Source organism: Elaeis guineensis, chromosome 8, assembly GCF_000442705.2.
Source record: "Elaeis guineensis isolate ETL-2024a chromosome 8, EG11, whole genome shotgun sequence".
In the NCBI taxonomy this organism is placed as follows: Eukaryota; Viridiplantae; Streptophyta; class Magnoliopsida; order Arecales; family Arecaceae; genus Elaeis; species Elaeis guineensis.
In genome coordinates this window covers 138,428,628-138,489,147 of record NC_026000.2, presented here as the reverse complement: position 1 = coordinate 138,489,147, position 60,520 = coordinate 138,428,628, and the positions used below count along the sequence as shown (strand labels likewise).

Sequence of the window (60,520 nt, the reverse complement as noted above, 5' to 3'; positions counted from 1 at the left end):
TTTAAAGTCTATTGATGTTAAGATTGAAGAGGAAGATAAGGTCTTATTATTATTGTGTTTTTTTCTCCCTCTTATAAGCAATTTAGAGAAACCTTTCTTTTTAATAGAGAAACCATATTCTTAAAAGATGTTAAAGCTACAATATTTTCTAAGGAGCTACTTAAGAAGCATATGTTTGAGAGTGTCATCGAAGGATAGAGTGATGTTTTAGTCACTAAAGGAAGGTCTAATGATAGGGGTTCAGGTAACAGTAGCCAGAAGCATAGGTCTAAGTCAAGAAGTAAAATTGTGACTTGTCATTACCGTAAGAAAAAGAGGCATATTAAATCTGAATATCATAAATTGAAAAATAAAAAACATAATAACAGATAGAGTCAGAGTCAGAAAAAGATTAAAAAATAGATAGAAGCTAATATTGTAAGAGAAAATTTTGATGGTGCCGACTATATTCTTGCTACAACTAGTGATGCTTAATTTAGAAATAATTGGCTTATGAATTCGACATGCTCTTTCCACATGTGTCCTAATAGGGACTGATTCTCTACCTATGAGACTATGAGTAGCAGAGTTGTCTTAATGGACAATAATGTAGTTTATAAAATTGCATAGATAGGAACAGTTCAAATTAGGATGCATAATAGTGTAGTGAGGATTTTGATAGATGTTCGACATGCCCCTGAGATGAAGAAAAATCTAATTTTCTTGGATACTCTTGCTACTAAAGGATATAAGTTTTTATCTGAAGATGAAGCCATGAAGGCCAATAGAGATACCTTGGTTGCTATGAAAGCAAAGAGATTATTTCTAAATTTATATATATCTTGCAGGGTGCCACTGTTATAGGTTCAGTTGTAGTTTCTATATCTTTCATGTATGACTTAGAGATTATCAAGCTATGGCACATGAGACTTGGTCATATAGGTGAGAGAGGACTACTTCTTTTGAGTAAGAGAGGTCTCCTTTATGGTCAAAGCATAGAGAAGATGGATTTTTGTGAGCATTGTGTTCTTGAAAAGCAATAGAGAGTTAGCTTCAGTGCAGGAGTTCACAGAGAGCTACTTTAGACTATATTCATTCTGATCTCTAGGGGCCTTTACGTGTTCCTTTCACAGGTGGTGCTTGGTATATGCTGATTTTTATTGATAATTACTCCAGAAAGACTTGGGTACTTATACTGAAGTACCAGGATGAAGTATTCAAAAACTTCAAGCAGTGGAAGGTGATGAAAGAGAAGCAGACTGGAAAGAAGATTAAATGACTCAAAACTGATAATGGGTTAGAATTTTGTTCTTCTAAGTTTGATGAATACTATAAAAATAAAGATATTATTAGACACAAGACTGTGAGGCACACACCACAACAGAATGGGATAGTTGAGCGTATGAATAAAATTTTATTGGAGAAAGCATGATGGATGCTTTTGAATGTTAGCTTATCTATACCATTTTGGACAGATACAGTCTCCACTGTATGCTACTTGGTGGATAGATCTCCTGCTTCAGCTATCGAGTTTAAGACTCCTGAAGAAGTATGGTCTGGTAATCCTCCTAATTATTCTAATTTGAGAATGTTTGGTTGTCCTGCATATACTTATGCTGATGAAGAAAAATTAGAGCCTAGGGCTAAAAAATATATTTTTTTTGGCTGTGCATCTGGGATGAAAGGGTTTAGATTGTGGTGTCATGATCTCAATTCATCAAAATTTATCATTAGTAAAGATGTTACTTTTGATAAGTATACTATGATTAATCCTAAATAGGAGAATATTATTAGCTCTGAATCTATACAGATTAAAGGTAACATCAAGCAGGTGGAGCTGGGAGCTGTTGGTTCTAACTCTTTGCAGGATTTTATTTCTGAGTTTGACTCAGAACAGATGCTAAAAGTTAATTTAGAATAGACTTAACAATAAGAGGAGCTTTACTGCATTGCCAAGCACAGACAGAGGAGGGAGATAAAGCCACCTATCAATTATAGCATATTGCATCGTCTAACCATGCTGATTTTGTTGCTTATGCTTTATTTGTAGCTCAAGAGACAGGTGATACTGACGAGCCCTCTACACATTCAGAGGTGATTTCTAATGTTGATTATGTTAAATGGTTAGTGTTCATGCATGAAGAGATTGAGTCTCTGTATAAGAATAATACTTGAAACTTGATAAAACCATCTGAAGGAAAGAAGATTATCGATTGCAAGTGAATTTTCAAGAAGAAAGAAGGTATCTGCGGAGTAGAAGATGCTAGATGTAAAGCATATTTGGTAGCTAAAGGCTATAGTCAGATTACTGATATTGATTTTAATAATATCTTCTCTCTAGTTATCAAGCATAGCTCTATTAATGTGTTATTCCCCTTAGTTGCCATGCATAATTTAGAGTTAGAGCAGCTTAATGTTAAGACAGCTTTTTTACATGGAAAACTTGAAGAAACCATTTACATGCATCAGTCTAAAGGTTTTGTTATTGAAGGCATAAAGGATCATGTATGCTTGCTCAAGAAATCGCTATATGGATTAAAGCAGTCTCCTTGACAATGGTATAAGCGATTTGATTTTTTTATAATGGGTTGTAGCTATTTCAGAAGCAAATATGACAGTTGTGTGTATTTTAAAAAGCTTGTTGATGGATTATTTATTTACTGTTGTATGTGAATGATATGTTTATTACTGCTAAAGATATATCTGAGATTGACAGGTTAAAATTATAACTTAAAAGTGAGTTCGAGGTGAAAGATTTGGGAGTAGCTAAAAAAATTTTGGTATGGAGATTCAGCGAGATTGAAAGGCAAGATTGCTTGACTTAACTCAAAAGAAGTATATTGAGAAAAGTCCTGGAGCATTTCAATATAAAGAATGCCAAATCGATTAGTACACCACTTGCTGTCCATTTTAGGCTTTCAACTACTTTATCTCCATAGTCATGAGAGAGATCAAATGTCTGGTATTTCTTACTCTAGTGGTAGTCTTATGTGTACCATGATTTGTACTCGTCCAGATATTTCACATACAGTCAGTGTTATTAGCAGGTATATGTGTAATCCTGGTAAAGAGCATTGACAGGCAGTGAAATAGATATTTAGATATTTGCGAGGTTCTTTTAATGTCTGGTTAGAGTTCGGAAGACATTGCAGCAGTATGGTTGGTTTTATTGATTCTGATTTTGCAAGAGATCTTGATAGAAGAAGATCCATTATAAGTTATGTATTTTTTATTGGTGGATGTACTATTAGTTGGAAAGCTTTTTTACAACCTATTGTTGCTTTATCTACTACAGAGATAAAGTATATTGTGGTGATAGAAGTTATTAAAGAAGCTATTTGGCTGAAAGACTTATTTTGTAAACTTAGTTTGGTGCATAATATAACCGTTGTTCATTGTGATAGTTAGAGCACTATCCATCTGACTAGAGATTAGATGTTTCATGAGAGGACAAGGTATATTGATGTAAGGTATCTCTTTATTCATGATATTATTTCACAAGGTGATGTTACTGTGAAAAAGATTGGTACTGTAACTAATCCAATTGATATGTTGACAAAGTCTCTTCCAATTGTCAAATTTAAGCATTACTTAGATTTAGTTGGTGTTTACAGTATTTGAGTTTTTTCTTCTCTTTCGGGATCTGATAGAGAAGATAGAGAAAGTTTCTGCTATGTTTGGAATAGCTTGATCCAATTTTAAGCTAAGGTGGAGATTTGTTATGTGGCTCTAAAATTATGAGCCAAATTTTTTATTTTATCCTTTGGTATCATAGTTATCTATAAATAGAACATATGATATATTTGTCATAGTATCAATTTGATAGAATAACTCAAATTATATTGATCTCATAGAATCAAGCGAAAAAGAAAAGAAATGATAGAATCAAGCAAAGAAGAAAAGAAAGCAAGCTAAAATTTTGACAATCAAAAATCAACATGATCTCAACGATTAAGAAAACCTGTCAAGAGAATCAGTCATAACCAGCAGTACAATTTCGACAATTAAAAAAATCTATCAAGAAAATTGATCATAACCTATAGTACTATTTTTTGAATATTTTTTTTAATTTTTCTTCTCTTATTATATATATTCTCATTCTATAGCTACCACCTACAGAGACAAAGTTTGACACTTGAGAGCTCTTCTTTGTATGAGATTAGGATGTATTGAAATTTTAGATTTGAGAGATAATCATTATAGTAGAATTTCTTTGCTCTGTCCTCATCTGTAGAGTAGGCACATTGCCGAACCACATAAATTACTGTATCTGTATGATTTTTCTTTCCTCTCTTTACTTCCCATATTATTCATAACACCAATAATATGTAATCTATTAGCTCTAAGATTGAACCAACATTATTTGGTTGATAAGGTTGATCTGAAGTGCATTCATAAATTTGATAAGATTGCTTCGTCATAGCATAGAAATCATCTCTTACTGCAAGAAAAAAAATCCAAAAGGTTTGATGTATAAGATTGATTTTGAGAAAGCCTATGATAATGTTGACTGGATCTTTCTTTTAGAGCTGCTAGAAGCGAGAGGCTTTCGCTACAGATGGCAATATTGGATTAAAAACATCTTGTATGGAAGTAAAATGGCTATCACGGTTAACGGAGAACCCACCAGATAGTTTCCAATATCTAAAGGACTTAAACAAAGAGACCCACTATCTCCTTTTCTTTTTATTCTTGTGATTGATGTTCTGAAGAAGGTAGCATCAAACAATCTTATTTCTAGCATCGATCCAAAGAAAATTACTAGAAAAGTTCAGAGCATCCAATTTGCAGCTGATATATTGATTTTCTGCAGTGCATCAAAGGAGCAGGCCTCAATCCTAAAGTTTATTATCTTTTCCTATGAGCTTCTGTCTAGGCTAAAGATAAACGTAGAGAAAAATGCTTTAATGGGCATAGGCCTATCCAAGTAAATAAGTAAAAGTTATGCAGATTTGATAGAGTGTCATCACAATGATTTTTCTCTAAAATATCGGAGCTTCTCATTGCATCTTAGGAAGCTCCAGGCTAAGGACTGGCAATTTTTGGTGGAGAAGATTCAAAGAAAGTTGTCTTCATGGAAAGAAAGAGTGTACACATTGGCAAGAAGGCTCATACTGGTGAATGTAGTGCTAAGCTCGATGTCCATCTATTGGATGTCCTCCATGCAACTGTTGAGTGATATTATTATCAAGATTGACAAAATAAGTAGAGGTTTTCTCTGGAGTGGCAACAATAAAAACCATGGAAGGTGTAGCCTGCTAAATTGGAATCAAGTCTATTGACCAAAAGCTGTTGGTGGTCTGGGTGTGCTAAACCTTTGTCTACTTAACTTTTGTCTCCTTGCTAAATGGTAGTGGCATTTCTTTCATGAATCTCAAAAGCCATGGAAAGGATTAGTCAGTAGCATCTACTTTTCAAATAGACCTCCAAGCCATCCATTGTTGAGCAGAGTAAAAAATGCGTCAACACCGATGAAAGGTATTGTGAAGTGTCGAGTCAGTTCTTCTCCAATGCAATTTTTAATCTGGATAATGGGAAAGATATTGCTTTTTGGTATGATGTATGGGCAGGGAATAAGCTTCTAAAAGACCTCTTCCCAATTGTCTTTGCCTTATCGAGGCATCCCCTAGAATCTGTAGCAAATATAATGGCTAAGCTACAACAAGGAGAGCTGGCATTCTGTGCATTGAATAATAGAGGTGAGGAAAAATTATCATGCATGCTTAACTTAATCAGTGGTATGATGTTAGGGGATGAACAAGATACCAAGGTGGAGATGGAGCAATTGCCAAAGGTTCATGACAGAAAATTGTTATACTATCTTAAGTCATGGGGGAATAACGTCCTCATTTGCAAAGATTATATGGAAGTTACTTTTACCAGAAAAGATAAAACTATTCAATTGGCTAGCTAATCACCAAAAGACCAATACTACAGATATTCCCCCACGACAATTGTGCATTCTTTGAGGTGAGGAAAATGAGACAGTGGATCATCTATTTGCTATTTGTAATTTCTTAGGAATGGTTTGGGACTATCTTGAAACAAATTGGGTGATTGAGGATGACTTGTTAACTGTTGAAAAGCTTTGGAGCCTTTGCAGGGAAAATGCCATAGGCCAAGGGGGAAAGAACGATGATGGACCGTCTTATAGCCACAGCTTATTGGGCTACATGGTTGGAGAGGAACCAAAGAATTTTCCATAGAGAAACTACTTCTCCAAGCATTGTCACTCGGCGGGTAGGTTCCTTGTTGAACTCTTGGACAATCCTCTATACTGGCAAGCACGAAGGTAGTCTCAAAGTTATGCTGAGAAAGTGAAATGACAGGCTCAAAAATATAGATGGGTGGTCTCAAGTAGGGTGATGTAGATTGTATTGGATCCTTTCCCTCAGATCTTATAGATCTAGGAATTCTGCTCTCTTTTATTCTGTTGGGTGGATGTTACCATATTAATTGTCACGCCCCCGACCCGAGATTGTGAATCGAGGGTCATGGCAACCGCCGCATACTTATAGAATACTTTTCCCATAAGCATGCAAGGCATCTCTTCATGATATCTTCACAAATAGTTAAATAAAATTTTCTTTATTCAATAATCAAACTTTGGTTCAAATAACAAATCAAAACTAAGTGTTCAAAAGAAAGTAACTGTCTGACAAAATCAATACTAAAAACAAAACTAAAGGTCTTGAATCAATTCTGAGATAAATCCTAAATCAATGAGTTAACTCCATCTCTAATCGCTCTCCCAACCGAAATCCCGCATCATGCTAATTTTCTGGATCTGTAAGAAAAACATAAAACTTATCATGAGCTAAATAGCCCAGTAAGCAGTGTATACCTTTAATTGAATAATCAGGCAAATAATACTATGCATCACAAATTAATATGTAATTTCATGAAATCATAATCATACTGTCAATCATATATAAAAGTCAATTCATCATAATTTCCAATTATGCTTTTCTTCTTAAATTCATCAATTTCTTAAATTCTTCTTACCAACCATGACTATGACCACATTATCCCTGTGGCAGGGTCATAATACCGCGTATCTGCTTGCGGTGGGCTGCGAATCATCTGGCAGCCAAGTCCTTTGGAACCGCTGGTCTAACTGGCGGTTTTGTCGCTGGTCTATCTGGCGACATGTCGCTGGTCTTACTGGCGACGTAAATCCTCAGGACAGTCAATTGCCAACGTATATGCCCCCATTGGCGGGGTCCTCAACACAGTCAGGTTGTCAATTTCATATTTTCTTCCAATTCATATATTATTTTCAAGAATAATAAAATTAATTGATATTCAAGTCAAATCAATCATAACATTCTTTGAGATCATATATCATCATAATAATTATTCAACAAATAATTTCAATCATAAATAATTTCTACAATTAACTTCAATCATAAATAATTTCAATAATTATTTCAATAAATAATTTCAATCGCAAGCATGCATAAATTTATTTAATTCATAATTTACCAGATAAATTCAGTAAAAGTAAATACTACTTACCTTAAAAGAAAGTCCAAACTAGAAATTCTAGGGATCTCGAAAATCCTTCTCAGAACCTGATACGTCAAATATCATATTTTAAATCAAAATTTTATCGAATTAAAAATAACTAAATTACTAAAATCTAATATTTCTACTAGGATCAATTCGTCGACAGCATCCCGATTTTCGAATTAACCCACGGACACCCTAAGTTTTATTTTTATTTTTATTTTTATTTTTATTTTTTTTGCTAATTTTTTTAATTTCATAAATCCTATGATCTAGAGAGAGAAAGAGAGAGAGAGCAAAGAGGGGGCGTGACGATTTTTGGTCGGGAACAGACTCTATTTTTTTGGCTTATTTTCCTTGAAATCTCCGGCACAGGCGATCGGAAATTGATCGCCGGCCACCCTCCTCCGTGACCGGGGGAGTGATTCCTGTCGGCCGCCGGCCTCCACCGCGGCGGCCGTGGCCCGAATGGTCGGTCAAGGCCGAGGGGACGCCGGTCCCCTGTTCCGGTGCGGGAAGAACCGAGAAGAAGAAGAAAAAGAAAAAGAAAAGAAAAGAAAAAGAAAAGAAAAGAAGAAAAAGAAGAAAAAGGAAAGAAAAAGAAGAAAAAAGAAGAAAAAGAAAAAGAAGAAAAAAAAAAAGAAAAGAAAAGAAAATAATAATAATAATAATAAAATATATATATATATATTATATATATATATATGAACAAATAAGTAAGTAAATAAATAAATAAATAAATAAATAAAAAAGAAAAATTGAAATTGATGAGAGAGAGAGTTTCTCTCTCTTCTCTCTCTTCTTTCAGTCTGAACTCTGACTTTCTCTCTCTGAAATTGGACTTTCTCTCTCTACTTTCTTTCTCTAGAATTTTCTCTCTCTAGTCTGTTTCTCTCTCTTGATGGATTTCTCTCTCTCTAAAGTTATCCTTCTAAGATTAGCGTAGTGGAAGGCTTCATCTGATGATTCTGATCGAGTTTAGAGATGAGTCTGATTTTAAGCGAGATTTTAATTTTGGGATTTGTTAGATTTAATTTTGAATTAAATTAATGTAAAAATATAATTTTGGATAATAGGCACGGAAGAATCTCCTAAAAGTTAGTCGATCCGTTCATTTAGTGCTCCGTGAAAGGTAAGTAATGAATCATCTTCTCGAGATATTCCATATTTATTCTGAAAATAAATAATTATTCTCTGAAATTATGCATGATTTATGGAATTATGTTTCGAAAGAAAAGTGCTTTTGAAATGTTATGGTATATCGATTTATGCACATGTTTAGTGAAAGATTATGATATATATTGTGGTACTAAGTGTTTTGATATAGATCGGATTTATGCTCTCAGCCTAACTATGTTTCAGTGGGCCCCGCCAATGGGGATTATACGTTGGTACTTTGTGGACCCTGCCAGTGGGGGTTGTGCGCTGGTATTTGTGGACCCTGCCAGTGGGGTTGTGCGCTGGTATTTCTGGACCCTGCCAGTGGGGGTTGTGCGCTGGTATTCTGTGGACCCCGCCAATGGGGGTTAAACGTTGGTCATAGTCGAGGCTGTTGAGTTACGAGTGTTTTTGAATCGAATCGGATTTATGAATATATTATATGTGAATATTTGGAAATATTGGATCTGCATTAAATCAGCATGAAATATATTTTTATGTTTTAATTGCAGCATTATTCTTGAAAATTATATAATATCTAAAATATCTGGTTGAGATATTTGTTACTTACTGGGCTGTCTAGCTCATTACCTTTCTTTTTATTTTTCAGATTCAGATAATTAATTTCGAATGTGGGAAGAAATATTGGGACAGAGCTTTTAGAGGCGAGATTTAGCATTGTCAACTTCATTGAACTTAGATTTATTATTTTAGTAAAAATTTTATTGGATGTAAGACATTTGATTTAATTACTTGAATTACAGTTGAATAATAATTATTTGATTTTATTCCGCTGCGATGCATTGATATCGTGATGAGATGCCTTGCATGCTTATGGAGAGAGTTCTTCATGAGTATGCGGCGGTTGCCGCGACCTTCGATCCACGAATCTCGGGTCGGGGGCGTGACAATTAATATGGTAATTCATGTAATTAAATCAAATGTCTTACATCCAATAAAATTTTTCTAAAACAATAAATCTAAATTCAATTGAAGTGTTGACAATGCTAAATCTCGCCTCTAAAAGCTCTGTCCCAAAATTTCTTTCCACGCTCGAAATTAATTATCTGAATCTGAAAAATAGAAAGAAAGGTAATGAGCTAGACAGCCCAGTAAGTAACAAGTATCTCTACCAGATATTCAGATATTATTTAATTTTCAAGAACAATGCTGCAAATAAAACATAAAAATATATTTCATGCTGATTTAATGCAGATCCAATATTTTCAAATATTCACATATAATAATTCATAAATCCGATTCGATTCAAAAACACTCGTAACTCAACAGCCTCGACTATGACCAACGTTTAACCCCCATTGGCGGGGTCCACAGAATACCAGCGCACAACCCCCACTGGCAGGGTCCAGAAATACCAGCGCACAACCCCCACTGGCAGGGTCCACAAATACCAGCGCACAACCCCACTGGCAGGGTCCACAAAGTACCAACGTATAATCCCCATTGGCGGGGCCCACTGAAACATAGTTAGGCTGAGAGCATAAATTCGATCTGTATCAAAACACTTAGTACCACAACATATATCATAATCTTTCACTAAACATGTGCATAAATCGATATACCATAACATTTCAAAATGCACTTTTCTTTCAAAACATAATTCCATAAATCATGTATAATTTCAGAGAATAATTATTTATTTTCAGAATAAATATGGAATATCTCGAGAAGATGATTCATTACTTACCTTTCACGGAGCACTGAATGAATGGATCGACTAACTTCTAGGAGATTCTTCCGTGCCTATTATTCAAAATTATATTTTTACATTAATTTTAATTCAAAATTAAATCTAACAAATCTCAAAATCAAAATCTCGCTTAAAATCAGACTCGTCTCTAAACTTGATCAGAATCATCAGATGAAGCCTTCCACTACGTTAATCCTAGAGGAATAACTTTAGAGAGAGAGGAATCCATCAAGAGAGAGAAATATTCTAGAGAGAGAAAATTCTAGAGAGAGAAAGTAGAGAGAGAAAGTCCAATTCTAGAGAGAGAAAGTCAGAGTTCAGACTGAAAAGGAGAGAGAGAAGAGAGAGAAACTCTCTCTCTCATCAATTTTAATTTTTTTTTATTTATTTATTTATTTATTTAATTACTTATTTGTTCATATATATATATATATAATATTTATATATATATATATTTTATTATTATTATTTTCTTTTCTTTCTTTTCTTTTCTTTTTTTTTTCTTCTTTTTCTTTTTCTCCTTTTTTTTTTTTTTCTTTTTCTTTCCTTTTTCTTCTTTTTTTCTTCTTTTCTTTTCTTTTTCTTTTCTTTTCTTTTTCTTTTTCTTCTTCTTCTCGGTTCTTCCCGCACCGGAACAGGGGACCGGCGTCCCCTCGGCCTTGACCGGCCATTCGGGCCACGGCCGCCGCGGCGGAGGCCGGCGGCCGACGGGGGTCACTCCCCCGGTCACGGAGGAGACATGGCCGGCGATCAATTCCGATCGCCGGCGCCGGAAATTCAAGGAGAAGAAACCCAAAAACAGGGTCGCTTTCCCGACGGAAAAATCAGCGACTCTCGTCGCCGGCAGCCGCGCACAGGAGCATGGGAGGAAGGAGAAGAAAGAGGGGAGGAAGAGGAAGACTTACCTCAGCCTCCGGAGACCTCGTCGGCGGCAATCACGGCGAGAAATCAACCGGTGTCCGCGGCTTAATTTCGGGAAAATCGGAGGGAAGGAGAGGAAGAAGAGGCCGATGATCGGTCTCAAGGGAAAGGGGTCTTCTTATAGATCACCCTAGGACTCCGAGGGGTCCTAGGAGTCCTATTTTGCCCGGGAATCGCCGGAGAAGAAGACTCCTACCGGGAGTCTTCTTCCCGGTTTCTCTGTTTTTTTTTTTTTTTTTTTTTTTTTTTTTTAGTTTTGGGCTATCACATTCTTCACCCCTAAAAAGAAATTTCGTCCTCGAAATTTTTCATACCTGTCACCATTGTATTGGAAGCCTGTGGATTCTGCTGAGTAAGTGCATAAACTCTTCCCTGAGTTTTAGAAATCGGTCCGCCACCCTTATGTTGTCCTTCATGAGTTCTTTTGCCAGCTTGATTTTCAGTATTTAGCGGGCAGCTAGCAATTTTATGATCCTTCTGTCCACATTTGAAACAAGCACCGGTATTCCAATAGCAATCCTTATCTGCATGATTTTTGCCACATCTGGAGCACGGCTCACCATCAATCTGTTGAGTCTTATTGTCTACTGCTCCCTTAGCTGATCTTTTGATGTTTTTATTATTCTGCCCTTGTGTATCATTTGATTGTGCTCTCTTTCTTTGCCTTCTTTCCCTTTCCATGCGTTCTTCATTGACTTCCCTTTCAATTATCAGTGCTTTGTTTACCACATCTGCATAAGTTGTCAATTCATAAGGAACCACTTGTTTTCGAATCTCAGTTCTCAGTCCCATCTCAAACTTGTGAACACGTTCTTGCTCACCATCCACTAATCTCGGAGCAAATTTTGCTAACTCTGTAAATTTTGCTTCATATTCGGTCACACTCATACCCTTTTGCTTCAAATAAATAAACTCTTGCTCTTTCTGGATCCTTATACTCCGAGGAAAATACTGATCATAGAATGCAATCCGAAATCTTTCCCAGGTAAGTATTTCGCCATCTTGTTCATGCTTGCGCTGTAGTCGCTGACACCAGTTGTATGCTTCTCCTTGTAGTAAATAAGCTGCATATCGAATCTTTTCTTCATCAAGACACTCTTGGACAGCGAAAGCCTTCTCCATCTCCATTATCCAGTTGTCAGCCTCCAAAGGTTCAGTAGTCCCCTTGAAAGCTGGAGGTGCAAGCTTTTTAAATTCTGAAATGCTGTTCCGTTGTACTGGTTGCTCTCCATGTTGTGGTGGTGGATGCTGATGTTGTTGTGTATCTCGTTGTATCTGTTGTTGTTCAAACATTTGCTGCTGCATTTGTTGTTGCGCTTGTACCATCCTGATTAGGGTCTGCATTAACTGAGCCATATCTGGTTCTTGACGTGCTCTCGAAGTACTCCCATTAGGATCTACAACTCCCTCCTCTTGAGGGGTGCCACTGGTCAGATGGGGAGTGCTACCATCCCGTGGTTGTGATGTCTCTCTTGCAATTCCTTGAGTAGTTCTTGTCATTCTACGGGGTGGCATGGTAACCTTGTGGTAGTAAAACCTTATTAGATTCATTGATCTATTTGTTAGGATGTGTTTATTATGATTCTCATACTCTAACGTCCCAATATTCCTAATGTCTACCCACCTACACTCATATATGTTAAATTCTATGTGTCATAATTTATCCACTTATGCTCTGATACCATATTAATTGTCACGCCCCCGACCCGAGAATTGCGAATCGAGGGTCGCGGCAACCGCCGCATACTCATGAAGAACTCTCTCCATAAGCATGCAAGGCATCTAATCACGATATCAATGCATCGCAGCGGAATAAATTCAAATAATTATTATTCAACTGTAATTCAAGTAATTAAATCAAATGTCTTACATCCAATAAAATTTTACTAAAACAATTAAAACAATAGATCTAGGTTCAATGAAGTTGACAATGCTAAATCTCGCCTCTAAAAGCTCTGTCCCAATATTTCTTCCCACATTCGAAATTAATTATCTGAATCTGAAAAATAAAAAGAAAGGTAATGAGCTAGACAGCCCAGTAAGTAACAAATATCTCAACCAGATATTTTAGATATTATATAATTTTCAAGAATAATGCTGCAATTAAAACATAAAAACCCAAGATCCTTTCAGTACCACGCGATGCAGCAGGAAGAAAGAAGAAACAAAACAAAAGGAAAAACAATTAAAATACGTGGATCAGCCACAAAAGGGCTCGCCTCCACGGGGCATGCAAACTTCACTATGAAAAGAAATTTTTACAAGAGGAGACCTCACCCTCAACCCTTGTACACCCAATTATCTCTCACATGAAGTTTCCCTCACAAAAGCTCTCTCTCTCTTGGAGACCCCCTGAACCCCTGAAGAGCCTGGCGACCGCTGTCCAGGAGCCTCCTGCTCCTCTCTCACAGCGCCTCACACTTTTCTCTCTCTTCTCGGTTCGTACGGCGGCGAGAAACCAAAACCGCTCGTTCTCTGCTGTGTCTCAGGCTTTTTAAAGCCTTAAACATAGGTTAGAGAGTGATTAGGAATCCTTAATCAAGCCAAATCACGTCCCAGACCGTCCGATCAAGACCGGGAGCTCTCTGGACCCTTAGATCGCGCTCCGGTCCACGGAATAGGGCCGTGGACCGCGAGAAACGAGTGGGAAACGTCCACGCGGTCCACAGGCCGCGCCGTGGACCACCCGGTCCACGGTGGACCGGGGATGGGCCAGCAGGCTGCTGGGTCGCGCGTCCCGCACGGGCCTGGGCCTGGGTCGCGCGTCCCGCGCGGGCCTGGGCCTGGGACGCGCGTCCCGCGCGGGCCTGGGTCCCGCGTCCCGCCCGGGCCTGGGTCCCGCGTCCCACGCGGGCCAGCGGGCCTGGGACGCGCGTCCCGCGCGCCGTCGCCTGCGGCCGCGCCGCTGCCGCCCGCCGCCGGTCGCCGGCAGTCCTCCGCCGCCTCGGTTTTCGTGCTATCTTCGAAAGCTCGTATCTTCTCCATCCGAGCTCCGATTCAGGTGATCTTGGTCTCGTTGGACTCCGTTTTTCGCCGCGAACCTCACTGTGGGCTCAATGTGGGCTGAATCTCGAGGCGTCAAATCCTAACATATTCTAATTAGCTATCACAGATTTTTTTGGTTTTGCTTTGATTTCTCGAAACAATGTCTCATCGTTCATGTAAGCCAAGTACCTCTTTCATGATATGCCATAAGAAATATGTTTTGAAATAAACTGCTCGGTGGTAACCAATCCATTTCATAAAATAAAAAGAAAAAGCAAAAGAAAAAAAAGAAGACATGGAAAACTAGACGATAGGGGGAGGACATAGAAAAGATGAGGTTTTTTTTTTTTCCCAAAATAAGATCAAAATGTTACATTTGGGCCACACGCACTGAGAAGTGGTTGCTAATGGGAATAAAATTGTTTCGTTCCTTCCTAGGGCCATCATATTGATTAATTTTATTTTATTTATTTTTTTATTTGTGGTCACGGATATTATTATACTCTTATTTTTAAAATATTATATCTTCTGGTGGATTATTTAATGCATCCCTACCTTGTTAGCGCTGGTAAATACGTAAATTAAATCAATTTAAGGTCATTATTATAAAAACAACCAGCATCTGACTCAAAACTCTTCGATCGCCGTTTGGCCGTAAGCCCACTGGTCTCCTCCTCTCCAACCGAAGAAATAGAAACTAGGATTTCCAAGATCTAGGTTATCTCCAATCTCTCCAAACATGACGGACTTTAGCGGCGACGAGGTCGCCCCCTTCTTTGGATTCCTCGGAGCCGCGGCGGCGCTCGTTTTCTCCTGTAATCCCTCGATCCCTGCCCTTTTCTAGGGTTTGATCGAATTCTATCGCTTCTTCAATTCCTTTTTCCTTTTTTTGCTTTCTTGGAATTTCGATGGACTTTTTTCATTCGAAGGCATGGGGGCGGCGTATGGTACGGCGAAGAGTGGTGTCGGGGTGGCTTCGATGGGCGTGATGCGGCCGGAGCTCGTGATGAAGTCGATCGTGCCTGTGGTCATGGCCGGAGTCCTCGGGATCTACGGGTTGATCATAGCCGTGATCATAAGTACCGGGATTAACCCCAAGGCCAAGTCTTACTACCTCTTCGATGGATATGCGCATCTCTCGTCGGGGCTCGCTTGCGGCCTTGCTGGCCTTTCTGCAGGCATGGCGATCGGGATTGTCGGTGATGCAGGTGTCAGGTAATTCCTTTTTTTTTCCCCCAAGTCCGATTCGCTTCCGTTCTTTAGATAGATGGTCTGCACTTTTAGATTCTGGCACTGTTTTGATCTTGTAGTTTCATCTGTTATGATTTATCTTTTCTATGTGAATGAATGTTTAATTTATTCTTTTGCAAGCCAGTTGATGGATTATGCCTCTGGCTTAATTGGTCCTTAGTATTAGTTTAGCCAAGAATGTATTTTCATTCAAATTTATTAAGAAATGAGGGATCACTGGATTGGATCTAGTTTGACGCTTGTTATTTATGGTTACTAATGGTTGGTCGAGAGATGTATCTGATCTTTTTATTATTTTTTGGCTGGCTATATTTGTCTCTTTTACTTGGACGAAGGCTTCCTGATTAAGCATTCTTTTGATCTGTTGTCGTAGCGGGGTTTATTTAGGTCCTTTTGATGGGTTAGAATAATTGCTTGCTATGTTGAAGGAGTTTTTTTTTAATCTATATATTCTTTTGGCGGTGTAGTTGAGCTTGATATATCTCTGTCAATAATTCTGCCACTCAACAGAAGTTCCAGTAGTATGTTCCAGTATACGCTTTATATTTTAGGAACTAAATTGAAATTTCAATCTTGAAGGCTTTTATGCATATCTCAGAAAAAAAGATGCGGCAATATTCAGGGACCATCTATTTATTGTTTTATGATAACGGTGAGGTAGATTAAACTTTTGTATGTTAAGTAAATAGCTGTAGCATGATGATATCTGAATGCAAATGTTTAGAGAGAATCTGTTTCATGTAATCAACTCAATATATATTTTATTTGGGAAGCAGCATTACCTAGGATCTTGGAATAGGTCCCAAGTGCCCAAGTGTCTCACACTTTAAGCTCTAAAAATCCTGGCACAGATTACATCTCTTCTAGAGAACAGATACCCTTGGATATGAAAATGTGCCAAGACTTTTTTCTAGAGCCTATGAAAGTTGTTTATAAACCACAGATTTGGATATGGAATATTGCAGTTGCTGCTTAGTCATTAATATCTATTGGGGGAAGACTTTATGAGATTCAAGTTAAGCTCTGAGTCCGCAAGATCTGAGCCATATTCCTATTGATTATTTTAATTCTATTGTCTACAAAAGATGTGCACTTATTTTAAGAGTCCCTTGTGGTTTTGTTTAGTTCCTTGGCATGTGGAATCCATTCTTTGCTAGCTTGAAATGTGGTTGAAATTTTTGCAGTCTGTTCCACTTTTGTCATTTTAAGTTCCATAGTATCAAGATTTAATTGCAATCTTCTGGGAAGTCTTTTGCTATACATTCTTAGTAATCATTTTTAGTCTTTTTTTAAATGTAAACAACAGAAAACTAAATGATCTCAAGATAGCTATGAAGTCCTTATGTCCATTTTTATCATATGCACCATAAGTTCAAAACTTTTTAATGAAAAGAGCAATGTAATTTTTTTTTGCTTTTTTTTCTTTTGGTCTAACAGGTGCACTATGGACGTATATAGAAATGATCAGAGTAATTGACTCATTTGGCTATACTAGAAAATGTTAAACTATCATATCTAGGACTAGAACTAGGTCGGGCCGGGTCGGGCCATACCCCTGCCTGAGCCCGGCATGAAAAAATTTTTCAGGCTTCGGTCCAGGCTTAGGCCCGATTATTTTGGAAAAAAATAGGCCCAAGCTAGACTCGAGCCCAATTGGGCCAGGCCCGAGCCCACCCTTCGCGGCACCGACCCTTTCCTCCACATCCACTCTGTCGGCCGCCACCCATGACGATCATCGCACTCACATGGCCGTCGTCGCGTCCACCTACTACCACTGGAGCACCCACCCATTCCGATGGCCGGCCACGACGATGAGGGCGCTTGATGGGTCACCTCCGAGTGCTGCGACCATGTCGAGGCCGATCGATGGCACTCCGAGATCCTCCGCGACCATGTTGGAATCTAGAATGAGGGTTTTGGCGAGCACCACCTTCGCTACTTGAATGATGAGATCAACAATCTTCCACCGTCGCAAGTTCCTCTCCGACATCCTTCGTGGCGTCGACCCCTCCATGCTGAGATGAAGGTACATCAGAGAGGAGAGAGAGGAGAGGGAGGTCGGGATCTAGCTGGAGATCTGGTTGTTGGAGATGTTGAGGACGGTGAGGCGGGAGAGAGAGTTGATGTTGGCCAGAAGGGGACCGGTCTGGCTGGAGAGGTGGTTGCCGATGAGATTGAGCCTCGATCATCGAGGATGCGTAGGAGGGGAAAAGAGGTGAGGCAGGGGGGATGGGGCCGGAGATTTGCTTCCAATCGCTGAGGACGAGGGTGGTGAGGCAGTCGAGGAGATCGATCTTGGGGGAGATGCGGTCGGACATGATGTCGTCGGAGCGGTCGGTGTGGGTGAGGGTGGAGTCCTCGACCTCGCCGCAGAGGGTGAGGTCGACGATGCGGCAGGTGGTGGGGTTTGATACCGAGGTAGGCCGTGGCGGTGGAGACGAGGATGGAAAGAGAGAGGAGAGAGGAATGCGGGAAAGAAAAAGGGGCTTGGGCTTGGGTTTTAACCTTTATATTTGAGCTCGGGCTTGGGCTGGGCCAAAGGTTCGTTCGAGCCCGGCCCGAAAGAAAAACGGGCGCTATTTCTAAGCCCGACCAGGCCTGAACGATTTCGGGCCAAGCCTGAAGCCCAACCCAAAGCCAGCCTGGCCTGATGGGCCTTGGGTCGGCCCGAGCCCACTTCTAGCCTTAATTATATCTAAGAAAGCTATTTCACTTATGTGAAAAGAAGACTTAATTCTTTTTATAAAAAAATGTGAGAATTACATTTACTTAAATAATATAACAAAATGATCTTATTGTGATCTTCCATTTCTGGGTATAATGAAGCTAAAATGAGAAGTTTCTTTGGCATCATTCAATTCTCTTTGTTGTTGTACCATCTGTGATTTTTAGTCCTGGGCCTCATGTACCTTGATTCATAGGATCCCAATCAGTTAAAATTCTATTTTGAATATTTATGATTGTTTCATTGTGCTAAACAAACAGAAAGGGCACATAGAGGATGTGAAACTCAAGCCGCAATGGTTAACATGGAAACTTGGGTAATATCACTCATCTTGTGTAAACACCTGGAACAGTGATATTGGATATTCTATGTTAACACATGCTGTAAGAAAGTTTGACAAGTTTTACAATAATCCTGTGGTTAATTCCATTTGTGGAATTTAACTAGAGGTTGTTTGGTTGGAAAGGATAACTTCTCTCTTACTTCTACACTTGTTCATTCCATCCTTTCAAATTCACCTTCAAATTTATGTCCATAACCAGGATGCTTGTAGGGGTAGCTTATAACTTATAGGCTTAAAGGAATGCAAGGCTGTTTTGTGTGCAAATAGGGTTAGATTGAGGGATTTTATGATGTCATTGAATAAGGAATGTACGTTGTGCAAGGCACATGCTCTTGTTTAGAATATGCCTAGAGTGAGTGGTGGAGCATTCGAGTATGTAAAATATTCCTTACAAAGTCCTTTGACAAAATTTAAAGTGAATGAGGTTGTTCTTTTAATTGTGCATGCTATGCCGACTGGAGGGGCCAAAATTTGCTTCTAGTGATTGTGCAGGATATAAAACATCTTATATCTAGTTTGTGCCAGGATGGCTAAACCAGTCTGAACCACCTAGTTCCACCCAGTTTAGGGTGGTTTGGGCTTTATATAACCCTCCATAGCTTTATCCACCCCCACTTGCCTCCCAAGTCACCTCTCTCTCGCTCAAGGGTTAGGTTTCGTCATCATTGCTGCCGCCAACTATGACAATGATGATGATGACGAATTGATGCATGTTCCCTCTTCCCCTCCCTCTCTCACCCTATCCTTTCTTTTTGCTCTTGCTTGCCGACAATGACAAGTCCCTCTCTTTCTCTCTCTCTCTCTCTCTTTGTGCTTATCCTCTCTGTTTGAGGAAGCTTTCCGCTCCCCCTCTCTTTCACTCCTCTATCTCTCTCTCTCTCTCCCCCTCCTCTCTCTTTCTTCCCCTCCCTCACATCCTCCCTCTTCCCCTTCTCGCTATCCATCCCCTCGGTTTTGGTAGGTACCGTATTGAACCGATAACTGGCTGATATGACCCTCGGTATCAGTTCGGCGAACCTTGGTTTGTTTTTGTAGGCTGCATTTATATAACAAGCTTTTTTTTTTCTGTAGTAGTACAAATGTGGCTCTTTGGGTTTGGTAAACCGTGAATGATTGAAGCCGATACTAGATTTACTAGCTGAGTTTTTACTAGTTGAGTTTGCAGTGCAAACACCAAGTAACCTACACCTCATTCAAGTAATTTTCTTGTATTATGTTCTCATCAATCACTAAACATGTAAGGTAAATTTTGACCTGGACGTGCATTATTGAGGGGTGCTTCATTAAAAGCTCTTCCCTGATAAGCAAACAGAAAGACATGCATAACAGAAACAGCTAAATAAAATAGGTACCTTTAGTCGGCGAAAAGGTGTGGGGATGATGGTGGAGGCTGTGATTGCCTTCGGTTTTAATACTGCAGCAGGGAATCATATGCAACCCATACAGTTTATCTTTACTCTTTGGAAGAGTGCTTTGGCAATTTTGGTTACCACATTAAGGTGTATATAATAATTATGATGTGATTTCTAAATGTTCTTTTTAAATCAGTTTGTTGAGGTTGCACTTTCAATCATCTTATATTTGGTCGTAAAAGTGTTTCTAGTTCAAGATATTTTTGTATATGAGAGGTAATGCATTATCAAGTTCTCTCTTTACAGAAATTTTTAGAAGGGTGGTTAAAGAGTTTTGGTTCATCAACTTCTTTTGAGTATACTGATTCAAAAACAACTATAGGGAACCCTAATATGCAACACCATGCATAAATGATGAAGCCCTACTCTATAACTAATCAGGTCCTAGATAAGATGCAGTAGGATTGTGAATGTGATGAAACCCCTAGTTTTATGTGATGCAGATTTTAATCCTGAAACAGCATGAAAGCAAATAAAGTTATTCTGAAATTAAAATATGATGCTACTTATTTGCAGAAAATTAACTAGAGAGTAGTCTAGATGGGAGGATTGATGCACAAGAGATGTTACATGCATGTAAATTGTTGTACTCTAGCATCAGTCAATAGAATATTTGCAAATAAGCTTAAATCCAGCAAATCAAAACATCAAAGATTACTGAAGGGAGTCAAATGACTCAAAAAGAAAGGATCTATTTTCCTTCAGGATTTTGAAGTTGCTGTCCAAAAATAAATCACATTTCCTTCTGCTTTTAGATCATGTACTTTATTAGTGAATTCTGAACTACCTTTCATATGATATGTGAGGATCAGACATTCTTCAAAGCCCTATAACTCAGATTTGGCTTATTTCTGTGTAGTAATTAAAGTGAGATTTCAGATCCAAAATTTTTGCAGACAATGAAAGCTTTGAGCTTAAGCAAGGATGTCTTAGGGTTGAAGACTTGATGCTACAGGGTTATATAGGAATTCAAACTGGGAGCTCTTGGGGTCTGGTTGGACTGAAACAGTCCATTAAAAGCTTCTTTTTGGCCGAGTGCTGTAGGGACTGTTAATTGCTTGATTTCTTTGAAGGGGCTGGTTTCTTGCTTCTAGTTTGCTGGGACTGCAGTTGGATGCTGCTAAGATTGTGAGATGATGGGAAAACAAAAAAGGAATATAAGGTAACAGAGAAGATAGCGCGCGCGCGCACGCGCACACACACAGAGAGAGAGAGAAGATTATGGTCTATCAATCTCATGCTGAGAAACTAGAGAAGCACTCTCCATGGGTGTTATATGCAACTCCATGCATCACATGTTAGGGGAAGAAAGAAGACTTTTTTTTTAAACTAGCAGATGCATGTGCAATGAAAATTTAATGAGCCATATGGGTAGTAGTGTTGTCAAAATTGTGCCTAAGGTGCAAGACACACCAAGGCACCACTTTTGCATCTCATCTTGGGACACATGATGATGAAAATAATAATGAGCCATGTGGCTAGTAGTGTTGTCAAAGTTGCGCCAAAGGTGCAAGGTGCACCAAGGCACCACCTTTGCACCACACCTACACCAAGGCAAGGCAACTTTGCTTAGGTGCTTACAAAGCATGTCTTTTCTGTGCCTTGCGAATTGTGCCTTTACTGTTCTATTCCGGTCATGTGTCCTGCTGTTTTGATTGTAGCATTGGGACTTAAGTAACCAAAACACAGAGAGAGAGAGAGAGAGAGAGAGAGAGCTAATTGCAGAGAAAAGAGAGAGCTAATAGGAAAGAAAGAGGCGGACATGTCTTGGGTTTGGACCATGTTCCCTTCTTCCACGTTTCTTCTTTTGCTTCTTCTGACAAACTTTGGCGGCCAGGCTATGTGTGATGTTCTAAATTAAAGATAAGTTGTCTATTTTCATGCTTACTGTTAAAGAAAACAGATGATATACATACATGTACCACCAAAAGAATATAAAAACTCTTGTCCCCCCCCCCCCCGGAACCACCAAAAAAAAAAGGACTCTAAATCAACTCCATTGTGACTCGGGTTATGATCTGATGGTGCTCTAATGGTCTTTTTAAGGCACTAGGTTGTCATTGTTGTTCAACAAACTTGGATGTCTCTTTGACCACCATTTGTAGTCCTGAAAACTGTTGTGATCCTCATTGTGCAACTGTTATCTTTGTAGCTGAATGGATTTAGCTTATGGAAATGGGTAACCTTTTAGGACCTCTGATCAGACTAATCAGCGCTTGCATCATGGACAGTGGAATGCTTTTATGTCTAGGGGATCTGGAAACCAACTGCATTAAAGTGATCCAGGTGTTCTTTTAGATGATAGTTGTATGCTAGTTCTAAACATGTTGAAGTCTCTTGAGAGGATGCTGGGCAGGGTATGGAGTTGCACATTGTGCTAGAGCAGAAAAAACAATATTTTGTACTCGCTGCTACAGTTTCTTCAAGTCTTGTTTGGGTGGCTCATGGCAATAGAGGATAACTGTTTTTGAGTCATGAACATGGACGAATGCAAATCAATTGGTACCATACTCTTTTCTTTTGTTCTAATTTTGGGTCACTTGGTGGGAAGCTTTAAAGTGAAAACAATTGCATTTATGGTCTATCATGAAGGCAATGAGAATTTGTTGTTGCAGTTTCTGAAATTTTGATTATTTTATTTTACAGGGTTGAAATCTCCTTTATCCCTTATTTTGTGTCCGTGTTATCTTGACATTTACATGTTAGTGTTCGTTTTTTGTCTGGATTATACTAGTCAATTAATCAACCATTCTAACATATATGACGATTCTTTTCCTTTTATACATTATTGATGTGGTGAAGGCTGATGTCATTGCTTTGCTTGCTTGCACCTAGCCAAATGAGTCACTGTCTTGATTTCTCAATCATTCTGTATGGCTGACTGTTAGCATGATCAATGAAGAGGAAGATAGACTTGACACTCCTATGCCATCCTAAATGGGTAATCAATTACTTGGCGACAGAGATGGGAAATTTTCAGGGGCGTTTTTTACATATTTTTGACCTGCCTATATCATTTTTCTTGTGATTTGAATCTTAGCTACGTTTGGCTGATCTGTATCTTAGGCCAAATTAAATATTTATTGCCAAATCTGCACGCAATCATTTTTGTCATGTGGACCTCATATAATACAAACAAGCTGTTATTTTTATATGTAGATTGTAATGATTTGCATCATATTTAATAATTATGGGTTTATATTTCGTTGCAGGGCCAATGCGCAGCAGCCAAAGCTATTTGTTGGGATGATTCTCATTCTCATTTTTGCAGAAGCTCTTGCACTCTATGGTCTCATTGTTGGTATCATCCTTTCATCCCGGGCTGGTCAATCCCGTGCAGACTAAGAACGTGAGCAGCTGGCCATGTATTCTCTGTTCTCCCTATGTTCATATAGGACATGAGCTAAGCGTTATAATTGTTTTGTTATTATACTGTGATTCATTTAAGGACTTTGTTATGAATGGGGGCCTCATTGTTCGACTTGTCTGTTATCAGTCTTTTCTATAACGTGTCATTTTTATCTTCTTGTGATGGCAGCTAGTGACATTTTCCTGCACATATACCTGTGGCTCCGCTTCCGTGGCAACCGGAAGGCACATGGGTCTAGATTGCTTCTCTTATTACAAACTTTCAGCTAAATCGAATCTGTGAACAGATAGAGACTTCCTTGCTTGTTCCATTTTGATTTCAGGTTAGACTGTAGTCTTAGATTTGATGGTTGCCAATCGTCTCTAATTAATTACCGATCAAAAAGTCCAGTGCAAGGCCGTGTAAGCATTTGTCAGAGAAGCGGCCCTGGATGATGAGAGCACTTCGGATTTTCTTTGATTCTCATCACAGCGTGGCAGGATAAATTCTCAAATTTGATTCCATCTGGTTGAAGTTCTTGCGTGGACAAGAGTTATCTGAATGTCGTTAGTATTGATGGACTTGTATGGTGAAGACAGAAGATATTCAAATGATGATATTGGAGTAGGTGTATGAGTGGAACTGTTAAAAATCTGTGGAGCAAGAATTACTGTTCATGGCTAAGTATTGTTCATTGTGAGAGTTATGCCAGTGCGATCATGGTTTGTTGACATATAGAATTAAATCTAATTGTATCATTGCCCTAAGCATTGCCACATAAATATGGAACTTGGAAAACTGCTGTCTGGCTCAACGTGAGAACAAGATTACCTGGTTTATGTCAATGAGCTGTGTTCATACAATTGATATCCATTTGCTGTGGGCTTTACTGGTTATCATGGAATGGAGGAAAAAGATACATGGTTTTATTGTTTAATCTTTATTTTGTTTGGGAAGGCTACATTGGTTTTATTTGCTTAAGCATTGCTGTAGATATATAGAATTTAATGTTGTTTGTTTGTCCTGGACTATCTGATTTATGTTGGCATACTTGGATATCTGATTGAAGTGTTCCTTGCATGCATAAACCCAGAGGGTGACAGAAGTCGACAAGTAGAAATGAAGGAGATGTGATTGTTTCCGACTGGGAAGCCTCCGGAGTCCACAATCTTATAATTTTAGGATAAGAGGCACCAACTTTTAACACGATTTACAGTGTACCCGCTCATGAAAATTTTGTATTTATCGTCTCGAGTTAGAAAAATTCTTCACCCCCAACCCTTTCACGGAGCAGGCTCGAAAGCAATGAACCAAATATTATTGTAATGGGAATACTTGACAGTACTACTTGTACCGTACCATTTTGATGAAAATCCACTCTCGCACCATTCTTGAGACACCGAAATCGATTAGATCGGGTATACACCAACTGTATCGGTGCCATACCGATCTGGAATTCCGTACTGATATTTAAAATTTTGCAGGAATACGGAATGAGAGAGCAGAGTTCACTTTCTCGCATTGCTGTGTATGGTGGTTAAGAGCTTGCTATTAGAGTTATTAAACTAATGCATATGCGCCATATGATAGTTGATCTAGGCTTGTCTGAGCTAATGCTGATTTGCACATAAATTGTGTTAAATAATTACGAGCTCGTTCTCACAGGCCAGCACCAAGCTCTTTCACCGTGTCCATATTTTAATCCTCGATATTTTCTTTTGAATATCATCACAGTGTCAAGACTGCATGACCTTTCTTTTTGTTGCTATAAAAGAGGTTGAGGTATGTTGTGCGTTGTCATAACCATTTGCATTCAACAAATCCTCTCTTCTTGCTTGGCAAAGGCCAAAAGGTATGAATTTAGTCAGACGGAAAAAAAAAAAAAAAAGAATTTGAATTAAAAATGTAACTAGAGTTATAAGACGGCTATTTCATATATCTTAAATTTATAATTCAAGCCATCCTTATCAAAATAAAGAATATAACTAATTAGAGTATCCGGAGGATTAGAGATTTGTTAAACCGCTACATCTGGAGCGCAATTGCCGGTAAATCTGGTCATTTTAAAATAACCACAGGACATACCAAGATCTACGCTCATACATATAACGTCGTCCTCTGAGAAGAGGGGTAATTTCATAAATACGATGCACTACAGTTCCCACAGACATTAGAATTCGCGCCCTTCTCCGCCGTCCTCGTGCGGCGTTCACGGACGGTTGCGATGGCTTCATGGAGCGGATCCGATGATGTCTATCTAGCTCTACGTGGAAATTTTATGTCTTCTACCCAAGAAGTATCGTTCGTGTATATTACTGAAATGACGAAACTACCCTCGGTTCGCAAGTGTTTGGACACGGCGGGTCTAAATTCGCTATTCCGTCCCAGCGATTCCACCGTCGGGGGTCTGGCACAAATACTGGGCCCAGAAGGCACCCCGGATGCTTTAAGAGTCGTGTGTTAGTGAATAGGCTCCCCACATTATGCTGCTGCACGCCTCTAGTTCTCAATCGTACAGACAAGTGCGTGTGCCCATGGAAAATGGACTGTCTCAGTTTTAGATTGCTAACTCACTTCTGTAGGTCCCGCCATCTACTTTCTTTGTTAAACGGGCGCCACGTAGGCGCTCGGTTGTGGGTCCCTTTTAGTCGTGCCCGGTGAGAAAGCAGACAAGAAGGGCGGGTCCCCTAGCGGCAAAACGGTGCCAAAAAGACACCCTGTCGCCAGCCCATTCCCCTCCGACCCTAAGGGCTGGCACCCCCTGTATTTTCCCCCAAAACCAGGGGCACTTCCCCCTCCTCTTTCCGTGCCCGGACACCGACCCCAAGACTTTCACCTCTCTCTCTCCTTCTCTTAACCCTTTCAAGCTCCCCCTATAAATATACCCCGCCGATCTTCGCCGGTCTCCAGGTAGAAAGAGAGATCCCACACCACAACGATCGCCGGAACCCTAGCCCCTGATGGCGCCGGCGGCCGATGTAACAGAGCTTCGGTCGGTGGATCCCTACGTCTGGAAGGCCTGCGCAGGCACTGCTGCTAAGATCCCCGCCGTCGGGTCGCGTGTTTACTACTTCCCCCAGGGTCATGCCGAGCAGTCCTCCTGCCAGCCGGACTTCTCCGCTGTCCGATGCTGCCGCTCCTTCGTCCTCTGCACGGTCTCCGCCGTCCGCTTCCTCGCCAGCCCCGACAGTGACGAGGTCTTCGCGCAGATCGCCCTCGACCCCCGCTTCCCGCCACCGCCTCTGGTACCAGTCCCGGCCGACACTCCCGACGGCGTTGGAGGCAATGGTGGGGGCGGGGGAGTGGTGTCATTCGCGAAGATCCTGACGCCAAGTGATGCAAACAACGGCGGGGGGTTCTCGGTGCCGAGGTTCTGCGCGGACTCGATTTTTCCAGGACTGGACTTCAAGGCGGAGCCGCCTGTCCAGACCATCTCGGTCCGGGATGTGCACGGTACCCGGTGGGAGTTCCGGCACATCTACCGCGGCACACCGCGCAGGCACCTGCTGACCACCGGATGGAGCAAGTTTGTCAACTGCAAGAAGCTCGTCGCCGGAGATTCTGTCGTCTTTATGAAGAACGATGCCGGGGAGCTCTTCGTTGGTGTCCGCCGGACCGGCCGCTCCTGCGGCTCCGTGGACTATCTGCCCTACAGCACCCCCGCAGGAGCGGGGGTTAAACTGGAAGAGAACCTCGGTAGCGGCGAGGGGTTCTCGAGGAATGTCAGGGGCCGGGTTCCGGCTTCGTCAGTGGTGGAGGCGGTCAAATTGGCGGAGATGAACCACCCATTTGAGGTGCTTTACTACCCAAGGGCCGGTTCGCCGGACTTTGTGGTGGCCGAGGAGGTTGTGGAGTCGGCGATGAGGATGTACTGGTCTGCCGGTGTGAGGGTTAAGATGTCGATGGAGACGGAGGACCTGTTAAGGATGACCTGGTTTCAGGGGACGGTGTCCTCGGCTGCTGTCAGCGATGTGGGCCCGTGGCCTGGTTCACCATGGCGTATGCTTCAGGTGGTTAAGTTATTTATTTCTATCTTATCTTGTCATGTCTTTTGCTTGTCTTGCTTTATTTGTTCTTTTGTTGTTTGATCGATTTTGGTGTCAACGGACGAATTTGATTCTTTATAAAAAAAACTTTGGTACTTCAACGACATGCCTCTTTGTTAGCTTATAAAGAATAAAGCTGGACTGTGGGTTTCTACTGTGCTTGCTGTACCTTTCGTTTTGGGTGTTGTTTTTTGAAGGTGGTGTCGTTGCTGCAAATTTATAGTATGGTTCCACCCCTGGTTGTTCTGGCATTGGCTCATGTTTTGTTTTGCACGTTTCTAGTGTTCTAGGATGGAGACTGCTTGCCGTACCTGCAGTTGTTGAATCTGATATAATAAAATCAATGTGAGGTCATATTGCAATCATGCCATGCCAGTCTTTTAACTTACCCTAGAATTACCTGATAAGGCAACCGAATTTATATTTTGGGAGAATAATCTGATGTCTTGTGAGATCATATTCCATGGTTGTGACGCATGGTGACATCACATTTTCTAGATGGTAGAGTAAGTCAATTAGGCATTTTGATGTGTATATTCAGACAGACATATCAGACAAAATGATCGCAATAGCTATGCCCCATTGCATGACATCTTTTTAAGCATAATGTCCTTTCTCATCTGTGATTGGTGACAAAGGATATGGAAAGTAGATGATATTGTGAAAAAGGGCGCACAACCTCATACTGCATGCTGAAGTGATTCAAATTGTAAAGAAAAATAAAGCAAGAAAAGGGCATTTCATAGGGTGTACTTGGGTCTCCTTTTTTCCCCTGACTACAATTAGAAAAACAAGCTAATATGCTTTTAAAAACAATCAGGCCAAAGATCAATCATTGACTACAAGCATCTATATTTAGCTTGATCTTGTATATTTGCTCTCTCAAGCATGAAATAAGGTATACCATGCTGTAGTTATACCTGTAACAATGTAGCATCATACAGTATTTTGCAAATTTGCAATACTGTCAAACGATATACATTGGCATACACCCCTTGTGTATCGTGCTTAGGTCTAGCCAACAGAGGATATACCATACAATATGGCCTAGTGTCCACTTACAACTAAATCCTTTTCCTCAAACTTCTAGCATCCTTTAGGATATCCGTAACTCCCTGATGTTACCTCCAAGTAACATAAGATTTGAATTGAATTGAACAAACTAGTAGCTCTTCTTTGATCCTATGTCACAGGTAACCAGCACAATGTCAACGATTGGCAAACGTGAACACGTGATAGTTCAAAACCTTTCAAAACCTAAATATGGAAATGACAAGAGAAATAAATATGAGTGAAATGTTTTCATAAAACCTATCATAGAGCTTGCTGAACCTTCAAGCTTTGCCCTTTTGTTCTATGTAGCTTGATGAGCATTCAGATCCTCCAGGACCTATATTTTTTTAGTCTTAGGTCAACAATGGATCCTATTTGTTAGGGCAGAAAGACACTAAGTAGAATTAATGGCTAGCTTTGCATCTTTATGCTTGCATTTTCTTCATCAAATCTTGAAGGTTAAACTTTGCATGGTCATATGTAAGGAGGTATTGTCCTCAAATTCTTCATTCATATCTCTTCATAAGATGTAATGTAGAATAGAGCTACTTATATCATCACCCTGTCTTAATCATATACCTTAGCTCTTTTCTAGAGGAAGCCGAGAGGAAAAAAAAAAAATGCAACTGTTAGGGTAGTAAGGTTGCAGTAGACATCCCTTTAAAGTCTTTTTCTTTTTTTCTTACCCTGCATTTCCATTTTAATGCTTACGCTGTTATAATCCTTCCAATGCCATGTCGAGTTCTTTAAGCACATACTTTGAGATTTCTCTTAACTCTTTCATTTCGAGGGTAGGAAAATAGGGAGAGTAAATGATCAAGCTTGAACATGGTGGATTCTTTAAAGGATTATAGTTCTTTTGCTTACCAAAAAAGGATATTAGTTATTTTTTCCTTTATATGGAGAACATAAGGAAAAAAATTACTCTTTAGGAACTTTGCATAACTAAGAATAGTTATTGCAAAGAAAGGGTTTAGTTGTTGGCATGGTTTACCGTTGGTATTGGTGTGTACCAATTGTACTGTACCAGTATCGAACCAGCCTCCATGCTGGACGTATCAATATAATAACAAGATGGTTCTGGTATAAGGTCTGATATTGAGACGACAAACTTGGTTGTTAGTGCTATACATTATTTAGTCACAAATGATAACATGGTATCTTACCAGCATGAAAGTTATATTGGCCAATACTTTGTAAACTGTATTTGGGTGGACTTACTGAATTTAATTATGAACTGCCAGCTAAGAGTAAAAATAAAAAAAAAATGAATAGTAATTTAGGATAGAGTTTGGACCTTGCACAAGGTGATTTCAACTTAGGCACTCAAAAAGCATGCTCTTTCCTCATCTCTCAAATTGGTATAAAAATATGTCCTTTGCTTTTAATCCAAATGTCCATCATATTGTTTTGATTGAGGTCTTGGGGTTCAAATGACCAAAAGAGATTTATTTAAAAAAAAAAAAAAAATGAAGTCGCTCTCCTTCTTCCATCTGGTAAGTCCCATGTTCTTCCTCTTCTTCTTATTCTCTTCGCCTTTTCCTTTTTTGTTCCAGGAGACGGACCGGACAGATTTTTTTCTTCTTGCCTCTGTTTCTGTTTCTGGTTCTGCTTCTTTTGCTGTCCCTTTCAATCAGAAAATGGGGATGAAACAGACTCTTGTTTTGCTGCTGTCACCACTGCTGCTGCTGCTGTCCTGTTTCTGTCCATCGGAATTAGGAATTGGAATGACCATCCCTTGTTGGCTTCTATGTTTGCTTCCAAGTTGATATTTTGATGTAGTTCATATTTTATGGTATTTATTTTGTTGCGGTTGGTTACTTGACTTGTTATATTTGAGTTTGACATTGGATTTGAGTTAACAGGTATATATTATTATTTATATGTTATCATATTTCTATGCTCACTTCATCCCTTGTTTTAGGCCTTGAGCTTAGGCTCCAAGAGATGCTGGTGCCTTAATTTGTCTTGAGTCTTTGACAACTTTGGGTCACTGGTGTTAAGGATACAATACGTACTCTTGAGATCATACTCATATGACATAGTAGGATCTAAGAAAATGATATAATCAACCGGCAACTTGTCAGAACTTTTATGCAATCCTGCATTGTTATGCATCTCAGAAATATACTATGTAGGTGGGAAATTGTTGTCACATACCATTATCATTTGATATTTAATAATATGTTACATATAGGTTTTGCTGAAAGAAAAAAAAAATCAAATGTGATTTGCTTTCTTATCTTTAATTTTTTTTAATTTATCTTATTTGTCTTTTTATACTATAATGTTTTAAAATTATTTTTGTTGCTTGTTCATTACATACTGGTTGGTATTGGTACACTATCTTTATCATCAAATTGTCCCTCCTTGCCCACCTGCTTCGTCATTTGGCCATATTTCATGTTGACGAGGCTCCTTACATGGAGATCTTCTGTGCACTGGACAACATCTACCTTATTCATCATCCTCATGTTTCAAGAAAAAAATTCTTTAGTATATCTTTTAGTAACTTTTAACTGCTACCACTATTGCAAAGACTATAACTAAGAATGCAATATATGTCTGAATCATAGTTATCAGACTTGTATTGGGCATAGACCTGACCAAGGGTCTAGGTCATGGTTCAACTGTCAGTTCAACTTGTTGGGTTGGTGAAATGTTAAAATATTTAGGATAATTATAAGGAATATGCCATATACGAAAAGCATAGAAAGTTAATAGAAAATATTTCTGATTTTGAATACTGTATACTTCAGACCTTTTGAGAAAGGCATGCTTGACTCATCCTAGCATGAAAATAGAGGGTTATGAGATTGATTTGGTTTGAGCTGATTATATAGTTGATTTTGGACCCATGGCTGGACATGGGCTGGGCAGAGATGTTAAAAACAAGGCTTCCATCATGGCTGATTATATAAACGTGTTTTTTCAGTCAAACATAAAGATATGTGTGTGTGCTTTCAGCCAAGCACAGAGATACTGTTTTCTCTTTCAACTCTCCTTGGCCTACTCAAAAGATACGAGTAAAGGCCAATTTAATTAGCCTAGAAAGTTCAAGCTTGTTCTGCTAATCTTGTGTGTGTGTTTTCAGCCAAACATAAAGATACTGTTTTCTCTTTCAACTTCTCCTTGGCTTATTCAAAAGATATGAGTAAAAGCCAATTTAATTTGCCGAGAAAGTTCAAGCTTATTCTGCTAATCTTTTTTGTTCTATTTCTCTCAGGTTACCTGGGATGAACCACAGGTTTTGCAGAATGTCAGAAGTGTAAGTCCATGGCAGGTGGAGTTAGTTTCTGCTACCCCTCAGCTACAAACTCCATGTCCTGTTATGAAGAAACTAAGGGGGGCACAAAGTCAAGACATTTTTGGTGATGAAGAGGGCAACGTGCTCTTTCCATTGACAGATTTGAAAAGTAAATCCATGGGGAATCTATCCCCATTGATCAATTACCATACATTTCCTGCTGGCATGCAGGGAGCCAGGCATGATCTGATCTGTTTCCCCACTTTATCCAATTTTGTACCCTTGAGTGCTCATCAAATGCTCTCTGATAATCTAAATGGCATTAACATGCCAGAGAAGTCAAATAATGTATCCAATAATTTGAATGTTGGAAGTAAAGAAGGCTCATCGACATTCAGCCATAGGAGTATCGTGGACTGCGGCACAGATCTTCTGAATACTGTGGCTTGCAATCCAACTAGGAAAACTAGTGGAGGATCTTTTCAATTGTTTGGTCAGATTATCCAGATAGAGCAGCCTGTTGATGTTGATGCAGATAAAAAGTACAGAGAGACCACACATGGAGTCCTACCACATGACTTTTCCATCTCCAACCAACGTAAGCAGTTGATTTATGGTCTTGATGTGCAATGTCAAAGAGTTTCTGCTTTGGAAGCCTGTTTTCTGTAAAAGAATTGATGTTTGCATCAGCGACATGCAGTCTGTACAGGTATGAGTCGGTGAAACATGCTTTTGTTTGTTTTTTATATGGTTTAATTATTTCAAATTTCTCAAATATCTAATACCTGACATTGAATTTGATGCAAAGGTGCATTCCTGATATGTGAAATATCAATCTTACTGTTTAACTCAAGATTCAAAGGTTTATCAATTTTTATTTACTTATCCAGGCTATGTATCTTACTATAAATTAGCTAGGTCTGGTTTTCAGGTTGACTTGCACTTTGCAAAGAAGATTTGGAATATAAATTAGGATTTGTTAGTGTTTTGTGTCTTAATATAAAACTATGGTAGCAAAAAGTGCATTCTGATTCTACTCAATAACCCTAGTAACTTCATTTCTGACATGCTCAAACAACAATTGGATAATGCATGACCTTGCTTATGATTAATGACAGTTTTTCACCAAACATCATTTATCTGTTAGCATCATAAGGATCTGGAATAGGAGAATTTAAGTTGATACTCCACTAAAGATCATCCCAAGACCTGCCTCAAGATTCATTTAATCTCCATTACTTTTTGAATTTCCTCTTTGAAACTTCCACTTGATGTTTCTATACTTTGTTCTGAATGTTCTACAAATTTTCTACCCTATGATTGCAAAAATTTTCTCATACTGAGTTAAATGCATATAAGAACAATCAAGGAGGGGTGAAAATTGCTTGCATGAAAGAAAGCATGGAATTGGAATGATCAAGGACGTAGTGGAGTGGTTAAGAGGCAATTGTAATTAACTTATCATACATCCTGTTGGAGAATCAGGATGAAAACATTTAACTTAAATTGCAAAGATGGTTTTGAAATCTGAGAAGCAAACTGAAACGTCCTTGTTTAGTTGGTTGGCTTCAGCTTCACACAATGATTGAGGTGGTCCCTATTCTACATTCACAGACCCAATAAGATCGATCGATTTGAGCATAGGTCATAGTTGGGTAACCAACCTAAACTTAATCGATCCATATGTTTGCATATGTAAGTATGTATTATCGTAAGGAAGATGTATGTACATATGCACCTAGATATGTATGCATGTACATATGCATGCATGCATGTGTGCATATAATGTAGTGATAATGTAGTCATAATGTGTGCCTACATGCGTACATGTACTAGTTATATACAATGGTTCAAATTTAGATGAGAGCAACTGCTTGTTGACATGTCCCCAATTTGCACCTAGGGTTGCATTACTCCGTTCCTTTACTTTCCTCTAGAAGAAAGATGGGACTTGTCCCTTATATAACTTCATATTCCTCAATCTTCATAAACAACTAGCTTAGAACTCCGTGTGATGCACGGTATGTATTTATTTCTTCAAATAATATTTTTATAAATTAAAAATTCAATATAATATAAAAGATATCATAGATGATATCAAATATTTTAAATTAAAATATAAATTTAAAATATTTAAATAATATAATAATAAGAAGTAACATAATCATTTCTATCTTTTACTGACAGAGAAATCATTTTTTGAATCAACATTTTCAACATCAATTGTTCTGGAATCTTCATCATTAAGCAGAACATGACCACCTACTTGCATCCCACATATATCTTTTTTCTTCATAGTCTATCAATAAAAATAATATATATTTTATTATTATATAATTTTTTATTTTATTGAATTTTCAGTCATCGTTAAAGACTTACTCCAGAGAAAAGATAGAGACAAATTTTCTGATAGTTGAATTGTTAATAACTTCTTAGTCCTAGCAGCTCAGAATTTCATCCAGAATGACTAAGAGACAATGATGATCTATACATATCTGAGATTAGTAGTTTGTGTCCGTTTTGTATGCATTTAAGAATGGATGGTTAAGTAATAGTAGGAGGTAGGCAGTAGTCATATTGTATTTGTATTTATACGCATGATTGTAGTAGTTGACCCATGGGGACAATCCCAATTAATAATTTTTTTGCCCTTGGGTTCAAAGCCAAAAATGTGGAGATCCAGTAGAAAAAGGTAGAGACAAATTTTCTGATAGTTGAATTGTTAATAACTTCTTAGTCCCAGTAGCTTAAAATTTTATCCAGAATGACTAAGAGACAATGATGATCTATACATATCTGAGATTAGTAGTTTGTGTCCGTTTTGTATGCATTTAAGAATGGATGGTTAAGTAATAGGAGGTAGGCAGTAGTCATATTGAATTTATTTATATGCATGATTGTAGTAGTTGACCCATGGGGACAATCCCAATTAATTTTTTTTTGTCTTTGGGTTCAAAGCCAAAAATGTGGAGATCCAGTAGAAAAGGGCCTTTATATAATAAATACTTTATCAGGGTTTAATTGCAAAACACCCCTAAACTAAATTAACTCAACATGATCTGGTTTAGTCAATTGTCAAAAGGGCTTAATTGAATATAGCCTTTATCAAGGGTCTAAATGCAAGATTCCCTGTTTAAATAAATAGATATATGCCGGATTTCAGATCGGGTTGGGACCCAAAATCCGAATCCGTTAGGCCCATCTCCTTTCTCCCTTCTCTTCCTTTTCCGATTGCCGATGGAGAGGAGCTTACGCTTTCTCCACCGATATTATTTACTTTCTCAAGTCCCCCACCACAACTCAGAAAAAAAGAAAGAAAGAAAAAAAAATCCCCGCTGGCACCAGCCAAACATGCTTCTCTTTCTCTCTCTCACAAAAGAAACACAACACACTCAACCCCACATCTACTGTCCAAATGGTCCACGTCATCGATCCGCGACATCTAATTCAACGGTTCCCATTTGCTCCGCCACCCAAAATAAAACAAAGGAGACAGGAGAGAGAGAGAGCAGGAGGGGGCGGAGAGGGAGAGTAGGAAAACAAACGAAAGCGCATCGCCGACTCGTTGCGATGGTTTTTTTCTCTGGAGGGCTCACTGGATAGAGGAGGGAGGGGAGAAGAAGCTTAGAGGGAAAAATTGTAAATTTCTCCAACTCCTGGGGTGAGGCTCAAGGTTTCTTCGCTCGTCCCCTTCTTGCTGAATCTAGCGTTAGGTCTTTCTTTCTTCTCTTCCGCGTGGCATCGTGGCAGTGCACAAGAGAGTTGTGAGGGCGTGATCCGGGAACGTGAACGGCATCGTCGGAGTAGTCGTGGTAGTGGGGAGTTGAGAGGCCGGCCCTCTCTCCATCGTTTGAGTCTTTTTTTTTTTTTTTTTAGCCACGTGTCATGCAACTGTTTAGCCACGTGTCGAATGGAGGCGCCTTAAAGCGGTTGCTCCGTTTTTATATATATATAATAGATAAGAGAGTAGAAATTCTACCCATGGTCTGCCATACTGCCCCGTACCACCCGGTACGAGGCATACTGTACTATATCATCTCGTACTGTATCGATATTTGGTACGTTGTCTTGTATCATACAGAACTACACACCGACACTGTAATGGGATGATCCCCGCATGGGGTTTTGTACCTAGACAGTGACCCTTGGTCCTACAAATTGTTCCATGGAGTTGTCTCTCCAGCCTTTCTCATTTCTCAAATTAAAACCATAGCCTCCATCAGAACCTTACCATCCTCCCAACATTACTACAAATTCTCACCTAATCAATGATTCTCCGCAAAACTAGTTTCATGATCCCACCACTAGTCTCTGTTCTCTTCCATGCTTCCATTTCCATTGCCTTCTTTTCCTTCTAATCCACAAGCCGAAGCCACCCACTCTGTCACATTTAGTTGTGAACCCTAGCCCTAATTTGTCACCCTTCAAGGTTGCTATCATCTTGCTGGGAGTTCATGACATTGCAAAGTGACCGGCATCATTATCTTCATCATCCTCCAATCCATATGTAATTCTTCCACCTCATCTCCTCTGAAAAGAGTAGTTACAAATAAATGTTCAATTTTTCAGTTGCCTTTTGTCGTGTATAAAATGAAGAATTTTGATATTCTTTGTCTTATTATAAATTTATGAACAAGGCAAAATAAAGGATTGATATTCAATATTTTCCAATCTCAAAATAGAGGACTTTTATGTACTTTTGTTTCTTTATTTGTTTTCTTGGACAAAATCAATAGTTTATTTCTATGTTGTTTTAAAAAAAATTTTGGGTGGGCCTAGAATTCACCTGGACAATCTTAATTGGATTGGGTTGGGTTAGTTATGACCCTGATTGGTTTGATTTTGATCCCAAATCTTAAGAACCATTTGGATGTGTCTACACTTTTCTGGTGAAAACAGCCAAATACTTTACTAAAATAGAAAAATTTGTAAACCAAAGGATCCCACGTAAAAGGCCATTAAAATCTTATATGTGTCACAGTCCTAATGAGATCCGAGTTTCCCTAATCTAGTCTAGACCACAAAGTAGGACATTCATATAATATTCCCACCTGGAATAAAACTTAGAAAAACTAAACCCAAAATTAAGTACAAAAATCTCTAGAAAATAGAAAACCCTAACCTTCTCCCAAATGAATTAGATGAGAGAGTACAGGAGTCAATCTAGTAAATTAAATGTAAATAAAAATAGAAAACTCTAATCTAAACCTAATTTAAACCTATATTGCATTGATGTAGATGTTTTGGACAGATTCTAGGTGGCTGTTGTGACTTTGTAAGACTGGGCTTGGGTTTTTGGTGAAGCGTTAGGAATTGGAGGCAAAAACTGCATATAACTTGATTGAAAGATATTATGAGAATAGACTCAAGGGATTTGTTGGATGCTTGAATGCATGATCCATCAATAAATGAAATTTTATAGTTTGAAAATATTTGAAGAAGATAAGAAAATTGGAAAGATATATATCAAGCTTTTAGGGATAAAATAAATCACCAGTTTGGGTGGATTAAATTGTGTTGAAAAATCAAGATTCTACATTCCAAATGGCTTACTGATCCCTTGCTTCTATTCTTCTCCACCTCCTTTCTTAAGAGGAATTCTTTGTCTAGGAACAAGTTACTTCATGGATAAATAATTCCTGCATTCCAAAGGGCCCTTAGGAAATTTGTCTGTGTTGATACAGTCCTTACCATGAATGAATGACATTGAGGTGGCATAGCCTAGAGGGTGGTACCATCTATTTTTTGAGTTAGATCCAACTATCAAGTCAACCCGTGGAGGTGTAGGATGTGCTTCCTTATGTGCAAGGAACAAATTGTGAATACTTGGTCTGGATGAAGCGGAAAAAGAAAAAGAAAAAGAAAAAGAAAAATAGAAAAAGGAGAAGAATGAATGTTGAGAAAGGATCTAGTTTGGATATGCTTATTGGTTGAAGTTATGGTCAGAAATGCTATTGATTTTCGATTTCTTGAGATTCTATTATGATTTTGTATGCATGTCTTCCTCTCTTAGTAATAGGAAACTGTCATTTAGGGTGGTCCATCCACTTGGATATCTCCACATAAACTTGCTCCTGGACCTGCTTCATAAGTGTTTCCTTTTTCAATTGTTTTTAAGAGATCCTCCACTCTGGCACCTTCACCTTGTTCTGATAACATATGTTCCTTACTATCTCAATTTCACATTTCTAAAATATTGCTTCAAATCTTTGTAAATGTAGTTTGAAGGTACTATGGGTTTTGAGAGTAAAATGGCATGAATTGATATTTAATGAGACATTAGAGTAAGTGTTATTAAAGTACAAAATTAAAAGGATGATTACACCTATTTTTTTTCCTCGTCTGTTTTGCACCTTTTTTTTTTTTTGATCCTCATGTTCTTTTTTTGTTGTGATAATCTTTATGAGGAAGTGTATTCACACATTTTCTACCTGATGGATCTCTTATTACTGCAAGTAGAAATGTCAAAGGTGAATTTGATCTGTCTTTTAGTTGTAGTATATGTGTAAACTTCATCCATGAAGCTATTTTGGTTTTGTGGAATATTTGATATGCTTGATCTTTGAACCAAATTGATTTTACTATGAGATCTTCTGATTCTGGGTTATGATATCTGTAGCATGAATCTGGCCAATAACTCTCTTTAGTGTGTTATTATCAGTTAGTATGAAACTTCTCCATCTTTGCCCATATTCCTTCCAGGTCTGAGGAACTTTGAAGGATTATCTGCTGGTTGCATAAGATTGAATTGCTTAACCTATATATTGTGTCATTCTACCATCTGTTATCGAGATTTTGTGGTTGGCCTCTTTTGCTCAAAGTTTCCTTCATTGTCAATTTTTAGGTGTTTGAGGTCAGGCGGGCTGCAAAATTTTCACAAACTTTTATCGATCTTATATTGATGGATGTACTTGAGAGCTGTATAGATAAAACTATGCTTTATTGTTAAGATTAACATGGGGACTTTAATGTTTGGAGGAGGTGGTAATTTTTTGGTACTAAATTTGATAGTTTTAACATGGGTGATCTCATCTAGATCTGCATCTAATGATAAATAATGAAATCTCTTAAGCCATATTTTCAATCACAAAAATTCCCATTCCATAATTATAGCAAGTCATACGGTTTGTTGTTCTGGTGGTTAAATGCAAGCAACATTATAGCTAAATTCAACACACAAGCTGAAAACCAGAATGATGATACAAAATCAATGCTGATTTTGTTATCTGCATTAGAATGTCTTCAAGTCTAGTGTTCAATTTTATGCTCCATACTCCATGCTTCATTTCTCGAAAGGGTTGATGCTGCAAATTGGACCAAGTTCTGTCTTTTTATTTATGGTGAGGATTTGCATTTTATAAGGTAAGACGAGTGTTTGGTTACACAGCAAAATGTGAGTGACAGGAAAACTACTGGTGCATAATGGATTATAAACAAATTAGTGTCCAAGCAGTTCACTACAAAAAGTTTATCATTTCATTTGCCCAACGAATGGATTCAACAGCAGAAAAACTTTTGTATAATCCCTAGTGCTTGGTTTTGAAATTGCAAAATCATGTAGCTCTAGGAGAGGGAAAAAAGAAGCAAATAGTGGTCTGATATTGAATCAGAAAGATTTGTTATTTATATTTATCCACTGAATACCTTATGATGTCTCTTATTCTGAATTCATTTTCGTGGATTACAGGTAATAACCATTTGATATTCAGAAGGTTTTCTCATCTGTTGTGGAAATAATATAATTATTGGTTGTTGTAGGTATGCTAAGTACAATACCAATCTTGTACTTTATCATGAGGTCAGTTTATAGACAATCACATGCTTAACGTATGTCAATTATTGTGGTGGAGAAAAGTTGATATAAAAATATAGAAGCCTTTGGGAAAATAATGATCAATTGGAGTTCTAATGTCTTCCACATGTGCTATGAATTAAATGGAAATGGGATTCATGAAACAAAATTTTGAATTAGAAGCAGCTACAATCCAAACAACATTTGGTGATTTTGGAACTACAACTCAATGCATCTAAGAACACGAACATGCTTTGAAGAATTTAAGTGCATGTGCTAAAGTTGCAAGGGCAAAATGGGCCCTACCAAATTTTGTAGCTTTTTTTTTTCTCTTTTTATTCCATTTTCAAATAAGGGAGGCTTGAATTCATTTTCAAGAATTCTGGTGGAAATAAATTGGATGCTTTTTCTAAGTCAACATCAGGAAGCAATGTTTTATGTTATTTAGCATTTTTGTTTCTTCGGGTTGGAAAAAAGAATGTGCATGGAGTTTAAAAAGCATATCTTCTGTTTATCGGGATGTGGTATGCTTGTTTACATCCTAAATGATATGATGTTGTTTCCACTGCAGGTGTCCTCGTTGAAGACAACATGAAGGTTGCCTTTTGCAACCGCATCATCCTAATGCATTGTCTTGATCTTGGAGGTTTGTATTGGTCTAGTGGCGTTTCTAACTGTGACTTCTTTGTAGTACTGCTGAACTCTGTCTGAAATTTCTGTGAATCAGCGTTCTTGAGGTACTGCCTGTTTGGCATTTTAAAGCTGGTCTGGTTCATTCTTGATTGCCATTCATCTCACTCTTCTGTTTGTTTAGATTTTTTTTCTTCTTTTTTTTTTTCAGTAGATTACTGCAGGGATTAGATCAGTAGTTGTTTTAAGAACCATACTATTTATCATTGCTGCGGCTGTATGATTGTTGGCATGATGACACTCGATGGTGGCAGAATGGAAGAGAATAGACGCTATTTCAGAAATCTCTAATATTATCTACCTTTTGGTGGACTGTTCTGTTGCAATTGATACATAAGCTTTTCTCTATTTCGTTTTTCCTGGTGAGAAAGAGCTAACGGGGGTCGAGTTTACCTGGTGCGAAAGGGATCACAGGGGATTATAGATAGTTCCAAGAAAAGAAAAAGTGGTGCTGATGGAAGGAAATTTATATTAAATGCGAGGGAATTTTAGTTATGAAACTTGATGCAGTTTTGTATGGTTTCATATTGCTCATTATACAACTTGAGAAGATGGTATATATGTAATGAAGTTACCCTTTTCAGCTGCAGCGTTGAAAAGATATCGGTGCTCGCTGCTCGCACGTACTGCTGTCATAAAATGGTTCTTTCATTTGTCACTGGGGCTAAAATCTTGGTGCAAATTTTTATGATTAAGTTTCAGTCTTGGATGGTGTATCGTTGAGAATTTGGACGGTCTCCTATCTTAAAAAATATCTTAAGAAATATTTTAAGGTCTGTTTTTATTTGTGGATAAATATCATAAAAAATTAAATAAATTTTTTATTGTTTAATTTATTTATATTTTTAAAAAAATAAAATATTTTTTTATAGATAATATTTATTCAAAAAAAATTATTCATGGATGATCAAATTATTTTTTTATCATCTAGTAAAATAAATATTTATTTTTATTTTTAAAATATTTTATTTATATGTTCATGTTTAATAACTCAGTCTATGTTGTTATAAAAAATATGAATAAATTTTAATATCTTATCTAAAAAAATAGTAATGTTAAGGGATATGAATAATAAATTTAAAAATAATTTTTTTGTAAATAAAAAATATAAATAAATTATTTTTTATTAAATATTATTTAAAAAATATTTATTTAAAAAATATAATTTTTTATTCATAAAAAAATCGATTAAAGGAAAAAGAATAGGTTGAAGGGGAAAGAAGAAAAAGATGGCACAGGATTTTTCTGGAATGGGTATAATTACGCATCCGGACCTGAAACAAAAATTTAATTGCCGGGCCTGTCGAAACTAGCAGTTTGTGGAATCTTGTGCCGCAACTTAGATCAGCTATAAAGAGGAGCAAGGGATTGGGAAGAAGGGAAGGCTCGTTATGGATACGTGCGATTAGTTTAATTAAAAGTTTCATTTACCTAATGGGGATGTAGCTCAGATGGTAGAGCGCTCGCTTAGCATGCGAGAGGTACGGGGATCGATACCCCGCATCTCCACTACCATTATTTCTATCTTCTTCTATGTTATATTTTTTTCTTTTCCTGCGGTCTATTTTAAAAAGAAAAGGCCTGGTATTCTCCTACACCGGTATCAATTCGATGCTACGATGCCAGTTTACAAAGTCTTGTTCGTTGGATAACCCCACCACCATTATTTTTCAACGCCAATTTTGATGGCTCTCCCAACTATGGAACTTAGATGCCCTTCGGATGAAAATAATAGGATTTCCAATGACATTCCTGATTTTTTGAGAATTGGTGTACCCAAATTTGTGTACCGAAATTGCTAGATTATTATTTTGTCAGGTTTTGTAGTATTATCACAATAGAAAGATGGATCAGCATCACTTTGCATAATTCTAGCATGAACATAATCTGGCTTAGGAAGAAATGAATAAATAAATAATACTTTGCTTAAGTATTAACTATAAAAAGACAGCAAATTTGGTTGAGAAAACGAGAAAGTTTATGATTCGAATACCAATAAATAATAGCATATGATGATCAAGGCTTTAAATATTGATGGGATGATGGCCATTCCACCATCATGGATCTCAAGATGGAGCACTTGCCAGGTATTGGGACCGGACGAGTCAAGAAATGGACCGGAAAGAGATAGGCATCCACCATTTGAGTGTTGAGTTAGGGGTATGTGCATTAAGATCTCAGAGACATGTCTTTTGGAGGAGGCGTTGCCTCGTATAAGTTGTATTATGGGGCCTATGTGGTTTGTCTATATGGTTCGGACTGAAAGATTATCTTGGAAGTATTGTTGTGGGTTGGCATAAAAATTTGGGGCCGTCAATTTTATCCATGTTGATAGGCAAATTATCTTTGGTTTGGTGTCATACTCTGGTTCCAAATCTTGAGTATTGGGTGTGTCATATGCGAGCACTTTTGGTATTCACCGTCGGATTGTCTGGAAGCAAGTCAAGGTTGTCCAAGCATTAGGTCTGGATGTGGTGTTTATTGGGGATTTCAATTGTATTCTTCAAGCTGAAGATAAACGGGACGAAAAATCCTTTTGGATGTCTAGGGATGTTAGGGAGTTCAAAGATTTCGTAAACCAAACGGGGTTGATTGATTTGGACTTTCAGGGTCCTTTATTTACTTAGTGTAATAATCAATTGGGAGTGGCTCGTGTCTGGGAGCTGATTGATCGGGCTTTTGTTTCTCTTGATTGGTTGGTTAGATACCCAAAATCGATTGTCCTTCACTCATTTTGCTTCAAATCACTGTCTTTTATTGCTTTGCTTTAGATCACTGTCTTTTATTGCTTACGGTAAAGAGTCATCATTTCTATAGTCCTAGACCGTTCAAATTTGAAAAGTTTTGGTTGTTTAATTTGGAGGTTCATGAAGTAGTTAGGAAGGCTTGGGTCTGTTCCTCTAATTATTCTCCAAGTATCCAATCATCTGTTCTACTCTCCAAAGCTAAACAGGTTCTTCGAAGGTGGAACTCGTTGAATGTTAGTGTTGGGTGGATGTCTGACCAGGACACCACCTTCCAAGATCTTTTCAGTACCATGCGATGCAGCAGGAAGAAAGAAGAAACAAAACAAAAGAAAAAAAATCAAATTACGTGGATCAGCCACAAAAGGGCTCGCCTCCACGAGGCATGCAAACTTCACTATGAAAAAAAAAATTTTACAAGAGGAGACCTCACTCTCAACCCTTGTACACCCAATTCTCTTTCACCTGAAGTTCTCCTCACAAAAGCTCTCTCTCTCTTGAAGACACCCCCTGAACCCCAGAAGAGCCTGGCGACCGCTGTCCAAGAGCCTCCTGCTCCTTCTCTCTCAACACTCTCGCCTCTCTCTCTTCTCGGGTTCGTACGGCTTCGTACGGCGCAAATCCGAACCACCTGGTTCCTCTGTTCGTCACAGGATCCTTTTAAAGGGTTAAACATGGTTTAAACCTAATTAGATTAGGTTTAAGAGTCCTAAACAAGTCAAATCAACCTCCTGAACCGTCGGATCGTCATCGGAAATCACCTGGGCCCTCCGATCGTGCTCCGGTCCACGGAATAGTGCCGTGGACCGCGAGAAATACGTGGGAAACGCCCACGCGGTCCACAGGCCCCGCCGTGGACCGCCCGATCCACGGTGGACCGGGGCAAAGGGGCCAGCAGGCTGCTGGGCCTGGGCTGGCCTGCGCGCGCGGGCCTGGGCCGCGCCTGCACGCGCCTGGGCCGGGCTGCGCGCGCCTGGGCCGGGCCTGCGCGCGCCCGGCTGGGTCGCGGGTCGCGCGTCCGGCGCGCCGCCGCCTGCGGCCGCGCCGCTGCCGCCCGCCGCCGGTCACCGACGGTCCTCCGCCGTCTCGAATGTCGTGCCGACTTCAAAGGCTCGTATCTCCTCCATCCGAGCTCCGTTTCGGGTGATCTTGGTCTCGTTGGACTCCGTTTTTTCCCGCGAACCTCGCTGTGGGCTCAATATGGATTGAATCTCGAGGCGTCAAATCCTAACAGTTAGGAATATCTTTCGAAAAGGTGAAGATCTTTATAATCAAATCCTTGCTCTCCAGGTTTTTGAAGCAAACCACGGGGCTCTTCGCCTCTTCCTCCTGTTGATCATTATCATTTGCTGGCCCTTCTATGATCTTATAATCAAAATCTCCATCAACAGGAAGTGTTTTGGTGTCAAAGGTCCAGAATAGCATGGCTAAAGGATGATAATGCTAACACTACTTTTTTTTTCATTGGTCTACAATTTTAAGGCGCTAGAAAAATTTTATAGTAAGCCTATTGAATGATCAAGGTCTGCATATCCAATAGGAGAATGATCTAAAACAGCATATTCTGTCCCATTTTCAACTTCGGTGGCTGGCTTATTCGATTTTCAAGGATGCTGTACTTTCTCCCTTTGCTCATTCATTGTCTGTGCAGCAAAATAACTCTCTAATTAAACCTATATCTGATGAGGAAATAGTACAAACCATCCATGGTATTCATTCTGAAAAAACTCCTGGAGCGAATGGTTTTTCAGCTATGTTTTTCAAGGAGTTTTGGCCAATTATCGGTTCTGATGTTATTCATGCTGTTAGGTATTTTTTTCAGCATCTTATTATGCCCAATGACTGGAAACAGACCTTTATTGCTTTGCTATCTAAAGTTCCCAACCCTTGCTATGTTCATGAGTATAGGTCTGTAAGTTTATGTAATACCATTTACAAAGTAGTAATCAAAATTTTGGTTCTTCGGCTCCAGCCTTTTACTGTCTTTTTTGGTGTCTCTTAAGCAAAGTGCGTTCATTCCAGGTAGAAACGTTTTTGAAAACATATTGCTAGCTCAAGACGTAATGCATTCCCTAGCCAAAGCTAAGCCTGCAAAGAGTTTTATGATGTTGAAATTAGACATGGAAAAGGCTTATGATCGCATTCAATGGCCATTTCTATGTTTGGTGGTGAAGCAATATGGTTTTCCTTCTCGATTCATTCAATGGATCATGGCATCTATATATAATCTCAGTTTGCTATATTAGTTAACGGATCACCTATGGATTGGTTTCAGCTTTCATGGTTTACGATAGGGTTGCCTGTTGTCTCCCTATATGTTTATTTTATGTTCTGAGGTACTATCTACTTTATTACATTTTGTAGTGCAATCTAACTTACTTCGAGTGTTCAAGCCTCATGGTTCATCATTTCACTTTCTCATATACTATTCGCTGATGATTGTTTGTTGATTGTTAGGACTTCCCTAAGGGATGCAGTGTGTTTAAAAGCCATCATTGATATATACTGCTCTCTCTGGTCGGCAGGTGAACTTTGCTAAATCTCAAATCTGTTCAGCCCCTCTATAGCATCAACGATAAAAGCCCACATAAAGGCACTATTCCATGTTTCTACTTTGCGAGACTCTCGCAAATACTTGGGTGTGCCGGTAACAGGTACATGATTTTGACCATCTGATTTTACTTTTATTGTGGATAGGCTGCAAGCATGGATCGCTGGTTGGAAGTAGAGGGCTCTATCTTTTGCTGGACGAGCAACCCTTCTACAGTCCGTGTTAGCATCTATTCCATTATATGTTATGTCTGTGGTACCTATGCCTTTACTTATCTTAGCAAAGTTGGAAAAAAAGTTTTGTGATTTTTGTGGGAACAAGAAGGTCCTCGACGGCGTCTACATCTCATATCTTGGTCTCAGATTTGCTTGCCAAAATCTGTGGGTGGTCTCGATTTGCAATCGCTGACTGTCAGGAGGAAAGCTTTGCTGGGCAAACTTGTAGCATATGTTCTCCTTAATCCCTCTTCTCTATGGGCCAGATTAGTGAGGGCTAAATATAAGTTTAATTCTTCTTGGGTCGACTATAGAAAACCTGCAAGATGCTCCCCCATTCAGTCTGCTATTGCTAAAATGGGTGATTGTCTTCGGTATACATTCATTTGGTCCATTGGGATGGCAAATCTATCCATGCTTTTTATGATCCTTGGATCCAACCACTTCCCCTGAGTTCATGGCCTACCTTCATTAATATGGATGTGGAATGGGATAATATAAGGGTTGATCATCAATTTTCCAATGGTTTTGGCTGGAATATTAGTTTATTGTCCACCTTGTTTTCATCTGATATGATGACTACCATTCAAAGCATTCCTATTGCTTATGGGCAGTGGTCTGATCAGCTCGGGTGGCACATTTCTAGATCTCTGTATGTTTCCCTATGAGATGTTATGGATGTTTGTATCCTGAAATTTCCATTGCCCGGATTCAACCTGTCATTGGATCTGGAAGCTCTCGGTTCCCCAACGAGTCAAAACATTTTGTTGGCAGCTGTTGCTGCGTAAATTGCCATGTAAGAATTTGTTGGTTAATAGGGGTGTCGTTTCTTCTGATGTGCAATCATTTGATTCTTGTGCGGCTGATTTAGAGGACTGTGAACATATATTCTTTCAGTGCTCTTTGCTGTCAGTTGTTGGGGGTTCTTAGCTCATATCTATACAGAGAGTCTTATCCCACTTCTTTAACTGATCTATTTCAATTGTGCTCGCCAATGAGGCAGAAGAGAGGTGGTTTCAAGCTATATGTATCTGCTTATTTGGAAGGCTCGTAATGCTCGACTATCATTTACCACTAATCCTAATGATCTTATGCGTCAGCTACTAGCTGTGCTCCATCAAGGAACCGGGACTGTCCTTTTTCCACTTTCCAGAGGTTTTCGACCTCTATTCTGTTGTTTGGCAGCCCCCTCCCTTGGGAGTTCCAAAGTTAAATTTTGATGGAACCATATTTGCTAATGGTGCGGCTGTGGCCAACCAGGCTGCTGATTGGTTGGCTTCTAGCTCCACCTCTCGAACTTTGTCTTTCTCACAAAGTGATGCATTACCTGTCCAATTGTGCAGCATTTTGCTTATGGTGTTTCCTATGTTAGGCTCAGGTGCTGGTAAGAATGACCCAATGTTATTGCTGTGATCCCAGTCTGACTGTACCAGGGAGTTGCTTTTATTCGAGTCAAACAAACAGCTTATTCGGCACTTTAATCAATCGTATCATGGATTGGCACACCTTTAGGCACGTTTGCTCTGCTCTTATTTCTGTATCATGTTATTCTTCGTCCCGGGCCAAGTATTTTCTCTTATTTTATTCGAGTCAAACAAACAGCTTATTCGGCACTTTAAACAATCGTATCATGGATTGGTTTTAGGTTGTCTTTTCTACCAGAATAAGATATCTCAATCCCATAAAAGATTGTGCGCTTTGCATATTAAGATTCCAACTAGGGTGGAATTATGAATTCTAACATATACATTGGAAACAAGAAAATAGTGTACAGATACTGGCAAATTTAAAATAGAGATTGTAAAATAAAACATAAACTATATGATGTTTAAAATGTCTATAAGAAAAGTTTATAATTTTGAATCCTTCTCTATTCATCAAGTCATCTCAAAATTAAAATAGTATTCATGTCTTTAGGACTACTAACTTGGGATATATCCCCAACAAAACACTTTGGGATTATGTATCCTATTCAAAAATATTCTACGCTTTCTAAATTATATCTAATAATTTAGATTTTCATTTCATCATGCTTATTTTTGAAAAAAATAGTACTATTAAACTCCTTATTTTATGGTATCCGTTGCGGGAGGATGACACCTTTAGCCTCACATCAATTGTGAGTCAAGAGAGACTCTGGCTTATATAGGATCGAGGCTTTCTTTTCTTCTAGTGAAGCGCCTAGGGTAAAACTATACAGGGAGTGTACGAGGTGTGTATGTGAAGCAGCCTCTCAAGCGGACAAAATCTTGTGCGGATGAGCGCAGAGAATCAATCCATCCCATCCATCCGAACCACGAGCCCTTGACTGCAAATTGGCGCCCACCATAGGGCCTGTCTCTTGCCCACGCATACATAGTCCCCTTGATTGGGGCTGTTATTGTTCTAAAAAGCAAACAACAAAGATATATTTTTTTTGTTAAAAGAGGATATAAAACTAGTACAATTCCTCTATCTATATTGCCAATACGTATAAAGCTAATCCGATTTCATTTTTCGTTGATTTTTTTTAAAAAATAGCTAGCTAGATTTTAACTTCTATATTAATTTTATCTTCGATTGCTTCACTCAAATCTTCCTCAATTAAATTATGCTTCATTGAAATCTTTTTTGAAAAGAAAATTTATTTTCATTGGTTTGTTTGGATGTTCAAACAAGGGTTGACAAAGCATTTAGATCACAAAAAAAAAAAAATTCTCCAATTTTAAAAACGAGTACCTCGATAAGACATATACAGAGAAATTATAGTCTTTTAAAATTTTTGATATGTGATTTAGCTTTTAATATAATGGATCTTCCTCTCAGATCCTATCCAAATCAACCCGATATGACCAGAATGGTTTAGATCAGATTTAGAAATTCTTCTAGATCATTAAAAGATGTAACACTCTTATTAAGATAACCTACAAGTGTGCGTCCACTTTATGAGTCACATATAATATGGCTATTGGTTTTGGATACTGTCGGACAAAGTAAGGAAGGGTAGATATTTGAAAATAGATAAATTTTGAAAGATGCCGCGTGCGCATTTAAGATAGCACAGTCATTTGATGATTAAGTACTGGATTTCTGAATTGATGGGTGACCATATTGTTAGGGGAATTTCCACGGAAGACGTCAGATCTGGAAGACTCCTGTGCTGTCTTACCCGCCATGCATATCTCCTAAGAATTATCTTGGCTCCGACAGGCTGCTTTAATTGCCTCTCTCAGTTCCATTCATGGGTATTACGACCGGATAAAGAGGAGAAGAGAAAATAAAAATAAAAAATAGAAAAAAAAAAAATGATAGGAGATCAAGAAGGATACCTATGTATCCAATTTTGCCCACAGATACTCGTACTCTTCATGTGCGACCGATCCCACTTCAATCTTTGATCTTTGATCTCTGATCCTGCCATCGATCTATACCGAAATTAGATCTTGACGATCTAAAATCAGATTGCCGAACCTCAGATGCCGATCCAAGAGATATCGTGGCTCAGACTTCTCTTTCAAGGATCTTTGCCAATCCTTACTCCTAATCATATATCACCCCAATGACTATGATAGAATATTTCAAAAAAAATTAATCCCCTCGTGGTCCTACTAGATCGTGGCACTCTACAGTAAGCTATGCCCCTCCAGTTTCTGCGCTCGTATATCCAGCTTTTGCCAGTGGGTGCCCACACCCTTTGTGCTCGTCTGATCCTCGTCTCGACCGACAAGCCCGTGGTGGCCTTGGCTCTCATACTAGCTACCAATCCCAACATCGGCCTCTAGCCGCTGGCTTTGATCGTTGGCCCTCAAGAGGCCTCATAATAGTCCTATCACATTACCCCATTTAAAAAGAGCAGTAGCCATCGATAAAATAAAGCAAGCCTCATTTTCATCTCCTGATTTTCAATCCAAACAATTAATAAGAGCGGTCCTCACTTGCTATAAGATGACACCACTCTCTAGCCTTTGGACAAGCAAAGGGTCAGACGTGATTCCTAAGAGCATCACGAGAGGCAAAATGATCTTTTATGGCCTTTCATTTTTTCAAGACTCTAGACTCATCTGTAAAAAAAATAAATAGGAGATCTCAAAAGATACATCTCCTCTTCCTCTCGTAAATGCTCTTTCCCATCTGTTGCGCATGAATCTAACTTGAGCATCGGAGGGTCTTCGCCGAAACCACCTCCGATGAGATCTTTTTTGTAGGTCCGACCGCCGTCAACCCATCGGACATTGCCTCGCTCCAATGCCTCCGGTCTGGGATAAAATTTTGCGTCAACAGATTGACGTTAGAGAAAGGACATGCTCCCTCACACTGGCGCCAGACACTCGTGTACTACCTATCTTTGGGAAAGAGCATCTTATTTACCATTATGTCACCGTGGAGAGCTTTTTCGTCGATGAGATTTTTGGTTGTAAACTGTGCTCCATGCTACTCACCAGAGATGTCCCACAACCCATTCTACAGGCTTCAAAAAAAAAAAAGAGTAGTCCATGCTCTCTGAGTGTCATGATCTAAAATTAATAACCTGCCCAATGACGGCTAGCACACGATAGTCCAGCCTCTGGTGGTTCGATATGTCACTAACTTTGGCCACTCCCACAATCTTTTGATAAGGAATTTTTAAGTCCTCATTTTTTTACCTTATCATCTTTTCCTCTGGAAAAGACTGCAGGCTTGAGAGTATCAAAATTAAGGCCAAAGTCCTTACCGAACAATAGGAGAGCAGGCAGAAACCCAAATTTTTAATGGGAGAGCCAGTGAAGCCCTCACCTATTCGGTGAGAGTGCAAGTGAAGCTCTCACCTATTTGATGGGAGTACGGATGAAGCCTCCACCTATTCGATGGGAGTGTAAGTGAAGTCCCCACCTATTCAGTGGGAGTGCAGATGAAGTCCCCACATATTCAATGAAAGTGCAGTCGAAGCCCTTACCTATTCGGTAAGAGTGCGGATGAAGCCCCTACCTATTCGGTAGGAGTGCGGATGAAGTCCTCACCTATTCGATGGGAGTGCAGATGACCTCCCACCTATTCAGTGAGAGTGTGGATGAAGCTCTTACATATTCGGTGGGAGTACAAGTGAAGCTTTCACCTATTCGATGGAAGAACAGATGAAGTCCCCATCTATTCGGTGGGAGTGCAGTCGAAGCTCCCACTGTTCAATGAGAATGTAGTTGAAGTCCCTACTTATTCGATGGGAGAACAAATAAGGTCCCCATCTATTCAGTAGGAGTGCAAGTAAAGCCTCCATCTATTCGGTGGGAGTGCAAGTGAAGCCCCACTTATTCGATGGGAGTGCAAATGAAGCTCCTATCTATTCGGTGGGAGTGCAGATGAAGCCCCCACCTATTTGATGGGAGTACAAGTGAAGCCCCACCCATTCGGTGGGATCATGGATGATCTCCATCTATTCGATGGGAGTGCAAGTGAAGCTCCCACCTATTCGGTGGGAGTGCAGATGAAACCCCACCTATTCGATAGAAGTGCAAGTGAAGCTCCCACCATTCGGTGGGAGTGTAGGTGAAACCTATACCTATTCGGTGGGAGTGCAAGTGAAGCTCCCATCTATTTGATGAGAGTACGGATGAGGCCCCCATCTATTCGGTGGGAGTGCAAGTGAAGTCTTCACTTATTTGATGAAAATGCGGATGAAGCCCCTACGACATTAGACTATTGTCCACACTGTCAAAAATCTAAGCCCAGTTGTTTATGTGTCTGTTAGGTTGTGATTGTATCACAAACTCCCCGCACGAGTCCCTACGCTTATTCGAAAGCAAGATGGAAGTTATCCACTGGGGGCTAGAACCCTGAACAGTGTTGGGATTGGTAGCTACCCCGATCCCAAACAGCACCAACGATATAGCCTCGGGGCGTACCAAAGCAGCCTACAGTGAGCTTGAGCCCTGTGGAAACCTCCAGACTCTTGGCCAAATTGCCCTAGCATCTCCCAACAGGAGATGGTACTTAGAACTATCTTAATTGGAAATGAGGAGCAAGCAATCCAGGTCAGAGGAAAAAACAAGCTCTAAAAGACTCGTGAAACCTTCTTTGGCAAAGCCGAAGTCTCCCATAGGGGGAGGCACTAAAATTCCCCCTCGTCCTCATAACTACTGAAGTCACCTACGGATGGCGCTGAAGCAAACCCCTACCATGGGATTTGTCCCCAGCACGTAGTAACTTAGCATCTTTTGTCTCTCTCGTATTGCATGCACCAGAAAGTCACCGGTGAAGAAAATATGCGGTAGTGCTATGCATGCAATTTTAAAAATTTATACAGCGGAAGAATAAGATTAAATATTTTAATTAAAATTATATGTATATGATCTAATCTAGACTATCATGCCAAGATAAAAATATGAATTATAATGCATTTTAAATATGAAAATAAATACTTGCATCAATCTCATCGATACTGCAATCCTAGGTCTATCAAAACAATCAAGATAGGTTAGAAATAATTACCAAACCAAAGGAACCTTGATCTTTGCTGGTCCAACACTTGGAAAGGCTCTTCTTCAGGTTGCTCGCAGCCACACGAAGTCGTCTGGCCTCTATAGCAAGTCCACACAAAGACTGGCACAGATCAAGGTCCTTGGAAGTGCTAGCTTACAAGGAACGTGTAGACTGATTTCTTCCTTCTCCTTCAAGGGCCTTGGATGCTCCAAAGGATGAAGAGATCTGGAGGAGGAAGAGAGGAAGAGGAAGAGAAGCACTGGAAATAAAAACACCAGCAAGGGAACAAAGATGTGACACCAAGAGGAGGAGCCACCTTTTTATAGACAAAAGCTAGGGTTTTGATCCAAGGGGAGGAGGCGCCATAGAGTCCATGCCCAACCTAATTTTGGGCATCCCAATTTTTTTTGAAAGAGATCTTTGGCATCAAGAGGAGATCTGATATCTCACACACCCAAAAACACCTCATAGAAATTAAGAAAAAAATCATTAGGCGCCAAACAACCTTCCTTATTTGAATTTTTTTTTCTTTTTTATCACCTTATCTCTAATTCGGATCACATTCGAATTAGGCAGGAGATAAGATTATGACTCATCAACTTTTGCTGTCCACCTTTATTGGATCCACTCTCATGATGCCAAAAGAGTCAAGCTAAATCCAATTTGGCATTGAGATATGGGCATGGGTTCAGATGTGGCACAAGAGATAAGGATAGAGTCCCTGCCGACTGAGACTCTTCATTTCTAATTCAATTCTAAATCAAATTGAATTTGATTTGAACCCAATGATAGAAATGAATCTAATCTAATTAGAAATTTAATTATCTCAATAAATTTCTAATCCAATCAGAAATTAGCTGAGTTCAAATCCTGATCAAATGAGGATTAAATTTTTTTGTAATCGGACTTGATCATATCAAACCCAATCTAAGTTGAACTGAATCTAATTCAATTAGACTTGATCCAAAGCTGTTTACTCAATCAAATTGAGTTAATTAATAATCTAATTACTAATTAATTTTTCATCAATAATAAAGTTTCAGTCTCAGTGGGATTCTCCTCCAGAGTCCCAATCCCAATGGGACTCCTCACCAGAGTCATAATCCAATTAGACTTTTTAACCATCAGATCTGACTAAATCTTCTAATGTGTGTGACCCCATAGGTTCGAACCTAAATCGATAATGTAGGAACACCTTCCCATACCAATCGATGTAACCATCTAGCAATGGTGACCCGATGTCCAGATAGGTCGAAGATTACAAAGTAACATTCTTAGAACCTACTGACGTATGGTTACTGTATAATTCATCCCTCTGACCCTAATACTCAAGGTGATCTAAGGTTTCACTGTCAATCCTAATTTAGTCGACCACATTATATTTTAACTTTTCAAATCCATCTTATGGATTATCTTGATCAAGATTTTACTAAATTGAAATACACTGATGCATATCTCCTACTAATTCAGAGGGGTCAATTCCATCTTGACTCACACACCAACTTGATAAGTACTTGATTGCACTCAATGTCCTTCCGTCACTAAGTTAAAAACTCAGATGGTCTGGTACTAAAGTACAGTGAGTTGATTATAAGTCACTATAGTGGTCTCAGGTTTGAGGGACATTTATACCCATACCCTTTAAGAGTTACTTTGGACAGCAGAGTACTCAGCTAATGATCATATTCAATGTAAATGTACTCCTACATTCTATCTGTATGCCATATCAGTATCTCCACACTCCTTGATTAAGAAGACAACCAATTTATATGGCACACAATGACCTATACTCGATATTGCTATCGTCCTATTAACAGCATATCATTTGATCGCAAATATTTTTGAAGACTAAATGATAAATCTTCTTTTATCGATTAATTATAGTCTTAAGGACTTTATTACAATATAAGAGTTCAAATAAAATAGACAATTTGTAATGAAAAAAGTCAAATAAATTTTATTAATAAAAATTCATATATAATTTACAAGAATGAGCATAATCGTCAACAGACTGATGATTGGTTTTTGAACGTATTTTTCAATAACTCCCACTTGGACTAAAATCAATCGGTGTAATATCATATACCCATCTTCGATTTGTGATCATCGAACTCTTTGATTTCGAGAGCTTTAGTAAATAGGTCGGCTAGGTTCTCCTTTTCATCGATCTTCTGGAGGTTGATGTCAACTCGATCCATGATTTCTCAGATAAGCTAATAGCGGCGTAGAATATGCTTGGTGCGCTGATGGAACCTCAGCTTCTTGGCTTGAGCAATGGCTCCAGTATTGTCTTAGTATAACAAGACAAGACTATTAACGGAAGGTGCCACTCCGAGCTCGTCGATGAACTTTTGCAACCATACAGTTTTCTTCGCAGCATTAGATGCCGCGATGTACTTCACTTCATAAGTAGAGTCAGCCACAGTGTGCTGCTTAAAACTTTTTCAGCAGATCGCTCCATCATTTAGGATAAAAATATAACTCGACATACTCTTGCTATCATCATGGTTTAATTGAAAATTGGAGCAGATGAACCCCACTAGTTTCAAGTCAGTTTCACCATACATAAGCCACCAGTCCTTAGTATTTCTCAAATACTTAAGAATAATCTTTACGATCTTTCAGTGATTCTCTCTTGGATCAGATTGGTATCTACTCACTATCCCTAGTGAGTATACCACGTCTGGTCGTGTACATGTCATGACGTATATAATAAAACTCACTGTTGAAGCATATGAAACTCTACTCATGCACTCTCTTTCTTGAAGAGTTGTCGGACAATTCTTCTTCGAGAGAAAAATTTCATGACCTATCGGAAGATAGTTTTTCTTGAAATTCTCAATGCTGAACTTTTTCAGCATGGTATCTATGTACATAGATTGGGAGAGCCTGAGTAGCCTCTTAGATCTATCCCTATAGATCTTCATCCCTAAGATGTAGGCTGCTTCTTTCAGATCCTTCATAGAGAATTATGATGACAGCCACATTTTTATTTTCTATAATGCAGGAACATCATTTTCGATTAAAAAAATATCGTCCACATACAAAATAAAAAATATAATTATTGAACCATTAGTCCACTTATATATGCAGAATTCCTCTTCGTTCCTAACGAAGTTATACATTCTGATTACCTTATCAAAATGTATGTTCTAACTTCGAGATGCTTACTTCAATCCATAAATGGATCTCTGAAGCTTGCACACTTTGGACTCGTCTGTGGATGTGAACCCTTCAGGTTGTATCATATACACCTCTTCGTTCAGTTTTTTATTTAAGAAAGTTGTCTTCACATCTATTTGCTAGACTTTATAGTCCAAGTATGTTGCTATCGCAAGCATGATCCAAATGGACTTGAGCATTGCCATAGGAGAAAATATCTCATCATAGTCAATACCATAATACTGACAATAACCTTTGACAATCAAACTGACTTTATAGATCTCCACCTTTCTGTCTGCATCTATTTTTTTTTAAAGACCCACTTACACCCTATGGGTTTAATCCTTTCAGGTGGGTCAACTAATGTCCATACATCGTTGACTTTTATGGACTCCATTTCAGATTTCATGGCTTCAAGCCATTTATCAGAGTCAGACCTCTGCATCGCATCCATGTAAGTGATTGGATCCTCATTATTCTCATCGAGTTCAACAGGATTTTCATTTCGGACCAAGAAACTTAAGTATCTGTCCAGCCGACGCGGTACTCTATCGGATCGCCTTAAGGATGTTTGTATATTGGGCTTCGGATTTGATTTTATCAAATCTGATTCAGATTCAATTATTGGTGTCGGTTCTTCTACCTGTCGAACTTCATCAAGCTCGATTTTAGAGGCATTTATTCCTTCACTAAGGAATTTTTTTTTCAAAAAGTGTGTGCTACTGCTGATAAATATCTTTTATTCAGCAGACAGGTAAAAGTAAAATCCCTTCATTTTCTTGGGGTACCCTATGAAATTATATTTATCGGACCTTGATCCGAGCTTGTCAGTTTGTAATCATTTAACATAAGTCGAACACTCCCATACCTTAAAATAAGAGAGGTTCGGCCTACGCCCTGATCATATCTCAAATGGTGTTTTACTAACTAACTTGTTTGAAACATTACTGAGCACAAGACAAGCTGTCTCAAGTGCATATCTCCAAAAGAAGATCAGCAGAGTTACAAACCTCATCATGGATCGAATCATGTCTAATAAGATTCGATTCCTCCTTTCTAAGATGCCATTATGCTGTAGTGTCTCTGGAGGGATCCATTGTGAGAGAATCTCATTCTCTCCTAGATATGTCAGAAATTCACTAGAAAGGTATTCACCCCCTTGGTCAGATTGAAGAGTTTTAATATTTTTTTTAGTTTATTTCTTTATTTCATTACAGAACTATTTGAATATTTCAAACGATTTAGACTTGTGTTTCATCAAGTAGACATACCCATACCTAGATAGATCGTCTGTGAACGTAATGAAATAGCTATACCCTCCTCTGGCACTTATGCTCATGGATTCACATACATCAGTATGTACCAGACCCAGCACATCACTGGCTTGTTTATCTTTTTCAGTAAAAGGTGATTTGATCATTTTTTCAAGTAGACAGGACTCATAGGTAGGTAACAATTTATAATCATTTTTATCAAGAATCTCTTTTTGAGCTAATCTGTTCATTCTATTCTTGTTGATATGATCTAGCCTATAATGTCAAAGGTAGGCATCTGTGACATCATCTATTCTATGACGTTTTTTAGAAATATACATTGCATTAAGCCTAGATACAATATAGATACCATTGTTCAACTGTCCACGTAATATTATAACACCATTCAAAATGATATCATAAAAAAAAATTTTATTGATATTTTATAATTTGACTTGGCCAAAAGACTTACAGAAATAATGTTTAAAAAAAAATTGAAATAGTAATGACATTCATTAAGAACAATATATTGAGACTTGAATACAGGCTTGATAATTTCTAAAGCTAGAACTAGAACTGATCTTTCATCTCCAATATTCAGGAATCTCTCACAATCTCTAAATCTCTTACTGACCTGAAGATCCTGCAACGAATTATAAATATTAATAAGGCTACTGATATTCAATACCCAGATCATTGTATCAAAAAGAGAAAAGTTACAAGGTGTTATCACATAAGTACCTTGTCGAGCAACCGATTGCTTCTTCTTCTTTGGGCTGCTCGGATCAACGGAAGCTATATACTGAGGACAGTTCTTCTTCCAGTGATCCTACTACTTGCACAACAAGTACTCTGTCTGACTTTGATTAGCCTGAACTTAGATTTTTGGGATTGACTCCTAGTATCTTGCACCTTCTTATTTTTCTTCTTTTTTTTTTTAAAGGGATGATGACTCCCAAAGAAGATCCTCTCACTATATTCACCGTCTCCTTATGGAGCTGGTGATCCTTCTCAAAATTTTGTAGCAACTCCAACAGATCGTGGTAGTTGACTACAGGCTTCGTCATTCTAAAATGACTGAGAAACGACAGGTAGGACTTGGGCAGAAAGTTCAGGATCACATCTTTCTCTAGCTGTTTGTGCAAAGAAAAGTCAAGCTTGCTCAGTTTCTCAATCTGTTCGATCATATGCAATACATGATTGGTGATAGATGCACCATCCCTCATCCGAGCGTTGAAAATGATGCAACTAGTCTTATGCTGCTCAACATCGTCGGGAGTACCAAAAGAATCTCTCAAGACTTGGAGCATTTTCTCTGGCTGAGCCACTTCAAATTTTTAGTTGAACTCATCGTTCATGGAGGCCCGCATTATGCAACGAACCGTAGTGTGATCGTTGAGCCACTTCAAATAAGTGTCTCAGATCATGCCACGGGCATTGGGAGCAGGCTCTTCAGATGTCGGATCTGTAATCACATACAGGATCCGCTCGTGCTCCAGAACGATCTTGAGTTTTCGATATCGGTTATCAAAATTTGATCCTGTTAACTTCTCACTGTCCAATAGTGATCGAAGTGATAAGTTTGAGGCCATATCTGCACACATAAAGAAAAATCAAAATCTAATCAGTATATAAATTTATTAAACCTAAAGATATAGACTTTAGTCTAAAGGTCCTTCCCCTATTTTATATGAATTGATAGCCTCTATCTCCAATTCGAAAAATTACTTTAATTCTTTAGCGGGTACTAAAATCCACACAGACTGCATACAAGTCCAAAGATGGCTCGATCAACTCATATACATCTATGGGTAGGTTCTTAACCAATTATTTTTTCAAACAACTTTTAGTAATTGATTTATTCTCAGATTTTATTTTAGTAGGCGATGGGCCTCCTTTGAAAGTTTCGGTTAGGTCAATCCATTAACATGAACATACTCAGTGATTCTAGTCAAAGAATGATCAGATCTGAGAATGGCTCGATCAATCCAACCATTCATCAGATAGTACAATAGAGTCATCATATGATGAATGATAATTTCATCATTCAGAGAGAACACCAGACAGATGACACTTGCAATGTCAATCAGAAATAATGAATCAATTACCATTCACTTTAATGGGAGGCTATGATTTAGTTATCACCATAACCAGCTTATTTTAGGAACCTGATAATTTAGATGATTTAATCAATTTAAAGAAGAGAGAAGAATAGATCAATCAGTAGATCACAATTCTTCCATCGACTTCATCAAGTTATTGAATTAGATTAAGGTTATGTTGATTGAAATGACACCTAGATCAGTCACACTGATCAACCTTAATAGCATGGGTTAACTCAAATCACTTAGTGATCTAATCAAAATCTAATATACCAAATTGGTCAGGTAAGAGAGATCGGTGGGAAGGTCAGCTAAGCTTGCCTTAGACATCATCGAAATGGCCAGATAAGCTGCTTCCAATTAAAAATCACTGGTCGAAATGCTAAACTTACCTTAGATATCAATTAATTAATTAATTTTGATTTGACCAACCTAATGATTCGGATTCAACCACTGAGCCACAATGCAGGTCCATTTGGTCTAATCAAAGATATGGACTTGACCATCTACAATCATTGTATTAAAAAAATTCTGATTAATCTAATTCAATATTTGGTTAGACTTAATCAATTTCTCTATATGGTCAATTAATTTTTTGATTCTAACCTTAGGTCTAATCTAATTAATAGGACCTGATTTGAGCTAACCCATGCCTCATGTTTTATGCAATCTCATTAGATCTCAATTCGTAATTCTAGATCTAATTAATTCAATACTTAATTCTTAATTAAGTTTTTGCATCAATATGGTTTAGATTTTAAAATAATTTCTATGTAAATTTTTTACATTAAATCATAAAATTTTTTTAGATCAAATCTAAAATTTTTATGATTTTAAATCAAAATAATTTTGATTAATCAAGATTAGATGTAACTAATTTTTTTGCAACTTGTATCACATACAATAACACCTAGGGTTTTAAGATCTAAAATTTTACAAGAATGTAATTTTTTTTTCTTTCGCTTTCTTCTTTATGGGACCTCACAGTGGCATCTCTACATGTTATAAGAGCACTCTATTGAATAGAAAGAGAGGATCATATAACTCTACTTGCTCCTATGACCGGACAGTCTGGTGATTACCCAATTCGAATATTTTACTACTCAGACCATCTAATCTAAACAAGATAAAATCAGACATGAAAATAAATATTTTTAGATTTAATTTAAATCATAAATAATCAGATCTAACATTATAAAATCATATCTAAAGGTATAATAAATCATATCATAATCGATTGGCTTTGATACCAATTGAAGAAAATATACGATAGTACTATGTATACAATTTTAAAAATTTATACAGTGAAAGAACAAGATTAAATATTTTAATCTAAATTATATATATAAAATCTAATCTAGACTACCATGCTAAGATAAAAATATGAATTATGATGTACTTTAGATCTAAAAATAAATACTCGCATCGATCTCATCGATGCTGTAATCCTAGATCTAACTATTAGATCTATCAAAACAATCAGAATAGGTTAGAAACAATTACCAAACCAAAGGAATCTTGATCTTTGCTGGTCCAACACTTGAAAAGGCTCTTCTTCAGGTTGCTCGGAGCTACACAAAGTTGTCCGGCCTCTATAGCAAGTCTACATGAAGACTGGTGCAGATCAGGATCCTTGAAAGTGCTAGCTTGTAAGGAACTCGTAGGCTGATTTCTTCTTTCTTTTTCAAGGGCCTTGGATGCTCCAAAGGAGGAAAAGATCTAGAGGAGGAAGAGAGGAAGAGGAGGAGAAGCTCTACAAACAAAAACACCAGCAAGGAAACGAAGATGTGACGCCAAGAGGAGGAGCCACCTTTTTATAGACAAAAGCTAAGGTTTTGATCCAAAGGGAGGAGGTGCCATAGAGTCCACGCCCAACCCAATTTTGGGCAT

The 60,520-nt window shown here is 38.6% G+C and overlaps 2 protein-coding genes and 1 non-coding gene across 3 annotated transcripts; all 3 read left to right on the top strand.

Moving 5' to 3' along the window:
- The first annotated feature begins 14,883 nt into the window (after positions 1 to 14,883).
- Positions 14,884 to 23,481, top strand: LOC105049462 (V-type proton ATPase 16 kDa proteolipid subunit). Its single transcript, XM_010929113.4, has 3 exons — positions 14,884 to 15,078; positions 15,193 to 15,478; positions 23,207 to 23,481. The coding sequence occupies exons 1-3, from the start codon at positions 15,003 to 15,005 to the stop codon at positions 23,337 to 23,339; spliced, it is 495 nt and encodes a 164-aa protein (XP_010927415.1). The 5' UTR covers positions 14,884 to 15,002; the 3' UTR covers positions 23,340 to 23,481.
- A 2,651-nt stretch (positions 23,482 to 26,132) lies between these two features.
- LOC105049461 (auxin response factor 17) lies at positions 26,133 to 40,455 on the top strand. Its single transcript, XM_010929111.4, has 3 exons — positions 26,133 to 27,353; positions 31,669 to 32,398; positions 40,053 to 40,455. Exons 1-2 carry the CDS (start codon positions 26,304 to 26,306, stop codon positions 32,356 to 32,358), a joined length of 1,740 nt encoding a protein of 579 aa, XP_010927413.2. The 5' UTR covers positions 26,133 to 26,303; the 3' UTR covers positions 32,359 to 32,398; positions 40,053 to 40,455.
- A 1,152-nt stretch (positions 40,456 to 41,607) lies between these two features.
- On the top strand, positions 41,608 to 41,680 carry TRNAA-AGC (transfer RNA alanine (anticodon AGC)). Its single transcript has one exon. It is a non-coding gene; the product is annotated as a tRNA-Ala (tRNA).
- The last annotated feature ends 18,840 nt before the right edge of the window (positions 41,681 to 60,520 follow it).

What these genes read in the sequence shown, in the direction of transcription:
- LOC105049462 (XM_010929113.4), top strand. Translation starts at nt 15,003, where the DNA reads ATGACGGACTTTAGCGGCGACGAGGTCGCCCCCTTCTTTGGATTCCTC. An exon ending in GGCGGCGCTCGTTTTCTCCT is followed by an intron (nt 15,079 to 15,192) that starts GTAATCCCTCGA and finishes TTTCATTCGAAG; the next exon opens with GCATGGGGGCGGCGTATGGT. An exon ending in GTCGGTGATGCAGGTGTCAG is followed by an intron (nt 15,479 to 23,206) that starts GTAATTCCTTTT and finishes ATTTCGTTGCAG; the next exon opens with GGCCAATGCGCAGCAGCCAA.
- LOC105049461 (XM_010929111.4), top strand. Translation starts at nt 26,304, where the DNA reads ATGGCGCCGGCGGCCGATGTAACAGAGCTTCGGTCGGTGGATCCCTAC. An exon ending in CACCATGGCGTATGCTTCAG is followed by an intron (nt 27,354 to 31,668) that starts GTGGTTAAGTTA and finishes TATTTCTCTCAG; the next exon opens with GTTACCTGGGATGAACCACA.